Below are 72,089 nucleotides of genomic sequence, written 5' to 3'. Positions count from 1 at the left end.
TACTTATTGATTTAAGAGTTCATTTATCAATATATGTAGGTTATATGAATATATTACAATCAATGATATTTTAACACTTGTCATTTGGTAAATAAATTTGATCAATATTTTCTTAGTTGTTTATACTACTTCATAAATCACTTAGGTTATCTTTGATTTACAAAATAGTTATTCCCATTAAAATGGAAATAGCTATTTATAGGAATAAAAAATAAAATTGAATAATAATTTTTATTTATATGTTTGATAACAATAAAGAATTAGATTTAAAGTTTAGCCTCTAACAATATTAAATTTGGTTAAAATCAATAAAAAGTTCAACATTTATATTTATTTATATATTTTTTAAATGTGATAAACCATCTAAATTTAAATGTATTACAAATATGGTAAAAATATTTATTTAATGTTTATCTAGATAAGAATATGGAAATAGTAATTATGAGCTTTAGAAAAAATAGTTATTCTTTCAAATAAAAGATTATTTATTCCTTTAAAATAATTATTTTTTTATTTAAAAATATATCAAATATAAAAAAATTAATATTAATATTATGGAATATTTATTGTATTTTTAAATGCATTCTACTTACTGGACATGTGTTTAAAAGTTTGAAATTTAAAAATCAATTAATAATTTAATATAACTTTATAACATATTGAAATTCTATTTAAAAATAGGTAAATTTTGTAAAAATCATAAATGGAATGTGAAACATATTGCTAAAGATAGTTTTGATGAACCATCAAATTAGTCGGATGTAAGCAAATTATATATTTATATATATTTTTGGTGAATATATATATATATATATATATTGTCTCGACATCGATATATGTTGAATGGCTATAAAACATTATTTTATCTTAAACTTCTTACTGCATGTTTATCTTTCATTAATTTATATAAAGTTAAGGGGGGGAAAAAAAAAGCCATTTTCCCCACCCCTCTCTCTCTCTCATTTTTTTTTTTTGATATTGTTCTCTTTCTTAATTAATTATTGGTTTTTTTTATTTACAAGACACATTGATTATGGTTTATACAAAGACTTCAAGAATATATAGGATCTTTAAATTTACCAATTAAGTAAATGATTATAGAATTTTCGTAATGTATATATTACATAGGGAAGACATCTATCGATAGAAGTTATATATATATATATATATATATATGTCTATATGTGTGTATGAATTGGACATTTTTTTTAACTTTTTGAACTATACATTTAATTAAACAAAGACGCGTAATAATTTTATGGGTCTTTGCATTTCCTAATTAAATAATTGATTATCGAGATATATATTGGATAATATTATACAGGGGAAGGCATTGTTATATCTTAATATGTTTTCATATACAATTTTGAGGTAACGCCTCTAGGCTCCAGGACTTGTCATATTGACATGGTTTTCAATATTATAATATAGATACATATTTCCAATATGGGCAATATTATGGTGTGGTCCATTCACATACGGACTGCGTATTGTTGACGACGGTTTTGAAAAAAATCGTCTTCAATGCTGTTACACAGAGACAGCATTAACAAAAACCGTTGTTAATGGTGCAAGTCCGCATGCGGACGGACCGCACCATAGATTGGCCCCTTCCAATGTATCTCAACTCTCTCCATATTTATATAAAAAATATTTTATTCATATTAGGAATACTTGATAGATCAATGTTTGATATATAAAACTAGAATCCATCCCCATAAGATGCATGGCATGTATGACTATAATAAATAGATTTTAAAAATAATTTATAATAATTAATTATATTTGAAAACCTATTTAAAAGTTTTATTGTTAATCTATATTATAAAAGCTTTTTTTTTTCAATCTATATTATAAAAGTTTGTTAATAATTATAAGTTTGACCTCTATATATAATACTATTCAATTATAAAAATCAAATTCAAAAATATTTACCTATCTAATTTTTTTCATCTATGGAATTTTCCTATCCAATGTTTTCCATCTGTGAAATTTAAATTCAAATTCAAATACATTTATATAATTTAATTTAAATTCAAATGTTTTCCATCTATAGACTTCAAATTCAGATTCAAATTTAAATGTATTTTTTGATTCCTTGAAAAAATTTAATTTTCATATATTAAATACTGATAATGTAATTTAATTATTTATTATTATTATTATTATTATTATTTATCCTATAAATACATTTTTACCTTATAAGATAAAATCTTTTTATTTTACAATAAAATAAACATAATAAACTAATAAAAATGTTTATATATAGATAATAAAATCTTTTTTCTAATGTTTTCTTTTAAGTATATAAAATTTATGTGCTCATAAATTTGAATATATACATACATTCTTTATCATTGATTTTATATTTTGTATTTTTATTTTTTTTTGCTGAGAAGATGGTATGACTATATATAAGTACAATATTCTTTATAATATGTATATATATATATATATATATATATATATATATATATATATATTATCATAATTTTAAGATTACCTCTTTAAAGCAACTTTAAAATATATGTATATATATATAAAAGTACATTATAAACATTTTTTGAAAAATATTGAAAATATATTATTCATCTTAAATTTTTTGATAAAAATATCAATCTCATCATTAATTACCATATGTTAGCATTATTATTTTATAATTAAATTTCATTTATCACATCTCCATTCATTTTTTAGAGAAACAAACAACCACCATATCTTACCACATTCTCTTTTTCATTTTGTGAATATTTGTTGAATAATATAATATCGGCAAAATAAAAGAAACAAAAATGTGGATGTCTTATATGATATCATTGCCCCTGACAATGGGGATAGTGGTTTTGAAGTTTAAATATTTTGCTACTCCTGATATCCCCATATGCATCCTCTACACCATTGGATATACCGAACTCTATTCTCCATCCATCATTATCTTGTTCCTACTGACATCTGGACAGTAATATATACTTACATGTATATATATATAATATAATATAAAATATCTTCCATATTATATATATATATATATTTATTTATTTATAAAACCATTATGGATCATGAAATACTCTCCATGTGTGCTTAGTGTGTGTATATATATATATTTAACTATATATGTATTGCATCTATTTACGTATTTATGTGTTTGTGAATAATTCTAAGCATTTTATATCTCATCTGCTGACAATTGATGGGGATTTTTATATTAATTTGAATATTCTTGTATTGATTGATCAAAATGTTTCAATTAGAATATGATGGAAAATATGACTATGATTATAGGTTCTGAGTTTAGGGTTTAGGGTTTAGGGTTTAGGATATAAATCTTAAATGTTATAGATTTGGCCAGTTGAGCCAAAAATGTGGGGGCAAAAGCTTGGAAATTTCTTAGCATTATATGCATCATTCCAATGGAAGATAGGTTTAAGAACATAAACAAACAAAGCAAACCCAATTAAGATGTTAAAGATATCGAAGCCCCATGTAGCCAAAGCCAAGAAAGCCAAAACAATAGACCAGTCAAAGCCAAAAGAAAAGATTCCAAGGCCTTGAAGACTAGAACCAATCTGTTGGGCAGTGATAAATTTCTTCCATATCAAACAAATAACAGAAATGACAGTAATTGAAGGGAAAAGATTGGCTGGAATGATATAGTATGCAAAGCTAGTTATGAAGACCAAGGAGAAAAATTGTAGCCTAGTATGTCCTCCCTCTAGTCGTTTTTCTTTCTCATGCAATGCCCGGCAAAGTTTACAATAAAGAACATATTTTATACCAATATGAAATGTGAATGAGGTTTTCTTGTTGAAATTTACAATTTCAAGGAACTAAAATTAGGATATAAACCCTAAAATATATATTAATTGGTAAATAAATTAAAACCAAATAATTTGTTTTAGATCTAAATCTTATATTACTATGTTTAACAATTATTATTTATGATATTATATTTTTTTATATCCAAATAGAAATATATCTTTATTAATTTCCATAATATCCATCGAAATATTTTATATTTCTTCATAATTTCCATAGAAATTTCCATTATAATATCCATATCAAATTTTTCACAATTTTGTTTAAAATCTATAATTTTCATAAAATTTTCTGAAATTTCATAATTTTTCATAGAAATTCTAGAAATATTTATTTATTTTTGTTTAATTTTTCATAAATATTATTAATGCTTAGTAAAACTTTTTATCAATTTAATATTATTGATTTTTTTTCACCTTTTAATTGTCCTCCAATAATTAGGCAAATTAAAAAAAATTTAATATTTAACAAACAATGCCCAAAATTACATTAGACAAATTTACTTATCATATTCTTAGAGAAAATTAATGTCACAAGTTACAAGTTTACCTACTTATTATTATTTTTTTTACAATAATAAATTTAATATTTGTATAAATATTATAAAGTAGATAAAAATTAGAATGTGGATAAAAATTGAAAGATATGAGGAAAATATATTTTCTACAAACCAAAGTTTAAAATTTCAATATCGATGGTATTTGATACATGTAAATTTAATTCTTAAATATTCATATCGATGGTATATTAACAATTATATGCAAAATTATTTAGGAAATTTCCACAATATGACAATATCTTAAATGTTTCCACAATATAAGGTAGATTTCGCTTTTAAGAATTCAATAAGAACAGACTATTCAATAAAACAGGCCCACCACATTTGTCATAGGCCTGACCAATAATAATATGCATGTTATTAAAATACTCCACCTAAGATCTTAAATTATCACACTCAAAAATAAAATATAAGTCACTTTAATTCTTCTATATTTAATTAGAAGTTAACATATTACTTACCATAAAAAAACTACAAATTCTAAAACTATTCAAAACAATAAAAGAAAATTGGAAGAAGGAACTCAAACTTATTTGAAAACTAGTTTATTTAACCCTTCTTTCCTCTCTTCTCCGTTACACTAATCTCTAACGAGGAAATCTTCGTTGCTTTTCCAAAATTTTAATAAGTCTCCTCTACACTGTGTTTGGCTTGAAGGGGAAAAATGAAAGGAGAGAAAATGTTTATTGAGAAAAGGAAAAGAAAAAAAAAAAGAAAAATATAGTATTTTTATATCATTATTGTTTGGATAATTAGTGAATGGAAAAGAAAAGACAACAAATGAAAAACAATAAATATTTCAATACGGTAATGATGAGAATAATTTTGAAATATTAAAAAATTCATTAAAAGTTTTTTTTTTTTCCTTTTCCATTCATTTCCTAGCAATTTTGGGAGGAAAATAAACTTGATTCAAATAAAAAAAATTTAAATTAAAAAAAATAATTTCTTTATTGGCCTTCCCTTTCATTTCCTTTACAATTCATTTTAATCTTCCAAACAAAAAATTTAGATTTTTTCCTTTCGCTTCTCTTCTATTCCATCAATACAAACAAACATAGTCGTAGACTTGCTGGAATACTGTTAGAGATGGGTTTGATTTAGAAATATAATTTTGTGATTTGTCTCATTTGGATCTAATGAAAAGTAGATCATCTCAATTCTCAAACAAGCTTTTTTGTTTCTGGTCAATAATTCTCAAACAAGCTTCATAGCCACCATATTTTTGTCCATGGACATGGAGAGCATAAAAAAGTCTAACAAAAGCTACGAGTTTTCTGCGTGGATAAAGAGATGCTTGAATTAATTTTGTAGTATTTAGTTTCTTCTTTATTCTAGTTTAATTTGAGAGCTAGTGGTATTAAAATAAAAATAATAATAATAATTTGAGATATTAAAAGGATGTTTGATTGGAATTTTCATTGAGAGTAACGAAATTATGGGAAGCTTTTAATGATGTGCACTGCAAATGAGGTAGATTTGAAAGAACTAATGATGTGAAAGTTTCTAATTGGATGGACATATATCCTACGTGATAGGCCGTAATATTTAATAATCTCTCCAATCATTTCATGTCAAAATGATATCAATAATGTTATAGAATTTTTTCGGGTGAACTCTAATAATCTTCATGAGTTCGAACACTTCAGCCTTGACTAGTATAAATATATATATATATATATATATATATATATATCAAAATCATTTTATTTGCTATTTTGTTTACCAACTAGCGTAATAAATTATATGGCAATGTTACATTGGCTTACATTGAATTTTACTTTTTCCAAAAAAAAAATTCATTCATTTATATATTACTTTTAACTATGAATATATTAAGAAATTGTTTTTCTTATATATGTAAATAAATTGATAAATATAAAATGGCTGTCGTATAGCATTACTCAAAATTATAAAGGAAAACAACCGAAAACATGTTGAGTAAAAATGTGGTTCGGATCGTAATGTCTTACAGTGTGCGAGATTAGTGCTTTGAAATACACCTGAGGGGCTATGTTCGTGCTAGCCTCGGTGAGATACAAGAAAAAAATATCTGGAGACCTAAGAAGGCTTAACATTTGGGATATTGCACTTATGAAGCGTGCTGGTAATAGGTCTAGCAAAATCTCACGTGATACGATAACACAATTCGAACCTATATGATAATTTATGGGTTTGGATTAACGATATTGTATCTGATCTCTATCAGTATCACCCAATAAGTCCCAATAAATTAATGGATTTTAATAGATAAAATACGATAAATCCAAAGAAGAGTATTTTAGTAATTACATAAGTTTTATAATATTAAAATTACTTAATTTATTATTAAACATGTATTAATTTATTTATTTTTTCGTTTAATTTTTAAAAAAATTAAAAACAAATAAGAATTTTTATAATTTTTTTTAAGAATATTAATTTATTATTTTAAAGCTAAGTGAAATTTAAATTTTTAAATTTGTATTTATCGTTAATGGGTTAACGGGTTAGGTGACGGATTATACGATAATTTATCAAATGGGTTCGGATTTATCTATTTTCATACGAAAGCTTAATGGATCGTGTTTGGGTTAACTTAATTCCACATGAACACGATACAACACGACACGAATACGATTTAACATGACACGTTACCAGACTTAGCTTGTAAGAAGTTGGACATACCTTCCGAGCATTAAAAATATATTTTTCTATACCTCAAATAATGACGTATACCATCTACCGCTTATGGATATAGTTAAATTCAATAGATATTTTAGAATAGACTAAATTTACCATGACCATGACATGAGTAGTTTTCAACATCCGAAATATAATCACGTGTACAATATTATAAATTAGATGAACTTTTAGAAAGCAAACACACTATAGATGGCTGTCTCACACCCTTGTCATTTTATGACACACAGTAATATTTATTTATTGCTATATATAGTTTATTCTTAAAAGGCCTCCTTTGATAAAATTAGCTTGTACAAGCATAAAATATCATAATGTGGACCTTGAAATCATTTTCAAAATTTAAATTGATAAGTCTATATCTCATAACCACATATTTTTATAATTTATATCTTGAAATGCGACTAATGTCGTGGTTCATCATTTAGGGGTCGACAGTCCTCTTGAAATAATTAATGTTGCAATGACTGTTGGGGTGTCGCCATTGTCAATATTGACACAATTTCTTTGAATCCATATAGGCTCAGCACCTTGCTCCTGGCCAAAAGCTTCCAGTTTTTCTTGCACAGTTTCCAACTTCTGTTCAACCAATTTGAGGTGCTTGGAACTCTGTAAAGTTCTGAACAATTAAAAGAATTTAAATTTTATTTAAGATATAAATAATTTGTAAACTTACGAAATTATGAACCTATATTTCTCATAGTACTATTACTCAAACAATTTACTTTTACCAACAATAATAATAATAAAGTTTTTGGACCACCATTAATTTTTGCACTAATTACTTCCTATATATTGCATTGGATTAGCCTTAGCGCTCTCTAAATATTGTAAACGGTTCAAAATCTTCACATGATAACCTTTAAACAATTAAATTATATTAATCATAGTAAAATTTTCATTCTAACTCTACACCTGCATAGGGAAGGGGAATATTCTCATGAATATACTTTGATTGTTAAAAAGTTATGGTGAAAATGTTTTGAAATGCTACAAGTATTTCCAATAAACAATTATGATTCACATTTTTTTTCGCATTTTTGTTTCTCCTCCTAATATTAAAGTAGTATTTGAAAAAAATTAAGATATGAAATTATAAATAATAAATTAATTAAAATTGTGCATAGAAAATCATAAAGCTATAGATGAGTTCATTAAATGCTTTATATAAAAAGTGATTTTGGCTCTCTCTATACATGAAGAACCAAGTCCCACTTTTTATTTTAGTTTTTAAATTTAGAGAGTCTATTGAAGTTATAAAAATCAATTATAACTCTTTAAAATAGAAAAGATGATGCTTTTAAAAAACCTGTTGAAGATGCTTTTAAAAAAAAAGCTCTAATGAGCTTTTTGTTATTAATTTTTAATATAAAAAGATTTTGGCTTTCCAAATATAGAGCCAAATCTATTATTTTATTTTAATATTATATTAGTTTAATTCAATGTAATACAAGTTTCCATACCATTATATAATATTTGAAAAAGAAGTATATAAAAACAAAGATGGAATATAAGTATAATACTAAATGGTTATGATGAAAAGAAGAATAAAGGATATTGTTGAATATCACTTTTAAATTTTACTATTTATTTTAAAATATTCTTTTTATAATTGAAATTATGTTTTCAATTTTAAAAGGTCATTTGAAAATGCTTTTATAATTAATGAATGACAAAAATTATAAATAATTTTTTCCTTTATTAATCAATAATACTGAAATTATCAAAATATTTATTAAATTTATTTATCGAATATAATAGTAGATAATACAATAAAATTTACTTTTTTTAATTTATTTTTTTATTTAATAATTTACTTTTTTATATTTAAATTATATAAATATACTAATTAATAATATTTTAATACATATCATTTTATAAATATTTAGACATCTTTCATATTACTGTTTATTAATACCGTTGGCAACTATAATTAAACATTAATAAACAAAGGCATGTAAAGAAGTAAGGGTAAAAATGTAAAATAACAAGGAAGAAGAAAGAGACAATCGGTCATGCAAGGTGCAAGGAAAATGATTTACCCAAAAAAAAGGTGCAAGGAAAATGATATATCAAAAAAAAAAAAAAAAAAGGTGCAAGAAAAATGAGCTGGCAGCATTAAATGTTAGAATTAAGTTAGATGGCCATCTTAGGGAAATGAGCTGGACAGCCCATTTTTTTTTTTTTTTTTTTTTTTTATAAAAAGAAAGCCAATTGTGAATTGAGTTTTAAAGCCAATTAAAAAGCCACGTAGCATGATGAAAAATAAAAGGAACAAACCAAGCAAAAGGGATTTTTCCAGGGTCAACAAATATTTCATTTTTTTCCCTTCCACAAATTCAAAGTTAATTATGAACATTAATAAAAATTCATTGAAAAAATAATTTAAACATAAAAATATTAAATATTAATAAAAGTATATAAAAAATATGAACATTAATAAAAAATTATTGAAAAAATAAAACTTTTAGTAGAATTTTAAAACTAATTTAATTAATTAATTATTAAATTGACAATTAAAATTATAGTAATATTGAAAAAATATTATATTTTTCTTAATTAATTGATTGATAATAAGTGTTAATACTTAAAAATATATTATTATATTAATACAAAATGAAAAAAAAAATGTATATATATATATATTTAATAAAATTATTTATCAATTAAGATACATAGAATAGTTATTACAATTATATATATTTTATAAATATTATTCTAATATTATAAAGAACTTTTGGTGGTTGAGAGTTGATTTTTTTTTACTTATTCTCATTTTAAAATGTGAAATATATGAAATAATTATTAAAAAATATATTTTTTTTGCATATAATTGTTAATATAGCATCGATATGAATATTTAATAGTTAAGTTTGCATATATCAAATCCCATCAATATCGAAATTTTAACTCTTGATTTGTAAAAAAATATATTTCTGCATATTTTTATTTTTTATCTACTTTATAATATTTATACAAATATTAAATTTATTAATAAAAAATAATAGATAGATAAATTTATAATTTGTATACTAATTTTTTATAAAATATAACAGATAAATTTATTTAATATAATGTTGAACATTATTTATTAAAATTTATTAATTGCAGTAAACCCTTGTATCTTTTGAAAAAGAGCTTTTGGCTCTAAATAGAGCTTTTTCACCCAAAAAAAAAAAAACTATACCAAACATATATAGTTTAGTCCACGTGTATGAAGCACTTAAGATAGATAGACTATTCATAGAACGAGCCAACAAGTTAATTAATGCACCATTAAATCCAAGAAACAATAAGGAAGAGAAAGTGATAAAGGGATAAGGTTAGATCTAGACTTTGATAGAATGAATGTGCCTTGCTTAGGATCCGTTTGATATAGTTGATAAAATTAGAATTTTAGTCTGTAGAATTTTATATAATAGATCTTTTTAAAAAATATTTTTTATTAAAAAGCTAATAAATATTTGGTTGTAAATAAAAAAAATGTATTAAATGTTCATTGAGTTTCCAAATAAGTTAAAAGAGTTGCATTTGTTTATTAAATTTCTATATAAATTAAAAAAAAAAAAGAGCTTTTGGCTTTATGTAGAGCTTTTTCACCCAAAAAAAAGGGGGAAAAAAAAATTATACCAAACATATATAGTTTAGTCCACGTGTATGCAGCACTTAAGACAGATAGACTATTCATTAAACGAGCCAACAAGTTAATTAATGTACCATTAAATCCAAGAAACAATAAGGAAGAGAAAGTGATAAAGCGATAAGGTTAGATCTAGACTTTGACAGAATGAATGCGTCTTGCTTAGGGTCCGTTTGGTATAGTTGAGAAAAATAGAGTTTTAGTCTGTAGAATTTTATATAATAGATCTTTTTAAAAAATATTTTTTATTAAAAAGCTAATAAATATTTGGTTGTAAATAAAAAAATATATTAAATACTCATTGAATTTCTAAATAAGCTAAAAGGTTGCATTAAATCTTTATTAAATTTCCATATAAATTAAATAAAATAAATACAAAATTTGAGCTTCTTTAAAACAGTTTAAAAAAATTATTTTTTTATTAACAAGTACTTGTTGACTCTTATCAAAGATTTTTATGTTTTAACAAAATAGCTTTTGATCTTTAAATAAATTTTTTAGTTAAAAAATAAACTCTGTCAAACAGATACTTACACATAGATCTCATAACTAGATGGGAGTCAAATGCACCTTGTATCGTCCCATCAAAACTTTTTCTAGATTGTTGGGAAGAAAACCATCGAATTTGATTATCAAGAAAAAGGATCCTAGTTTCAAAATTTTATCTATATTTCCATCTATTTTCAAATTATATTTTGTAAATTTCATTAATATTAAATTAGGCTTGGGTCACGATGTCAGAACCCGTCCAAGATCCTTCACCAAAACCCTAGACAAGCCCTGATCCTAGGGAAATCTTACCAGACCTTCCAATGGAAAATCCGGCAGAATCTCCCCTAAGGGTTGGACTTACCACAAATTCCCTGCACTGAAACACACTTCTATATACACCACCTTATTCCTCCCACATTACTACAATTTGTTTCCACAAATTTACAGTACTCCAAAATAACAACAGAGAATCAACATATAATTCAATAAATATGTGTCCAATCAGTATACAGAGTGTTACACAAATAATTATAAAATTAATACAATGACAGATGAAGCAATACAAGATGTAGAGGAAAAAGGGAGGAAATGCTTCTTGGACTTTCGGCAATGATTTGAGACGTCGAGTTCGCCCCTGGACAATCAACATCAACTAACTTGGGCCTAAGGGAACGGAATTTAAAAATATGAGATGCTAATCATTTTAGTGAGTAATCCAATCTACTATACAATAATAATAATAATAATAAAAGGGTAAATAACTTAGTTAATTGATTAATAAGAAATAAGTAAATAAATAATAGGTATTTAAAAATAATATTTTCCCTCAAAACCCTCACGATTCACTTAGTTGGAAAAGTTTCCTTTTTAAAACGTTTTACAAAACCCGCTATTTGTATGCCCCGAAAACCAAGGAAAACAATTAATCAATAGTTTTCTAATAAAATACGATAATTCAAGAATCTAAATTTATAATAAAATAAATTGAAATAAAAATAACTTATAATAATTACTAAATAATTAATGCATGTCATAACAATTAATATTGAAATATTAATAAAACTCACATTAAAACAATTCATGAAGTAATTAAATAATTAAAATAAATCAATTTATTGAATAATTAAGCAAAGGAAAATTTAAATCAAATTAAAACCTCCATTTGAAATAAATAATAAAAACAACATTAAATATATTCTTAATTTAAATACAATTTCAAAATATTTATTTTGAAATCTATGTTCCAAAAACCATTTGATGTACCAACTATATACCAGTGGTGCCAACGGTACCCAGCATCCCAAGGTACCGCCAGACAGGAGGTTAAAGAGAGAAACCGGTATACGGTCGCGTGGCGTCCCACCGCACCGCTGCTAATAGGCGTCCCGGCCATGGAGGGGCGGCCTACCCTCATCCGATGGCAACCACAGGACAACCCCATAATCACCTGTGCGCTACTCACACCTACCTGCGCACTCATCACATCCACCTGCATGTTGATCATATCCATGTATAAAGAACACCAGTACATGTATGGTGCATCTAAAAATCATAAAATCAATATATTTATTTTCAAACCTCAAAATCTCATAAATACTACCGGGTTTATTCCATCCAATTAAACCCGTAAATTTTCCACACTTCCTTTATAAATCATCTTCATAAATTCATCGCATAATTTCCATCAATTTGAATATACAAATTTTTCAATGGCATAAGATCAAGCCATTAATATTTCCATGCATAAATATTTTTTAAACATAATAATTTAAATCCATTTTTTTTTTCTCAAATTCTCAAAAATCAATTTAAATCAGTAATATGAAAACCATATAAATTCCATATATAATTAATTCATATAATTGTGCACAATAATTGAATAATAACCATAGCAATAATTAAAATAAATCAAACCACAAATTTCTTTAAATTCCCAAATATATTCTTTTGGCACCAAAACATATATTAAAAACATTATAAATTGGCAATATAATTCTAGATAGAAATTCTCATAATATCGAACACATAAACATATTTTTGAAATATTCAATTATGAATTATTCCAACAAATTAATTTAAAAATTAATAATTTCAATTTCAATTTCATGAAATTCTTTAAATCAAAATATTTCTTAATATATAAATATTTCGATTCACTCAATTGGGCATCAAATTTCCACATATAAATCCACTAAATATTTGACACATAAAATATAAGTTTCAAATATTCAACTCACACAAAATATTTGCAAATTTAATTCTCGAAATTAATTTGAAGGTGGGTCACTCACGTCGAGCACGTAATTAACCCAAGATCCTCCACGGGATAAATTCCACGATGCACATGTGCTCCTAGAACAACAATATTATACAACTCAAATAAATTAATATTTTATTCGGATAAATAATACGCGGTACCTGGGGGAGTTTAACACAAACGTTAACCAAAATTTACGAGTCATATACCGAATTGAAGCTTGTGAAACGAGGATTACAAATCTGGTCTTACTTCCCGGAGATTGGACTCGAGGTGGCCAGAATATCGCCGGAAAGCTCACGGATTTTAGGCCTTCGAGGTGGCCAGAATTGACGAAAGTGGACACCGGATTTGGGTTCAAAGGGTCAGAATTAGTGGAAACGGATGGGCAGTGCAACTGGAAACTTGCTGGAAAGTCGATTTCCGGACGAGCCGCCATGGTCACCGGAATCCACCACCGCCGGCGGCACATCCGGTGGCCACTGGCCGTGATTTTTAGTGGGAAGGTAGATCAGGGAATGTGTGACTCAATGGGATCGGCGATAAGGCAAACGGAGGTCGGAATGGGGAGAAATCTGGGTTTGAAGTAATCGGCACCACCACCGGAAAAAGTCTCAATCCGGGCACGTCGGAGGTCGGTTGGCCGTGATTTTAGGCTGGCCGGCTGGTTTTCAGGTGGGCTTCAAGCTAGGGTGGCACGTGTACTGTTCTGGTGGCTGGAAATGGGTGAACGGCGGTTGGTCGGTTGGGTTTCTCTCTCTCTCTCTCTCCCCTCCCCTCTTTCTCTCTCCTTCCCCGGCTCACGTGTTTTGGCCAAAATAAAAGCCACCCATGGGTGGCACTGTTCACTCATGGGATTGGTTGAAAATACGACATGTGGCACACACTGGTCACTCAAGTCAAAATATATTAAAATATTACAGTATTCTTAAAACTTTACATGTCCATAACTTTTTAACTAGATGTACAATTTAAGCATGCCGCTAGTCTATGAACTTGTATTGACGAGTACTTCACAACCATGCATGAGTTAAAGCTCAACTTTACATTAACAAAAAGTCAACTCCGGCACCTCTTGGACAGTTTGGACATCAAATTGTTTTGCTCATAACTTTCAAACCATAGCTCCGTTTTTAATGTGCTACTAGTCTATGGACTTGTGACAATGTGTACTTTTTAACGGTACCTCGGTCAATGTGAAATTCCATCAGGGGCAAAAAGTGAACATTTGACCCCTTCTCAGTCAACGACGGTCAACCTTGGTCAAATTTTAGAAATTTCCGATGTACTTTGGACAGGGTATTACACACGACCCTAAGGATTTATCTTCTGTAAATTATTTTTTATTTTACCAAAAAAGGCAATATTTTCTGAAATAGATAAATTTAGAAAAAAGTTTAATCGTCGAACCTGATTCACCTTACTCTTGTCATCCATGTGAAAGTGGTGGGACAAATAATTGCCGTGCAATAAAGGACATGTCATTTGCCTTTTTGTGTCATATTGTTTTTTTCTTCGTATTTTCTTTTGTAATTATTATAATGAAAATTATGAAGTTCTACATCGGTTGGAAATGGAAACGAAACACTCCTTACAAGTGGATGTGGATACCTTTTCCTTGCGAAATCTTTTAAAGCCTTGAGGGCTGATATAAATCATCGTCATAAATTCATCGCACAATTTCCATCAATTTCAAATCCATCAACTTTCAAATGTATCAATTTTCCAATCCACAATATTCAAATGCATAAGCATAATTTTTAAAATAATATCCTTAAATCCTTAAAATTCAAGATAGGCATAATTTCATTAAAATTCCATAAAATTTCCAAAATTCATAAATCCATATAAATGCATTTTTATTGCTTGAAATAAACTCATAATAATTTCAACAATAAATCAGTAATGTTAAAAATCATAATTTCTTTAAATATCAAATTTTCATGAAATGAATTTCCATAATTTATCAAAATCAAAATATGCTTCGGTGCACACACATATACACATTTCAAATTGTCCAAATATTAGCATCAAAATCTAATTTGCAATTTATCACATAATTAATATAATATAAACATCCAAATATTAAAACATAACGAAATATAATTAATTTGACACCCGAAATTAATTTTTGAAGGTGGATCACTCATCTCGAGCACGCAATTATCCCAAGATTCTCCATGGGATCAATTCCACGATGCACACATGCTCCTAGAACAACAATATTACACAAATCAAATAAATTAATATTTTATTCGGGTAAATAATACTCGGTATCCTGGGGAGTTAACGCAAACGGTATCTAAAATTCATAAATAAGGTGTCTATGGAAAGCTAAGGAGACGAAGATCACATTACCGGCCTCCATTGACCCCAATTCTGCCGGTGGTGGTCGGAATTTGCCTGGAAAGTACCGGCCTAACTTCACATCCTCATAACTCATGAACCACTTCGAATTTAAACAATTGGAGACCATATTTGAACTCAGAAAACCCAAAATAGGGGAAAAGGATGCAAGATTTGGACTAGGCTAGCCAGAAACGACGAGAATCGTCGGAAAAACAATATGAGCCGCTACTGGCTTCAACCGTCGATCTGGGCACATCGCCGATTGGCCGGCCACCAAACTTGACCACCAAGCTCGCCGGTGACTGGGCTTCACCGGTGGCCCGCGCCTGTGGCCGCCCAATGACCAGAAATAGAGAAAACGGCAAGGACCCGAGAGGAGGAAAAGGGAAGCAAAAGAAAGAAGAAGAAAGATTTTGGGGGGGGGGGGCTAGGGGTGTTTTTCCCACGTGGGGGAAGGAAAAAAAAAAGAAAAGAAAAGAAAAAGAAAGAAAAAGAAAATAAAAAAATAATTAAATAATATTAAAACATTATTATTGTATAGAATAATAATAAAATAATATGGTATTTAATCATGGTTGACACGTGGCATCTCACCGTTGTGACATATGGCATCCTTTATTAAGTCACACGTGACACACTGTTCACATATTTAAAAATAATATTAAAATAATATTGTATTAGAAAAATTCTATAGGTCCATAACTTTCAAACCACATGTCCAAATCGGACGTATCGCTATTCTATGAACTTGTATCGATGAGTAATTCACAAGCATGCATGAGTCAAAGCTTAACTTTGCATGAACAAAAAGTCAACTCCGGCACCCTTTGGACAGTTTGGACCTCAATTTGTTTTACTCATAACTTTCAAACCGTAGCTCCGTTTTCAACGTGCTACTAGTCTATGAACTCGTGACAATGTGTACTTTTTAATGGTACCTCGGTCAATGTGAAATTCCATCAGGAGCAAAAAGTCAACATTTGATCCTTTCTCGGTCAACGACGGTCAAACCCGGTCAACCTTGATCAAATTTTAGAAATTTCGATGTACTTCGGGATGGGGTGTTACAGTTGTCATACCAAGAAATGCTAGCAGCCCTCTAGAATTTTACATGCAGCCAAGTAACTGCACAATATTATGTTACATGCATTTTGCCAAAATCGAAAATCTCGTAGCCAACCAATCCAGAGAATTGAAATGGACATATAACTTTTGGTTACTTGCATACAACAAATATTTTTAGCACATCAACTCCAAGTGGATATAGAATTGACTATTCAATCCAAAAAACCAATACTATTTTTCTATGAAATTCTTGACTGTTAGAGTTGATGACTCGAATTTTAATTGGTCTGACCCGAAAAGCTCGAGGGGCGACTCATTTGGCAAAATTTATTTTGTGGAATTTTTGGGGGGGTGCGGGGGCTTTGCCTCTGCTGGACGAACCGATCTGACCTGTTTTTGACCCGGTTCAATTTTAGGTTTAGGTTTATTCTGTATTGTATGTTTATGCTTTTGGGGTTTTGTTGGTTGTATTGATTTTAGTGGTCGCTCTGTTTGCTCACATTTTGTACCAATTTTTTGAAAAAGGTTTTGCTTCTTGTTGTCCATGGTTTTTTCTCCATTAAGGGTTTTCCACGTAAATCCCTGTGTGTTTTGTTTCTACTCTCATTCTTCTATTACTATTGTTCTTGTCATATTTTCATAACATCGGCCCATATATCTAGGACAATAAAAATACACCCTTTAGTTCAAATCATTGATTGGTTCTTACTCTATATTTAACCATGCCTAAGTCTCAACACAACAAAATGCTTGCTTAAAACCAATTTCAAACTATTTTCTCACCTATCTATTAAACAGGGGGCATCAATCCTTTCTCTTCATTTTTGTATCTCCAATCCCATCCCACCACTTAAAATATGACATATTATTTAAAATCCCAACTCATTTTCCTATTAGCTTTTTTTTCTAACTCTACTTCATTTCCATTTCACCCTTGTCTACATCATCAATTTCAACAAGCTTTTCTTAATTTTGACTTCTTCTGTTTTTTTTTTTTTTTTTTTTTTTTTTTTTTTTTTTTTTTTTTTTTTTTTGGGATCCACCATATTAAATGAAAGAAATTTTACACTTTTTTTTTTTTTTATAAATATCCAAACCCTCCATCTGCCATCTTTCTTACACACCCAGATTTTGACAATCAAGATTCAAACAGAGCCAATATTCAATAATTGCATGTTGCTTTTTCTAAAGCATTTAGGTATAAAAGCTTGACTAATCTTTGTGGTATTGAGGTTTGTTTTTAAAGCACTGTTTATCCCAAAAGGGAGAAGAAATTAAAAGGGAGAAGAAATTAAATTCTATCTTCAAGCCATTTTCTCACATATCTATTAAATAAGGAGCTTGGATTCTCGGTCTCCATTTTCCTATCTCCAATCTTCTCCCACCATTTAAAATATGAGACATAATTTAAAATTCCAACTCATTTTTCTATTAGCTCTTTTTTATAACTCTGCTTTATTCTTGTTTCACCCTTGTCCACATCATCAATTTCAACAAGCTTTTCTCAATTTTTGGCTTTTTTTTTTTTTTTTGGATCCACCATATTAAATGAAAAGAATTTCACACATTTTATTTTTATATCAAAACCCTACCATTGCTTTCTTTCTTGTACACCCTAGATTTTAACAATCAAGACTCAAGCCGAGCCGATATTCAATAATTGTAAGCATTTAGGTACAAAAGCTTGACTAATCTTTGTGGTGTTGAAGTTTGTTAAAACACCATCTATCCTAAAAGCTTAAGTACAAGGAAATTGGCCCAACAATGTATATCAAGCTTCTTTTCGATACACATACTCATATTTAAGCCCATTACGAGGGAGAAGAAATTGGGCTTTACACATGCAAAACAATGTAAACATCATCAATTTCAACAAGCTTTTCTTAATTTTTGGCTTTTTTTTTTTTTGGGATCCATCATATTTAATGATATCCAAACCCTATATCTGCCTCCTTTCTTGTACACCAAACGTTTTGACAACCAAGATTCAAACGGAGCCGATATTCAATAATTGTGTGTTGCTTTTTCTAGAGCATTTAGGTACAAAAAGCTTGACTAATCTTTGTGGTGTTAAAGTTTGTTAAAACACCTTTTATCCTAAAAGCCTAAGCTATTAGGAGGTTGGTCCAATAATGTATGTTAAGCTTATTTTCAATACATCATCCAGTGTAAACCCATTAAGAGGGAGAAGAAATTGGGATTTACACATGCCAAACAATGCAAACATCATCAATTTCAACAAGCATTTCTTAATATTTGGCTTCTTTTTTTTTCTTGGGGATCCACCATATTAAATGAAAACAATTTTACACATATTTTTTTCAAAATATCAAACCCTACCTCTGCCTTCTTTCATGTATACAAAGATTTTGACAATCAAGACTCAAACAAAGCCGATATTCAATAATTGTATGTTGCTTTTTTTTTTATAGCATTTTGGTACAAAAGCTTGACTAATCTTTATGGTGTTGAAGTTCATTAAAACAACGTCTATCTCAAAAGCCTAAGCTACTAGGAAATTGGCCCAATAATGTATAAGCCCATTAAAAGGGAAAAAAATTTGGGTTTTACACGTGTCAAACAATGCAACATCATCAATTTCAACAAGCTTTTCTCAATTTTTGGCTTTTTTTTTTTTTTGGGGTGGATCCACCATATTAAATGAAAGAAATTTTACACTTTTTTAAAATATATATATATATATATATATATATATCCAAACCCTACTTTTACCTTTTTCTTGCACACCAAATATTTTAACAATAAAAACTCAAACGGAGCTGATATTCAATAATTGCGTGTTGTTTTTTGTAAAGCATTTAGGTACAAAAGATTGATTAATCTTCGTAGTGTTGAAGTTTGTTAAAATACCATTTATCCTAAAAGCTTAAACAACTGAAAAATTGGCCAACTAATATTTGTGGTGTTGAAATTTGTTAAAACACTCTCTATCCCAAACTAATAGGAAATTGGTCCAACAATTTATATCAAACTTATTTTTAATATACCTACTCATGTGTAGACCCATGCTAATAAGAAATTGCCCTAACAATATATATCAAATTTATTTTTAATACATCCACTTATGTGTAAGCTCATTAAGATGTGTAAGCTCATTAAGAAGAAGAAAAAATTGGGCTTTATATGTGCCAAAAAATGCAAATAACAATTCAACATCCACTCATGTATAAGCCCAAGCTAATAGAAAATTGGCCAACAATGTAAATTTAGCTTATTTTCAATACACCCACTCATGTGTAAATCCATTAGGAGGGAGAATGAATTTAGTTTTACACGTGCCAACCAATGCAAATAACAATTCAGCCAACCAAAATAATAATTCAACATCTTGACACATCCACTCAAGTATAAGCTAAGCTAATAGAAAATTGACTAACAATATATATCAATCTTATTTTCAATATATGCACTCATGTTTAAGTCCATTCAGAGGGAGAAGAAATTGGACTTTACATGTGCCAAACAATGTAAACAACAACTCAATACTCACTCATGTATAAGGACAAGCTAATAGGAAATTGACCTAACAACGTTTATTAAGCTTAGTTCCAATACATCCACTCATATGTAAGTTCAATACACTCACTCATGTGTAAGCCCATCAAGAGGGAGAATACTATGAAGAGGGACAAGAAATCGGACTTTATATGTGCAAAACAAATGCAAACAACAACTTAACATCATTCATGTGTAAGCTCAAACTCGTAGGAAATTGGCCAAAAATATTTCAAGCTTATTTTCAATACACCCACTCATATGTAAGCCCATTAAGTGAGAGAAGAAACTGGGCAAGCCCATTGAGAGAGGAATAAATCAGGCTTTATACGTGCTAAACAAGACAATCAACAATTCAACCAACCTAAATAATAATTCAACATTTTAATACACCCACCCATGTATAAGCTAAGCTAATAGGTAATTCGCTCAACAATATATGTCAAACTTATTTTCAATACATCCACTCATGTGTAAGCTTATCAAAGAGGAGAAGAAATTGGGCTTTACATGTGCTAGACAATGTAAATAAAAACACCCACTCATGTGTAAGCCCAACCTAATGGGAAATTGGCCAATAATGTTTCAAGCTTATTTTCAATGCACCCACTTATGTGTAAACCCATTAAGAGGGAGAACAAATTGGGTTTTGTGTGTGCCAAATAATACAAACAACAATTTAGGCAACCTAAATTCAACATTTTAATACATCTACTCATGTGTAAGCTAAGTTAATAGGAAATTCACTTAACAATATATATGAAGCTTATTTTCAATACATCCACTCATGTGTAAACTTATCAAAGGGGAGAAGAAATTGGGCTTTACATGTGCTAAATAGTGTAAGTAAAACACCCACTCATGTGTAAGCCCAAGCTAACAGGAAATTGGCCAACAATGTTTCAAGCTTATTTTCAATACACCCATTTCTGTGTAAGCCCATTAAGAGGAGAACAAATTGGGCTTTATATGTGCCAAATAATACAAACAACAATTCAAGCAACCTAAATAATAATTCAACATTTTAATACACCCACTCATATGTAAGCTAAGCTAATAGGAAATTCACTCAACAATGTATATCAAGCTTATTTTCAATACATTCACACATATGTAAACCAATCAAGAGGAAGAAGAAATTGAGTTTTACATGTGCCAAACAATGTAAATAACAATTCAACACCCACTTATGTGTAAAGCTTGGCTTATTTTCAATACACCCACTTATGTGTAAGCTCATTAAGAGCGAGAATAAATTGGGCTTTACAAGTGCCAAATAATGCAAACAACAATTCAACTAACCTAAATAATAATTCAACATAAATACAAATGCAAATTGGTTACCAAAGATCAAACACAAGAACTTTTAGTCACCAAGGTTCTGATACCATGCTAAAACATTGCTTATCCTAAAAGCTTTAACTAGTAGAAAATGGGCCCAATAATGTATATCAAGCTTAATTTCAATAAAGTTCATAAAGCCTTCAATATTAAGCTTGATCAATTTCTTTAACAGCACTACATCCACTTGGTGGAAGATCATAGCATAGGGATATGATATTCCAACATTGATAACTAAAATATCGACATCAAATCTAATCCCATACTGATTTTACAAATCCTTTGAAAACCCTCGAAAATGTCATCGGTTAATTGATGGGCAATATTCTTAAGTTGGATTGCATCCAAAAATTCTATGAGATGTTCTAGGTTTCAACCCACTAATTTAAAGTTTAGGCCTATACAAGCCAACTGAAAGGCAGAGTTATCGCCTTTTGCTTTCCAATTACTTCGTTTGTGTTAACCATTGAAGGTGTGCTAGAAAGAGGAAGAGTGAAGGTTGGGGTTCATTAAAAATATTAATAAAAATAAATAAATAAATTTTCTCATTTAATATTGTGGGTCTTAGCAAGATTTGAGAAAGGTTTGTTGCCACTGATGATATGGACAAAGATGGAATGAAAAGGAAGCAAAGATAAGAAGAGAGCTAATAAAGTTAGAAAAAAAAAAGGAGTTAATACAAAGATGAATTGGAATTTTAAAGGATGTGTCCTATTTTAAATGGAGGGACAAAATTAGAGAAAGAAAAATAGAAACAAAGGATCCTAATCCAACATGAGGAATTACAAAGGTAAGGTGACTCCACAATTAAATGTAAAAGGAGAGAGCATTTTAGGGTTTAAAATAAAATAAATGTCAAGACAAGATGATGGATGCGACATATGGCAAAATTTGTGAATTTATTTGAAATGACATGACATTTTTCTATTGGAAAGATCGGCAAAGTATATATATTTTGGAATGGAGGATTTAGATACATTAATTTTGTGATAAAAAAGAAGATTTATGTATCATCCTATAAATTTTTAATACATAGATATTTTCAACTTTCATCTAAAATATTTACAAAATATACTTGTTGTACCCTTTAAGTAGTCTATTTATTGGTTTACCAAGACAGACTAATAGTACAAATCACTATATTCTCAAATAATTATTTGAATTTGAATCAACCGTCATCAATTTATATATATAGATATACAGTTTTAATCCAGTTAAAATATTCTAATTTTATCAAGTTATGGTACAATTCAAATTTGTTAAGGTAAATCGATCATTTTGACTAACTTTTTTTATACTATATTTTGACTTTATAAAATTAAAATATTCCATATAGATAATTATTTTATATATATAAAAAGTAGTATATACATTAATTACGTAATATTATTCTATTTTTGAGAAAAATCAATTTATAGTATGTACATATAGTTGTAATATTTTTTCCTGTTGATTTTTTTTTTTTTGAAATGCTCATGTTGAAAACTTACTAATATATATTTTCTCATAATGATATATATATATATAGAACATTGTTATAGAAAAACTATAATGCAGATTATAGAACTCTCTTCAAATTCAAAAGGATCAGCAAGTCGGGTCAAAAAATGGTTGATTGGGGTCCAAGTTCAACTTTCTTGTGGACGAGGCTTATATTATAATTAAGTGAGGGAATAGATTGTAAGATCAGTGGAACCAAGGATTAAAAAGGGCTATGTGTACCCAGCAGTAGCCGACATGTGTTTCGATGGCAATGTGATGGACATCGGACATTTTGTAAGTAACATGATGTTTGGGTATCATAAAGGTGTGGAGATTGTTATACCAACAAAGCAGATGTTAGTAGATGTTGGAGGTGGGGTCCAGTGCCTGGCAATCTGAGGGTCCAACATGTTAGATGCTTTAAGCAGTATAATTGGAAACTTTCATCATCAAGATCTATGGGTGGAATTTGATTTGGCCAATCGTAGAGTTGGGTTTGGTAAGGCTGATTGTATCAGGTCAGTGTAGTAGAGTTTATGATTGTAAATTTTTGGATAAATGGTAAATTGGTAATTATGTAATTGGACTTTTTACATGAAACTGTCAGAATGTCAACGGACAGTAGTAGATCTGAAGTTGGAAATATTATTCGATAGAACAGCTAGTGAAAAGAATCCTAAAAGGATAATTTGCCTCCGATTGAGATCTTTAAGAGCCCAACCAAGCTACTTTGTTATTTTTAGATGTTTCTTATAATGAAACTAAACAAATTTTTACAGATCTTCTAGAATTAATCCCCATTTTATTTTGAACTTAACCATTTTTTTAATTATATTATATCTAAGTCTTTTAAAAAAATCATAAAATTTGTAGTTAACGTTATTGAATAATTTTATTTTTTGAATCAAAAAGTGAATTTTCATATTGCTATAAGCATTTACTTAAATATAATGAAGATATGTATTAGTTTTTTTTTTGTCATAATTAAACTAAGTTATATAATTACTAGATAATAAATTTTTGTTGCATTATCAAATTGAAAAATCGTAGAGTAATTAATTTTTAGAATTTTTGTAAATTTAATGTCATTCACAATTTGCCCCCGCACTGTCTCAAAATCCCTGCCTCTGCACTTGGATGAACTAATCATTGTTCATGACCAACTTTTAATGTCATATAACACACGTGTCTGAATATCTCTGAATTAGGGCATTCCTCCTTACTCTTTAAGACATTGGTATTCAGTTGAATCAGAGATTTTGACCAAAAAACCATAAGAAATTTAATCTTTAGTGACAAAACTCTCAATTATAAATATAAAAATTGTCATTGAAAGCGTAAGTTTGTGGGGAGTAAAAAAAAGTATAGGTAACTAAGATTTATGGTAAAAAAAAAGAAGATATTTGGTATTAAAACCAATAAAATTTGTTACTATACTTTTGAACCGGAGCTATAGTAACAAACAATCTATGAACCCAGCTTCTATGGCGATGAATAAAAAAGCATAATTTAAGACCAAAATAAAACCGTTTTAGCCTGTAGTTGAATTGCAAATAATGCTACAGAGTGATTTTTATTATAATGAAATTTATTGCTATACAGATAAATGAAATTTATAAGTACCCAAAAATTGTAGCTTATAATACTCTGTATATCAGAAACCAAAACCCAGAATAAAGCTTAAAAAGAGAACTCTATTTTCTGAACCCTGTTTTTCTCGGTCGGAAATAGAGGGAGCTAGAGTTGGTGAAGTCCACTGACAAGAAGGACGAACTTTTTGCTTAGAAACAAAAGTAGGTAAATAATCCAATTAAATTTCTATTATTCCCTCTTTTTATTTTCTTTATTTTTCATAAAAATTCCCAATACATTTCGTCAAAAGTGGAAAAAAAAAATTTAAAAAAAAAAAAAGAATTTTGAGATTGAAATAGAAATTAAAAAAAGTGTAGAACTTTGTGATTATGATTATGTGGGATTTCGGATTAGATTCGAAGTTACGTTGGAGATGCCGCAGGGTTCAATCTGGTACATACAGAGGTTAATTGCAAACATATAGATGGCTGCCTCCCAGCTTAATTTATTAATTATTCTTTTTTTTTTTGACACACAATAATTTTATTTATGGCTATATTTTATTCTTGAAAGTCATCCTATAAGTAAGTAGCTGTAGTAGGTGCAATATCATAAGGTGAACCTTGAGATTAATGATTCTAAAAATGTAAATTCACACCATATATATACTTTGGATGGCTATCTTACACCCTCTTATTTTTCATAACTTATATATATTGAATATATATTGAAAATGTCATTTACATATGCACCAGTTCATGCATTTGGGGGAGGCAGTCCACCGAAAATAATTGTTGCAATGACTGGTGGAGGATTGGCATTGCTAATTGTCACAGTTGCTTTGAATCCATAGGCATAAGCACTTTGCTCCTTGCATGCAGAACATTCCAGTTTTTCCCGGATAGCTTCCTAGTTTTGTTCAATCACTTGAGGTGCTTGGAATCTGGTAAAGATCTAAACAATTAACATAATTTAATTTAATTTTTTATTATTAAGGATATAGTGTTGTAAATCACAATAACAAATTAAGAATACTTTTAGCAAAATATAAAATAATAATAATAATTGTTAGAAAAGAAATATAAAAGAAGTGACAGTTTATCTTCCAATATTTTATGTTTTTGAAAGAAATGATAATTTAACTATAATTAACAATATTTATATACCTTATGCTTTTTTTTTTCTTTTTTCTTTTTTTTTTTCAATTTTCCTTTTCTGGAACAACCTTGAACCATTCTTGCCCAAGCTGCTCCATCAAACGATTCTTGAGTCACTTCCAAAGACAAATATTTTCTTTAAAAAAAAAAAACAGAAATTATTTTTTAATAAAGTCAGATGGATAATTCCCTTAGAAAAAGCTCCAATCATGTTTATGATTAATTTTAATAGTCAAATACAATGCGTAGGCAAGGGTTTTATGAAAAAAAAAGAAGAAGATTTTTCGAAGAATTTGATGAAGAAGAAGATAAGGGTGTTAGAGATATTGGTAATCTTATTAGTTTCCTCATCACTTGGTTATTTAGGTATATATATTTATTATTTTATTGTATGTATTTTATCATATTAGTTAAGATATAGGTTTATCATGGTTACTTATCATTCTATTCTTATCAACCGTTATATATAAATATATTGTTATGTCTAAGGAAATATAGAGTGAATCATTCCTTCAAATCTTTTTTTTTATTTTTAAAATTTTAATAGGGTGGTTGAGTAATGACAAAGTTAGTGAAAATTTAAAATTCTCTAAGGAAGTGAAATTTTTTCGTATTTGGATAATTTTTAAAAGAAAGAATTTATGGCCCCCAGTTGAAAATAAATCTCATCATTTGGGAAACTAAGATGGAAAGTGAATCCTTCTAAAGAGGTGTTATTTTAAAATTTTCTGAAAAATTAGTTTTACGTATTTTATAAATAAAATTTTACCATTTAATTTTAATGCACAAATCTATTTAATTATTTATAAGTTCTATTTTTTTTCTATAATCAACCAAACACTATAAAAAATTCTTAAAAAACTCATTCTTGGAAAACTAAATCTCAGAAAACTAATTATTGGGAATTAATTTCCTTCAATACTTTCCTTTTTACCAAACAGGCCATGAGAGTAGTAGTATGTTGAAGAAATGGGAGAACCTAAGGTTAAGTTTGATGTGGGTTTTTAACAACAATACTCTTTTGTGTTACACATGACATAAAGTTTTGAGTTGGTCATATACAAATCATTTGATATTTAATGTTGCAGCTCTTAATAGAACCCACTTTGGGAACCTTCCCAAGATTCCAGAGTGGTCTTGTCTAGGGAAAGCTCACCAGACAATCTTTAAAATTAAAAAAAAAAAAAAAAAAAAAAAAAAAAACTAGAAGTCCAATGAAATCTTACCCAACCATGGACAAGTAACAAGTGCAAATATCAAATAATACCTCAATATATAAAGATAGAACCACACCAGCATACAAGTTCACAATTATAGTCAATATCCACAGCTCGTCATATTATAAGCTATTTTTATATATATATATATATAATAGGATCACTACCATGTCAATAATTTAGGTCAAAGCACTATAAGAGTATATGTAAAATTATGTAATACAACTAATGTGAATAAATCTAGAAAAATGAAAACGAATAGGAAAAGATAAATAGTGCTGCTACTGTGGAAAAAATGGAATAACAAGTGATACGCGAGGTAAACTATCTATTTACTGTCTAGATCTAGGAGAACAAATTTAAAATTGAATAAAATGTGAGATGAATATATCTCTGTGGATAGTATAACACAATAAGAAAATAATATTTTATCTCTGTAAATCTTTCTTTCAAGACCTCTTGTTTAAATCTTTTGAAAACATCTTCTTTAATAATCATTTCACAAAGCTCAACTTTATCGTAAATAAATATTATAAAACTGGAGCTTAAATAGTATAAATTAATGACCATTAAAATATCACAAATAGAATTAATCATGGTTAACTAATGAGCATAAATAATATGAACATAATTTCATAAAATATTTATAAAAATTCAGTAAAACCATAAATATCAGAAAATTGAAAATGTACTAAAAAATATAGACAATGTATTATACGATATACCTACTGCTATCACATGATGCACGTATTCCTGGAACACCACCGGGCAATAAAAAAAAAAGAAACCTATAGGATGAACCCACCTTATGACTCTTAGCATCCTAAAAGTATTGTGGTAATAAAAATTTGTGAGATGAACCCACCTCATTACTTTTAGTGTACAAAAAATATCATGATAATAATGAACTTATGGGATGAACCCGCTCCGGATCGTTTGGGGAAAATTGCCATGATATAAAGTTTTGAGTTGGTCATATACAAATCATCTAATATTTAATGATGCAGCTCTTGATAGGACCCGCTTTGAGAACCCTCCCAGGATTCTGGAGTGGTCCTGTCTAGGGAAATCTCACCAAACAATCTTAAAAAAAAAAAAAAAAAAATCCAATGAAATATTACCCAACCATGGACAAATAACAAACGCCAATATCAAACAGTACCTCAATATATAAAGATAAACCCACGCCAGCATACAAAGTTCACAACTATAGTTAATATCCACAGTTCAACATACTATAAGCTATTTTTATACATACACAATAGAGTCACTATCATGTCCATAATTTAGGTCAAAGCACTATAAAAGTATATGTAAAATTATGTATTACCAAATAAGTTTAGGAAAACGAAAACAAATAGGGAAAGATAAATGGTGCTGCTGTTGTGAAAAAAGACGAAAAAATGAGTGATGTGCGAGGTAGACTATCTACTAACTGTCTAGATCTAAGGAAACAAATTTAAAATTGAATAAAATGCTGTGAGTGGAATAGAACAATAAGAAAATAATATTTTATCTCTATAAATCTTTCTTTTAAGACCTCTCATTTATATCTTTTTAAACGTCCCTTTTAATAATTATTTCACAAAATTCAACTTGTATCCTAAATAAATATTATAAAAGTGGAGCTTAAATAGTATAAACTAATGACCATTAAAATATTACAAATTGAATTAATCATGATTAACTATTGAGCATAAATTAATATAAACATAATTTCATAAAATATTTATAAAAAATGCAGTGAAACCATAAATATCATAAAACTGGCAATGTACTAAAAAATATAAACAATGTACCATACGATATACCTAGTGCTATCATGTGATGCATGTCTACTAGATAGTAAAAGAAAAGAAACCTATGGGATGAACCAACCTCATGACCCATAGCATCCTAAAAGTATCGTGGCAATAAAAATCTATAGGATGAACTCACCTCATTACATTTAGTATATGAAAGGTATCGTGGTAATAAGGGACTTATGGGATGAACCCACTTCACGACCCTTAGCATATTATAGGTATTGTGGTAAACATGTGTGCTATAATATAATACTGAATAGAGACATTGATGCTATATGGTATTTCTAAACTATACTGTAACATCCTGACCATGGAAAACGCTCCAAATTTGAATTTTTGATCAAGTTTGATCGGAGTTGATTGGGTTGACGTAGTGGACTCCATAGTTGACTTTTTGGCACGGCTAGCATTTTGTTTTAACTAGGGCATCATTGTGAAGTATGCATCATCGCGAGTCTGTAGACTAATAGCATATTGAAATCAGAGTTGAGATTAGAAAGTTATGATTAGATCAAGTGGAGGCCCAGATTAATCGAGCGAGGCTAAGGTTGACTTTTTATACGTATAAATTTTGGCCTTGACTTTTATACTATAATATAGTGTTTGTCGATATGAGTCTGTAGACTAGCAATAGGCTTAATTTGATCTACGGTTGAAGAGTTATGGATTTGTGAAGTTATACTTATTTTTTCGAAACTGACTTTATCAAGTAGTTTTATCAAAAACCATATAAAAGAAAATTTAAAAATATCCTGATGGATGCCACTTGTCTCCAATCTACAAGTGACACAGAAGGCATTTTGCATTATTTGGAGTTTAAAATAAAAAATGAATTGTGGGCTTCGGATTTAAAATTGAAAAAAACAAAAAAAGAATGGGCTTCTAATTTTTAGACTTAAAATGATGTGGATTGGCTTTTTGAGGTGAAGGAATTTTTAATCCTTTTTAAGAAAATGATATTATATAATTTTTTAATTACAAATAAATTATAAATAATATAATAGTTTGGCTTAATTATAAAATATGAAAAATGGTGATTAGTAAAATTTTAACAAATAAAATTAAATAGCATAAATGTCATCTAAAGTAATGTTCTTACATTTAAAAAAAAAATTACATAATTACTTATTTATATCAAAACCATGTTATAAATATAAAAAATTTTAATTTAATATTTTTTTTATCTACATCAATGCAAATTACATTACTGTTATAAACTATAATCTTGTCATTTATGTTATATTTTATCAATATTATTATTTCAATTGTTGTATTATTACTTTATTTTGTAATTTGAAATTTCTAATAAGTAAATTTATATGTTTTAAGTGAAAAATATATAATTTCAATTATTTTTTTCAAATCTCCATTGACATCGACATTTCTATTGATATTTTCATAAAATTAGATCCTCAACATTTTTTGTTGATATTGACATTTAAATCCTTGGGAGAGTTTTTGTTTTTAATATTTGTAGCAGCAAGTGAATGTCATTCTTATTTATTTATATGTGTGATCTTAACCACCATGTACATATTAGTAAATTCGAGTATTGATATTTTCAAGCTTGGCTCACATGATTTTAGGAGTTCTCAAGCTCGACTCAATCTCACAAAATTCCTTCCTTAAACTTGGCTCAAGTTATTCATGAAAGCTCGAGCTTAAATCGATTCTGCTCATTACATTTTAAAAATTTAAAATTTTGAATATTTGTTTGCTTAAATAAAAATTTGAACATTAATAATAATTAAATTCTATTTATTATATAAATTTTTATTATAAAATTAATTTATTAAAAATATTGTTTAAACATTATAAATACTTAATATGCTTAAGTTCATAATATTATTTTATATTAGTACATATATATGATGAATTTGAGCTACTCATGAACTACTCACGAGCTTAATTTATTGCTTAAAATCAGTTCACGATGTAATACCCCACCTTCATTGGTGGACCTATCACACTCTACCAATATTGTCCCTAATTTAGCCACTGCTATGGAGTTTTTTGTTCAGATCTTTCCGAGCTTCTTAGGAGGTTACCCATCCTAGTGCTACCCTCACCTAATCACACTTAACTTTAGAGTTCCTTTGAATCCTGAAGCCAACCACTCTGAAAAGGCATTAGCGTTATGAGCGTGACTGTTACTACATTTGAATCATCTCTCATTCTACACCCAGGCGATGTGGGATTCGACACCGAATAGCTTGCCAATGCTTATTGCACCTACCTGCACTGGTCATCACAATCCTTCCTCTTTAGGACCTAGCATCCTAGCCAGCACACTTTCGGCCATGTATAAGCTTTGATTCTATTTATAATATCTCGCCTTCACTACCAAACTTGTTACTCTCTATTAATATTGTCTCTACTTTAACTACAGCACTCAGTATGAGATTTTTCTATTCAAAATTTCTTAAGAGGTTACCAATCCCAGTATTACTCTCGCCCACGCATGCTTAACTGCAAGGCTCTTTCAAACATTAAAGTCAACCGCATTGAAATGGTCTTGGTTTAATACCCTGCCTATATTTGCGGGGATGTCACTCTCTGCTGATATTGTCCTCAATTTAGCCACTATGGCAATTGTTTATTCAAAACTTCGCAGGAGGTCATCCATTATTGAAGTACTTTCACCTGAGCACGCTTAACTTTGAAGTTCTTTTGAATGCTAAAGCCAACCGCTCAAAAAATGCATTGGCATACTGAGAGTAACTATCATTACTGTTAAGTCATCCTTTATTCCATACCCGAGAAACATGAAATTGAATAACAAGTAACCTGCCAGTGTCTTTTGCACCCGCCTAAACTAGTCATCACACTCAGCGTTATGAGAGTAACTATCATTATATTTGAATTATCCCAGTGTCTTTTGCACCCGCCTAAACTAGTCATCACACTCAGCGTTATGAGAGTAACTATCATTATATTTGAATTATCCCCCTATATCATACTCAGACGATGTTGGATTGGATACCAGGTGGCATTCTAGTGGCTTTTGCACCCCCTAAATTGGTTGTCACACTCAAGCTTCATTTCTTGTTCAAGCTTGGCTCATTTTCTTTACGAGTCGAATTCAAGAAAACTAAATTTAAGCGGAGCTCAAGCCAATCACGAGTTGCTTGAACTTATTTACAAACCTTAATCTCTTATATGAGGTTGACCTAAAAATATTATGTTAAAAACCTATGAAATCAACCTTTTTTTATTTAATTTTCTAAGATAGGTTCAATCTAATTAAATAAACTTAAGAGATCCAATGATTAATTATAAAAAAATATAATAATTAAAAATTTGAGTATAGTAACACATCTTTTTTTAATTTTTTTATTTTTTATCATTAGGGTTACTCAAATCCAGAACCTCTCATATGGTTAAAATGTAACACCCCATCCCAAAGTACATTAGAAATTTCTCAAAATTGACCGAGGTTGACCAGGTTTGACCATCATTGACCGAGATGGGTCAAATGTTGACTTTTTGATTCAGATAGAATTCTAGGTTGATCAAAGTACCCTTGCAAAGTACATATCGACACAAGTCCGTAGACTAGTAGCATGTCAAAAACAGAGCTACAATTTGAAAGTTATGAGCAAAACAAGTTGAGATCCAAACTATCCAAGGGTGCCAAGTTGAGTTTTTACTCCTTTAAAATTGAGCTTTGACTCATGCATGATTGTGAAATACTCATCGATACGAGTTCATAGACTAGTGGCACGTCCGATTTGGACATGTGGTTTGAAAGTTACGGACCTATGAAATTTTTCCGAGACAGCATTTACTATTCACCGATCTATATGTGTGTGAACAGTGGTGCCACGTGTCACGGGCCTAACTTTTCCAACACTCCCGTGCGGCACTTAGCACCTCCCTTGCTAAGTAAGCCTTGCTCACAAGCTATGAAAATGCGGAAGCTAAGAGTAAAAGAGTAGGAAGTAGGAGAGTTTGAGAGAATGTGGAGAATACTTGTATTACTAGAATGCTTGGATTCTTGGATGTTCTTGGATGTATTACAAATGAGAGTCCAACCCCTTTATATAGAGGGCTTGGCATGTAGGAAAGTTCTAGATATGTACACATGTCACCTATCTAGTTAGGGTTCTAGATTATTCTAGGGTTATGTACAAGATATTTGCATGGAGTATTCTAGAGAGATTCTCATCTACATTAGTTTAGGTTTCTCTTGAATCTTCTAGAATATTCCGGGCTTCTCTTGATCCTTCATGGAGAGTGTGGAGTCTTCCGGTTTAAACCTCAAGGGTTTTACTCCTTTTGCGCGGGACGTGACACTCTCCCCCACCTAAACTCGCGACGCCCTCGTCGCGCCTTCTTCCTTGCCCGCTGAATGTGATCGTTGAGTTGCCGTTGTGTATCTTCGTGCTTCCCACTTACTTCACCATTCAGCAGGTCCTTCTCCTTCACCAAGTTAGGCACGCCTTTACGTTGAACGACTCGATCCGCAGGTGTGGCGTCCACATTCTTGTCGGGTGAAGTCGCTATCGCCATGGGTGCCCTTCTTGGCTTCCCTTTCCTTGGGGCTCCCTTGCCCCCTTTCCCTACAATGGGAAGTGACCTCTCATAGGGTCCTATCACCCCCTCATGCATCTTGTGTGGTTGGGGTAGTGGTTTGACTAAGGCCCTGCCCTTAGCCTCCACATGCTTCCTCTTGTTGTCTCCACAACTTGAGGCCAATGCACACAAGCTCCCTTGCTCCAATTCCTTTGGCACATCTTGTACCTTAGGAGATGTCTTGGCATGGTTTGAGGCATCCTCACTAGGCTTTTGGGCAGCAACCAAGTTGATTTGCTCCTCCCTCTCAACTTGCAATGCCGACAAAACCTTGGCCTCCCGCTTGCTAGCTTGTTCCGTAGGCACCATGCATGTCGTTCCCCCATCCATGATGCAAACTTGTTAGCAAATGGGAGTGGGAAAGCCCTTACTTGGTTGAAGAAGTCCATGCCAAGGACAACCTTGTAGTCATCCATGGACACCACCGTTAGGTTCAATTGGCCATCCCAGTCTCCGATGGTGGTTTTCACGCCTCTAGCAACTCCTTGGAGCGGCTTTGCATCCGAATTCACCGCTTTTACGGAGCCCCTTTCTTTGGTTGCCTCGATCCCAAGCCTTTGTACCTCCTCCACCGATAGGAAATTATGTGAGGCACCCGTGTCCACCAACGCCTTGGTGGGCACCCCATTGAGTTTTGCCTCCACGAACATTAGGCCACTCTTCTTTGTCTCCTTAGGAGCAGCCTTGATAGCATTCAACAATTGTAAGGAACCTATACTAGCTCCTTCCTCTTGCTTCTCCTCGTATTGGGTAGTCATGGCATTCAAAGCCTTCCTTTTCGGACAATCCCTAACCCAATGCGGTCCATCACATAAGAAACAAGAGTTTTTGGGTTTGGAAGCGTCCTTACCTTCCCTAGGTGGCTTCCATTTCGAGCCTTTTGGCTTATGTGCACTTTCTTCCCTTTCATCTTCTTTGGACCTACTAGGTTCTCCCCCACCTTTTCCATGGTTATCTTTCCATTCCTTTGGCTTTGGAGAGTCTCTTTGGTTGGAGTAGTCGATGAAGCCTTCGGCATACGCAATGGCACTAGCCAAATCTTGTACTCCACGCCTCTTCAACTCCGTCTTGGCCCAAGGTTGTAGTCCATCCATGAAGTAGAAAAGGGAGTCTTTATCCGATAGGTCCGGGATCTCCAACACCAAGTTGGTGAACTCCTTGATGTATTCCCGGATATGGCCTACTTGCTTGAGTCGTCGAAGGCGACTCCTTGCCTCATCTTCGGCATTCTCCGGATAGAATTGCCTTTTGAGATCCTTTTTAAAGTCATCAAAAGTATGGAAAGTGCACGTACCTCGCTCGATGTCGCTATGCCTCCTTCTCCACCATAACATTGCCGTGTCGCTAAGGTAGAGAGTGGCAGTCCTTATCTTTGAAGCATCGTCCGCAATGCCCATTGCTTCAAAGTATTGCTCCAAGCCCCAAAGGAAATTCTCGAGCTCCCTCGCATTCCTTGCCCCGGAGTAGGACTTGGGCTTTGGCACATCGATTCGTGGCCCCTCGCGTATGGTGGTCGTCCCCGACGCCACCGCCCTCTTGCAAAGAGCCCAATCACCCCGCATATCCTCCATTTGGGTGCGGATGACATCCAATTCTCTCTCCAACATTGCACGAAGGTCCGCTACCTCCCCCATGCATTGGTCGCGTGTCGCGCGGAGCTCCCTCCTCAAGGCATCATCTAGCCCATTGAGTAACCCTCTCACGGCTTGGTTGATAGCAATGTCCTCCGACTCTAGCCCATCTAGGCGACTCTCCAGTGCCTCAAACCGTTCTTGTACTCGGGATGCATGCTCCTCCAAGCGCAACTCTACGCCGATCATCACATCCTTGGACTTGGATTTATGCCTCTGCTTCCCCGCATTGGGGTTGCGTTGCTCTTCACGACCTCGCACATCGGTAGCTCCCTCCACATTGATGGTAACCTCCAAGCTAGCCATCTTGCCTACTTCCACGTTACACCAACGATATGCTTGAGCAGCAATTGGCTCTGATACCAACTGTCACGGGCCTAACTTTTCCAACACTCCCGTGCGGCACTTAGCACCTCCCTTGCTAAGTAAGCCTTGCTCACAAGCTATGAAAATGCGGAAGCTAAGAGTAAGAGAGTAGGAAGTAGGAGAGTTTGAGAGAATGTGGAGAATACTTGTATTACTAGAATGCTTGGATTCTTGGATGTTCTTGGATGTATTACAAATGAGAGTCCAACCCCTTTATATAGAGGGCTTGGCATGTAGGAAAGTTCTAGATATGTACACATGTCACCTATCTAGTTAGGGTTCTAGATTATTCTAGGGTTATGTACAAGATATTTGCATGGAGTATTCTAGAGAGATTCTCATCTACATTAGTTTAGGTTTCTCTTGAATCTTCTAGAATATTCCGGGCTTCTCTTGATCCTTCATGGAGAGTGTGGAGTCTTCCGGTTTAAACCTCAAGGGTTTTACTCCTTTTGCGCGGGACGTGACACACGTGTCAAAAATCCAGCCAACCCATGAGTGCAGAGTGGCACCGACAGGAGGCTTTTTGATTGGGTGAAATCATGTGAGATGGGGGGAGAGAGAAAGAGAGATAAAATGGGTGGAGGACCGGCCAACTACCGTTCACCTATTTCCAACTGCTAGAACAGTACACATGCCTGACCACCGTGACCCACCCATCAAAACCGGCTGGCCAGCCAAAATCATGGCCAGATCGCCGGCGATGCACCTGGATCGAGGTGTTTTTCGGTGAGTGGTCCGTTTTTTTCTCCCAAACCAGACCTCCATCTGCCTCACCGCCAGTCCCATTGGTTTACCCATCACCAAAGATACCTCCCCATCAAATTTCATGGCCAATGGCCACTGGACGCGGTGGATTCCGGTGACCACGGAAGCTCATTGGAAAACCCAGTTCTGGTGAGTTTTCGATCACCCCACCTATCCTTCCCCACTAATTCGACCTCCCTAAACCCAAATCCGAGGTTGGTTTCCTCCAATTCATGACGGTTTGACGGAATCGAGGACTTGAACTCCAAGAGCTTTCCGACAAGATTTCGGCCACCACGGGTCCGATCTCTGAGAGGTAAGCCTCAATCCGTGATCCTTGTTCCATAAGCTTCGTTTCGATATATTACTCACAAATTTTGGATACCGTTTGTGTTAACTCCCCTGGGTACCATGTATTACTTATCCGAATAAAATATTAATTTATTTGTTGTTGTGTAATGTTGATATTTTAGGAGCACGTGTGAATTGTGGAATTGATCCCATAGAGGATCTTGATTGAATTGTGTACTCAAAGTGAGTGACCCACCTTCAAAATTATTTTGGGTGATTAATTATATAGTTTGTGTTAATTGATTATTTGGAAAAATATGTTTTATGTGTTGGAGATTTAATAAAATTACTATCTAAATTTATGTTGCCAATTTCTGATAATTTTTAATATATATTTTGGGACCAAAAATATATTTGGGAATTTAAAGGAATTGTAGTTTAAAATTCTCTTAATCATTGTTATGTTATTATTTAATTTATTGTGCATAATTGTATGAATTTAATTATATATGGATTTATGTGGTATGGATTAATTCTTTGGATTTGAAAGAAATTATCTCTTTTAAATTTATGAGGCATTGATGAATTGTGGGATTTAAATATGCATGAATTTTACGTGATTTTAACAATATCTTTGATTGAACTAAATGGTGAGAATTTGAGAAAAAAATATTGATTTAAATTATTACATTCCAAAAATATTTATGCATTGAAATATTAAAGGCTTGAACTTATGCCATTGGAAAATTCGTATATTCATATTGATGGATGTGAACTCAATGGATTTATGAGGATGGTTTAAAAGAATTGTGAAAATATTATGAGTTTAAAGGTGATGTGAACCAACGAATTTGAAAGTGGAATTTATGAGATTTAGATATTTAAAAATATATTGATTTTATGATTTTTAGACGCACTCATACAGTACTGGTGTTCTGTACTGTATTTAAATGGATATGATTAGCACGCATGATTAGGCCAATGGACCTGAGGGCTGGCAGGGTATAATGCACAGTAAGCATCAACCACCCCCTCTATGGCCAGGTGATTGTTGATAGCATCGGCCCGTAGGGACACCATGGTGACCGGATGCAGGTTCTCTCTTAACCTCCCCGTCAGACGGCGGTTTGGGACTCTGGGCACCGTCGGACATCACTGGTATATAATATGGTGCGTCAGGATATTTCGATATGAAAATTTTTTAAAACAAAATCTATTTTAAAATCATATTTAAAGATTCAATGGATTTAATTGTGTTTTATCCTATTTATAATAATGAATGTTTTCAAATTTTATTTGAAACAAAAGGTATTTAATCGTGATTTTATTATTTCATTAATTGATGTCTCTCATTATTTTTTTTAATTGCATATCAATTGCATTTTATTTATTAAATAGTATTTCTTAATTATTTCATTGATTCAATTCTTGTTTAGTTAATTTGATTTGTGCTAAATTCTTCTACTATGAGTTCTATTATTTATTTATTGATTTATTAGTGATTTGGTTTATTTATTTATGACATCATGTTACAATTTTAATAATTGTTATTAAAATTATCTTTTATTATTTCCATTATAAATTTTAGATCTTTAATTTATTGTATTTTATGTGCAATTTATTTAATTAATTATTTGTGATTCTTTGGGGCATACGATTATTGGGTTTTGTGAAAATATTTTAAAAGGGGAACATTTCCAAAGGAGTTAACTGTGACGGTTTTAAGAGAAAATACTATTTCAAAATACTTAGTATTTATTCATTAATCAAGATCATTTTATTGTTATATTATTATTATGATTATTATTATTATTATTATTAGTGTATAGTGCCGGGTCACTCACGGAGATGATTAGCATCTCATGTCATTTTTAAATTTGTTCCTCTAAACCCAGGTTAGTATATGTGATCGACCGGAGCAAGCTCAACGTTTTAGTTGCAGCCAAATTCCAAGGAGTCCTTTCTTTCTTTTCCTTGCTACCCTGTGCCACTTCCTTTTATACTTTGTTGCATTAAATTCCATAATTATTTGTAAACCTTGATGATGCGAATCCACCTGATCTCGCACAACCGAAAAGCTGTGGGGTACTGACCCGATACAGATGAAGACCAGGCCGATAACTGGGGCTCAAGCTAGAAGGTTTAAGGACAACTTTGCTGGCCTTATCCAGGGAGTAATTTATTCTCAAAAGGGCTTGTCTATACCTGAAGATACAAGGTCTATTTTAAGCATCAAAATGGTGGAAGTTGATATGGACCTTGGTAGCTGTCACCAGACATCATACATCGGACACCCATACATCGGATATTTTACATCGAACACCCATACATCGGACATCTGTCTTCGAACATCATACATCGGACATTAGACATAACTTAGATCGGACATTAGACATAAGTTCACTCGAACATTAGACACAAGTTAGCTCAAACATCAGGCAGACATAAGTTAGCTCGGATATCAGATATAAGTCAGCTTAGTTATCAAACTAGTCAACTTGTTTCCTAACTTGTGTTTGACTTTTTGGGTTTTTATTTATTTATTTGCTGGACAAATAAGTTTAGGAAAGTTATTATTTTATTAGTTTCATTGTAAATTAATTAATTTCTAATTCAAATAAGGGAATTAATTAATCCAAATTAGATTAGAAAAGGATGCGAAATTAGGTAATTTCCTAATTGGATTCTATGTTGGTCGAAATTTCCTAATCCTTTTAGGGTTTTATTTTGCCAATTCAAAGCCTATTTAAAGGCTTATTTTCAATGAGAAATCAAGCTTGAATTTTATACAGAAATTATTTGTGAGATTGAATTCTCTTTGTTCTTTTGAACACCTAAAACATTATTAGTGAATGAGTGTTTTAGTTTGACTTAGCAATAGACCTTTCATCACCTATCGTGGCTTCTTCGTAGAACTTGAACATAATTAGATCCGGACTAATATGATACGGGTTTAGGAGCAGGTCGTCCTAGGTTCGTATCATTTGGTATCAGAGCCAAATTTTGTTCAGGTTTGATCTATTTTTATTTGCTTTATTTATTTTTGTTTTATTCTGCAATTTTAGCATTAGGTTAAGATTGTATCCATCCCATACAAATTCTGCATCTTAAAAATAAAAAATAAAAAAATTCACTCCTAGTTGAATTAGGATTTTCCTAGTTTTACCGTATTTTTGTTTCCTAGTTTGTTGGTCGTCTTTCATTATTGTTCTTGATAATTTTGGTTTTTTTTTTTTTTGCTGATTTTTTTTCTGTTTTAGTCTTAAATATTTGCATTCATATATTCAAAAAAAGAAAAGAAAAAAGAAAGAACAGCCGAACAAATTTTTTTAAAAAAAGAAAAAAACTGCACTTTTGTATTTTGTTGGAGGTTATGGGTTTGATGATTATTTGGTGTGGAATTGAAGTTTAGGTGTTGATTCTTCCTACAGCAGTTGTTTTATGTTCTGTAAGTGAAAAAAAAAGAAAAGAAAAGAAAAGCTGAATATAAAAAAAGAAATTTCAGTTTGTTGAATTTGGTGTTCGCTGGAAATTTCTTTGAACTGCTGCATTGTTGACTATTTGTTACATATTTGGAGTTGCTGGAGAATTATTTTTCCTGCTGGATATTTGTATTTTGGGTGCTTAAATTATTTGGATTAAAATTAGTTAAAGGAATTGATACAAAAACTTGAATTACAAGAACACAACCAATACTATTCTATATTTTTGTTCGATTTGATTCTTGTTCGTGTTTGAAATTCTTTTTCCTAAGTTTTATTCTTGAATCCTTAATCTCTTACCATCTGGTCCAGTTCTTAAAGATTCCAAAATTTTCTCATTGATTTGCCTTATTTTGCCTAGAAAAGCCGAAAACTAAGATTTGTTAATTCATTCGGTATTGCTTTCTTTTTGCTACTGTTTTGTTGATAAGTTTAATTAAAACATACTTGTGATCTAATTGTTGTTTTTTGGGTGTTTTAATTAGAACTTTTAGATAATTCATTGAGTGAAAAAAGGCAAGAGTGTGTGCGCTTAAAGACGGAAAAAGCTGAAACTAGTGTGAAAACACGAGTGTCGAGACCTTGATTGAGTGAAACACGTGAGGGAGTGATATATGGTGAGAATTTATTTTATTTTGCATTATTTGTACTAACATGGTAGATTCAAGGGTGAGAAGAGGAGATCCACCTTTGAGAATTAATAAAGAATAGTCCGTAGGATTCCATGGTGGTTCCTGAACTACGGGGAATGGGGAGCAAACGGACATGAGGGCTATATTGGAGCAATTGCAGCAGACGAATGCCTGATTTGATAACATAGATCCAAGGATGGACATGATAGAAACGTCACAAAGAGGGCCGAATATAAGGTTGGATGCTCATAGAGGTCGAGGAGGCGTAGGGCAACCAAGAGAGGAATTCGGGGGAAGTAACTTTGGAGATGACTTGGATGAGGGGTTTGATGAAATTTTTGAACCTCAAGAAAGGCCAATCCATGGAAGACCAGCAAGGAATGAAGATGATGATCTAGGACATATCAAGATAAACATTCCACCTTTCATGGGAAAAAGTGATCTGGAGGCATATTTGGATGGGAGGAGAGAATGGAGATGATTTTTTATTCTTATAATTATTCAGAGGCCAAGGAGGGGAAGTTGGCAACAATGGGGTTTTGTCATTATGCACTCCAATGGTGGACCAATAAGCAAAACACCCGAAGGAGAGTTGGTGATGACTTGATCACTATATGGCGACAAATGAAAGGAGCCATGAGGAAGCGGTTCGTACCATCACATTATCATAGGTTGCTGCATCAAAGGCTTCAATTCCTATCTCAATGAAGTAGGTCCATGGAGGATTATTCAAGGAGATGGAGATGCTCATGATGAGGTTAAACATGAATGAAGATAGAGAAGCGACCATGGTAAGATTCCTTAGTGGTTTGAATCGTGAGATAGCCAACCAACTAGAATTGCAACATTATGTGGAATTGGAGAAGATGTTGCATGTGGCTATTAAATTAGAGCATCAATTTAAGAGGGGTGGTGTAGGCTCACGGTTTGGAGGAGTTTCCAACAGCGGAAGATTAATTCCAAGTGTCTGGAGAACCAACCCAACCTATGAAAGCAAGCCAAAGCCGAAGGTGGGAGAAGAAAGCATTAATCGGCCAAGAAAGGAGCTTAAAGCTGAATCTGTCCAAGCACATAAAAATGAGGTAAAATCCGATCCTAAACCTTCAATATCAAGAGAAATTATTTGTTTTAAGTGCCAGGGATGAGGACACATCGCTAGCCAATGCCCGAATAGAAGGATCATGGTGTTAAAAGGCAATGGTGAGCTAAAGTCAGAAAGTGAAGAAAATGAGTGTGAAACCAAGCAACAGGAGGAGGAAGAGCTTGAAGGTAAGGCTGAAACTTTGAATGCTTCCCATGCTAAAATAAGTTTGGTTTCTAGGAGAGTGCTGGCTGCATACAAAGATGAGGATGGAATTCAAAGAGAGAACATCTTCCACACCCGATGTGAGATCCAAGGTAAGATTTGTAGCATGATTATTGATAGTGGAAGTTGTACTAATGTAATTAGTAACATTGTGGTTGATAAATTAGGCTTAACAACTATTAAACATCTAGAACCATATAGATTACAATGGCTAAATGATAGTGGTGAGATGAAAGTAAATAAACAAGCCAAAGTAAAATTCAGCATTGATAAATATGTGGATGTGGTTTTGTGTGATGTTGTGCCTATGCATGTGGGACATATTTTACTTGGTAGGCCTTGGCAATTGATAGAGATGCTATTCATTATGGTAAAGAGAATAGTATTGTTTTTAGATTTAAAGGTAAAAAGGTCAAACTGGAGGCATTAACTCCTAAAGAGGTGTACAAAGATCAAATTCAAATACAACAAAGTAGGATAGCCGAACAACTCAAGGAAAGGACTAGTATGGCCCCCACGGTGGCAACACCCATCCAAGGAGTCCAAGCCATGTAAGACCAACCAAGTAAGTGTTCTAAAATCCAACTTGAGTGGGAAAACCAAGAGCAGGCCGAAATTGGAGTGAAAAAAAAAAAAAGAGAAACCCGAGAGCTATAGCAAGAAACCCATGAGTGAGGAAAAGTGTGTTATGGCTGAGAGAGAGAAAGGGAATGAAAGGAAAGAAAGAAAGAATAAAAATTTTTATTTGAGTTTTGGAGATGTAAATAAAGCTATCTTGAGTAAGAAACTATTACTGGTCATGATTTATAAAGATAATTATTCAATTCTTTCTCTTTTGCAAGATTTTGAAGATGTCATACCAGGGGCTTGAACATCAATTGACTTTGTTCTAGGGGCTGAGATTAAATTCTCTTTGTTCTTTTGATCACCTAAAACACCATTAGTGAATGAGTGCTTTAGTTTGACTTATCAATAGACCTTCCATCACCTATTGTAGCGTCTTCGATATACCAAGGTTTCTAATCACAGATTTGTTAAGGGTTGAGATGACCATTAGAACTTAAACATAATTAGATCCAGGCTAATATAATATGGATTTGGGAGCAGGTCGTCCTAGGTTCATATCACTTGATACTATGTTACTGTATGGATGCTTTTATATAATATTGCATTGGTACCCTGTTAATTTTTGAAGTGCTGAACTTTGTGGAAATAAATTGTAGTAAGGTGGGAGGAATAAGGAGATATTGTTAGAAGTGTATTTTCTGTACAGTGAATTTTGTGGTAAGTCCAACCCTTGGGGGAGATACTGTCGGATTTTCTATTGGAGGATCTGGTAGGGTTTTTCTAGGATCAGGGCTTGTTTAGGGTTCCGGTAAGGAAATTTGGATGGGTCCTGACATAAAAGATATCTAATATAGACTTAAACAAACTCAAGATATCTAATGATTAAAATATAGACTTAAAAGGTAGTATAATATTATCATGTCTACCTAGAAAAAAATTGTTAGACATACATAAATACATATTAAATATAAACTATAATATTTATAAAAAGAAATGACTATAATACATTATCTTATCGAATATATAATAGGTATATGTTGACGAAAGTGTAGATATCTATATAATATATAAAAGAAGAACCGTGTGTGCCACGTGTCAGCATATGCTTTTTTCAAATTCTCTCCAAAAGCACCTTCTTTATTTTTATTTTATTTATGATTTATTTATTTATTTATTATTTTTGCTTTTATGTTTATACCCAAATATATATAAAATCAATGTTTAATATAACAAATAAACAATTGATAAAATGATATATGGTAATAATTTTGAAATAAATTTAAAATAAACAAAATATTTGATTTTATTTTATTTACCAAATAAGTCAAATAGGTAAAATATATTTGCATATACATAGTTTCCTTAATTAATATATTTTAAATATTTTTATATATACAAATATAGTTACATGGAAATTAATAAAGATATCTTTTATTTGGAGATAAAAATATAATATCATAAATAATAATTGTTAAACATAGCAAAATAAGATTTATTTTCAAAACAAATTATTTGATCTTATTTTATTACCAATTAATATATATTTTTATTATTATATTAGATGATGGCTAAGGAAGACCATATTTTGATCAAGTATATCCAGACCAATAGGGAAGATCTTGAAGATCATTACCCAAGTATTATCCTTTTTAAATTATATATATTTTTATTCTTATTATTATAATATTATATTAGCTATATAATGTATAAAAGAAGAAGAATCAGTACGACGTGTTATCGTAATGTTTTTTTAAATTTTCTCTATAACTATCAATAAAATAAAATATAATCTTTTTTATTATTATTTATGATCTATTAAAATATTAATCAACACCAAAATTGAACAGCTAAGTATGAGATTTTTTTACCTTTTATGATTGTATCAAAAAATATATAAAATCTATTATTATAACTATATATATATATGACATAGAATATTTCTACATATATAATAGATTTGGATGTGAATTGAAAGAATTGATTGAAAGAGTATGATAATTTTACCTTCTATTGGTTGTACCAAAAAATATATATTTTATTATTATAATATTATATATGCCATAAAGTGCATTTGCATATATATGGTTCCCTTAATCAAATGTATATTAAGTATTTTTATTTATACAAATGTGATTATATAGAAATTAATAAACATATTTCCTTATTGGGACACAAAAAATTTTCATAAATAATATAATTTTGTTTTATCAATGGAAAAAATTTGAGATATCCTTTTTAGAATAGAATTGTTAAACATGGCAAAGTGAGATTTATATTCAAAATAAATTATTTTATTTTATTTTATTTACCAGATAAGTTAAATACATTTTATTATAAATTACAAAATGTCACCTTCTGGTTATTTAAAATTTCGATGTTCAATATTTTAATGGTTTTTATTCTTTTATATTTCTATTTTAGTTATCAAAATTATTAAAGTTTTTTTTGGTTTTTATTGATTTTTGAAAATCGAGAGCTATATGAGAAAACCAAGAGCTGACTAAGAAAAAATGTTCTTGGGGGGCTTTAATTGAAACCAGCTAGCTGATGGAAAAAATTGATTGGTTTTACGATTTATTTTTTTTTGGTTTTTCTTTCATTATTTTATATTTTTTGTTTCCTCTTTCTCAAGGAATTGCTGAAAGGAATGTTAGAGTGCGTCTCCTCCTCATGTCCCGGTTGAAGCCTGAAGGGTATAAGAGTGATTATGTGTTTAAAATGAGGGTAATTTGAAGAAATAATCTAAGTATTTTATTATTATTTTTTAAAATAATTTTTAAATGTTTAATTGGAGACTTGTAGTTGTTAGAAAAAATTAAATATCTAATTACAGAAAAGAAAAAAAAATTGAAATATTTTTTTTTAATTTATAAGATGATTTTTATAATCTTATAATGTAATAATGGTATATATCTTCTTCCCCCCCCCCCCCCCCCCCTCTCTTTTACTTCCTTTTCGTTTTAGTTTTGATAGAAAAAGATGGAGGCACACTACATGCTCACATACCTAATGACATAAATCAAACCAATTGTAGTTATCATTGAAAAATAAAATAAAAAAAGAAATAAGAAGCATTTTTAGTTGTTAGTAAGTTTGCTTGAAATTAGTTTTAAACATTTTTTTTTGAAATTTAAATTAGATTTATAAATTGGAATCTATATGATATATAAAAATAAAATAGTCATACCACGTACTATCATAATGTTTATAGAGATGATGGCATTATCAAGTAGTTAGGGCAATGGGCACAACACTGGGCAGTAATAGGCACTAGGTAGTATGTAGTAAATAGTAACCTCTATGAACCATACTCGGCACACTTTATATGCAACCTGAATCATTAATAACTTTGGTATTTTTATCTAATTTTTAAATTACTCTCTCACTTCCATTTTAAACCTTTCATATCTCCGTAAAAACTTATGTTTTTAGTTCTTTCAAGTTTATCAGTTATACAATGACAATGGGTGGTTTTCTCAAATGGATCTTCTTAATTTTATAATCAAAACATGTTTAAAAAGATAGTTATAATAAAAAATATTTTAAAAAATAATAATCTATATATTAATATTTTTATTGTTTTGTAATATCTATTTTATTGGTAGGTAATAAGATTTTATATACAATAATTAATAATAAAATAGATCTTCTAATTTGTATAATTTATATATTAATATCTTTATTCCTTTGTCATATTTATTTAATTGTAAAATAATAAATCATCTTACAAGGTAAAATATATGTAAAAATTAATAAATTATCTCACAAGGTAAAATATATGTAACAATTAATAAATTACCTTACAAAGTAAAAAGTAAATAATAATAATAATAAAGGTAATTAAATTATATTATAATCATTTAATATAGAAAAATTGATTATTTACAAAGAATAAAAAAGAGATAGTTAGAATAAAAAAAATATTAAATAATTACGTTCTATACATTAATACATATACATATATAGATGTGCAATAAATGAAATTTCAATATCATAATATATAAATTTCAATAATAAAATTGATCTCCTTATTTGATCTTAATAAAATATATCTAACCATAAATAAATTATCTTATAAGGTTACATGGTAAATAATAATGGTAACAATAATAACAATAATAAATATAATTAAATTATATTATGAGGATTTAATATAGGTAAATTAATTAATCGCAATATCATAATATATAGATTTTAATATCATAATATAATTAATTATTTGAAATTAATAATGATGATTCAACATTATAATATATAGATTTCAATAATGAAATTGATCTCCTTATTTAATCTTCTTAAAAGAGGGATGGTTACATACATAGTCAATTTTTGAGTTAATTCAAATAATAAATAAAAAAGCTTTTAATTTGGAATGATGGCTGAATTTTAGGAATTGAGAAAAATTTACATTTATTATTTAAAACAATATTTTTATCCTTATAAAATTTGAAGGTACCAATAAATAGGTAGTGAAGCAAGTGATCTTTAACTCCCAATTAATCATACATATAACTGTTGAACAATATTTCCATTTTAATTTCAATTTTTGTTATAACAAAATTTATATTGTTAATTAATTTAATTCGATTTGAATATAATTAATTTTCAAAATCATCTATTGCAGTTATACACACCATGCATCGCACGGGATCAATACTAGTAAACATATATAACAAAGACTTCAATAATTTTATATATGGGTGTTCAAATTTAATTACCAATTAATAATTGATTAAGAAATATACATTTCAATAATATTAGGTAAAGGCGACTTTGGGATTGAGGTAATTGTTTAATTTCCATTGCCATCTTATATATACATATATAATTGAAGTCTTTGTTTATATATATATATATATATATAACCAACTAATTATAATTGATTAAGATATATATATTTCCATAATATAAGGGAATGGCAACTTTGGGAAAGAAGTCACTGTTTAATTTCCATTGCCATATCTCCTATATATAAGCTAATTGTATACATGTATGTATATATAAGCATATAAACAAAGACTTCAGTATATGAGTCTTCTAGTTTAATTACCAACTAATGATAAGTGATTAAGAAATTATATAATTTGATAACATTAGGGAAAGACAATTTTGGGACAGAACTCATTGTTTAATTTTCATTACCATATATCTCTTATGTCTAAGCTATATAATATATATATATATATAATGATTCCCAACAAAAAAAAAAAAAAAGATTTTTAAAGACCAAGAAACAATAAGCTGACCAAAACCTGGTATACAACGGCATAAGACCTCTTACCCTTTTTGGGACGTTGCATCCTAATTGACACATTTTTCATAACATATATGCTTTGACTATTTGTAACATCTTGCCTCCATTGTTCATTATCTTGCTGGCACATTTCTAGTTGTGAGTGTGCAGGCTCTGCCTCCATTATCCAATGTCTTGCTGACACATCTCCAGTTGGGAGTACAGACTATGATACCATTTTAATACCATTTGTAATTCTCCATCTCCACTGACAGACCTAGCCACCATATTCATTATTTCTGACACTCCGCCTCCACTAACAGACCTAGTCGGATCTAGCCACCGAATTTGGTATATGGTTTTTCATTCAAAGTTTTCTAAGAGGTCATCTATCCTTAGACTACTCACGCTTGAGCACACTTAACTTCGAAGTTCTTTCGAACCCTGAAACCAATCGCTTTGAAAAAATCTCGACGTTATGAGAGTAACTATTACTATATTTGAATCATCTCCCATACCACTCACAAATTATATGAGATTGAACAACAAGTGCTAGTGCCTCTTGTACCCGCCCACACTAATCATCACAACTGTGATTAACTTTTATTTCTTGAATACATACAACAAACAAATACATGGAAGAACAACTTTTGTAGTAGTTTAATTACTAAATTTGAATTTAAAAAATGCTAGGAAAATCAATTTTAAGTGAACTTTTAAAAATATTGGAGTATTATTGCATATAATTTTGAAACCTTTTCATTTAATAAAAATTGTTGCTTTTGTTCATTTTATTTATTATTTATTTGAAATATTTATAGAAAAACAAACCTCTAAAGTAGGTTAAATTATATGCAATGATAGGTTAAATTATTATTTAATGAATAAATCAGGTTCACCAATCTCAACATGATATTTGATGAACTAAATTTAACGTAAATTTAACTTATATTAATACGACATATCGTCATAAGATCTATCCTGGATCCACAGCTGAATTACAATGATTATATCATTTGCCACATTTCACGTTGCTCATATGTTAAAAAATTTGATTTGGGTAGAATTACTGATAGATTAAGATATACAATATTTGATTTCCATATTTACTAACACAACAATAATATTAACATTATTTAACCACGTGCATCCAAAAAAGCTTTACTATTTTTTTTTTTTACACACAATAATATTATTTATAGCTATATTTTATACTTCAAAGTCATCCTATAATAAAGTACAATATCATAAAGTGAACCTTGAAATCCGTCTGAATATGTAAATTCACACACTATGGATGACTATCTCACACCCTTATTCTTATAATTAATTATTTCTTTAAATGCGATCAAGTATATGCTATACATGGTTCATGCATTTTCCAACGGCAGGTCTAAAGTAATTGTTGCAATTAATGCTGGGGTGTTGCCAGGGCTAATTGTCACAGTTGCTTTGAATCCATAGGGCGTGCGCTCGGTTTGCTCCTGATCGGAATTATTCAGTTTTTCTCGAATAGCTTCCCAGTTATGTTCAACACTTTGAGGTTCTTCAAAACAGTAAAGACCTGAAAAATTAACACAACTATCTAATTCTTATAAAACTATTAAACTACCAGGGAATACTTCTTTTGCGATAAAACAATCATAATAAAAATTTTATTAACTCTTTTTTTTTTTTTTTGATTGGTAAGCAGCCCACAGCCTACTGGCTGGGATGGTTAAATGAGAATCGGCTAATAATAATAACGATAATGAAAATAATGAAAATTTTTACTTTAGCCCATCTGTTAAAAAAAAAAAATATTAGTCAATGATTAAAAAGTATAATTTCATGGTTGACCTTAGTAAAACATATATATATATATATATATATATATTGTCTATGTGAACAATAAAACATGTTAAAATTGTCACGTTGTGTAAAATATGTAAATTGACCAGAGTTTTTATTTTTATTTTTTCCTCATTGGTTGATAACTTTAGGACCTCACAAAATGGCAAAGTGTGGATGGTGCCATTAAGTTGTTCCCCGTATGACATGGAAATTGACTTTTACAAGTAAATTGACGACCTTAAAATGAAATAAAAATTAAACCTATAATGAAACTTTTCAAATAAATATATTTATTTGTGAAAACTAAATAAATAAATAAATAATACATATTAATTAAATAAATAAAAAAACATACCTTGTTTTGACCAATAAACCCTCCACTGTGCCATGCGAAAAGCAACTTGCAGAAACCCCCAATGCGACCATTGTTTGCATAATAAACAACAGCCGCAGTTGATTGTCGCACAAATAAACCTGGTGGATAATCTCCAATATGCAAAAAACTTCCCCACTGCCCATTTTCAATCTTTTGAGGGTATGATAAGGATTCATCAACGTGACCGGACCAATCATGATCGTAAACTAATTTTAAGGTGTGTCGGGTAGCATTATTAATATACCCAAGCACATTTACAGGAATATCTGGTATCGGAAGCTTCCGATTCAGAGCAACTTGTGCAGTATCTTCGCTGGTTATTGTTTCCTTAATTGCATATTCAGGCAGTGCCTTCAACGTTTCATCGGTGATGGGATCGCCAAACACATTGGGTGCCATCTCCTTGTCTTTGAGCTAGCACAAAAATACAAATTCTCCCTCCCCTTTGATTTCAAGTGTTTATAAGGAAATTTAATTTAGTATATGCTACCTTCGTGAATGGGAATGTGTATATATAGGCTCACAGGCAATGCTAGAATTTCACAATTACAATAACCAAGTCTATTCGGTGAGTCTTTCTTTTTTAATATTTCGCAGTAGTCTAAGGTCAACCATATATATACACAATCAAGTGCCTAGAAGGTAATTGAATGTTTTACAATTAATATTTCCATTTTCAATTTATGGGATCATTTCAAAAATTAAGATTAAAAAAATTCATTTATAGTCATATGGGTTTCTAAACAATTTGCTTTGTCCAAAATAAAGTTTTAGCACATTATTAAATTGATATTTAATTAATAATTAAACATAAAATCTTAGTCTCTAAATGATCCAAAACTAATAATGAAAAATCTAATGCTGAAATATGAATTCTTCGATTCAAATCAGATTGACATGATAGTTTCAATTAGACCTGGCAATTCATGTTAATGGGTTGGATTCGTGTCAACCCATTTAATAATCGTGTCAAAAATGATTAATCCGAACATAATACGTTTATTAATCATGTCAGGTAGTTAAACACTAACCCAATCTGTTTATAAATAGATCAACACGACACTACCCACTTAACACGATTGTTTTAACAGATTGTGTTGATCTATTAACCTGTTAACCTAAAATTGACCCGTTAACCCAAAAATTAACCTATTAACCTGAAAACTAACCTATTTATTTCAAATTAACTTGTTTAAAATGCCAAAAATTCTAATTAACAATACATAACTCTCAATACACATGCTTTTAAAAAAAAAAAGTTTCAATATACCAATATTAACATTTCAAGGTCCACAACTAATAATAATACTACACCAATATAAAATAAAATAAATAGCATTACAACCATACAAATAGTCTCAAATTGTTACCATAATACATGCAAAAACAAAGGAAAAAAAGAGATAACTATCATTATGCTCCAAATGTATTTGTCAATGACACAATGTCCAAATTCCAAAGCAAATATATCAATTTTTGGTGCTCAACAATCCGGCCTGATAAATAAAAAAATTAGTTAAATATAAAATAGAAAATAAAATGTTAAAATATAATAAAATAAACTAAACAAATTTTAAAATTGATATTACCTTATGCTTGAGTATTGGCATAATTAGAGCACTGACTTGAAGATTCTTTTTTTATTGATATCACAGCCCAAAACATCTTCAGTAATATCCTTGAAGGCTGATTTATGATATATCAAAAGCATAGAGTTAGACAAATAAGATCTACTGATCTTCTTAGTTGGCACTGTACTGTAACGGATGGACTATTCAAATCCAAAGCAAGAGATGTATATATCCTCATAGCCAGCGTCTTAGTATTATACGTGAAAGAATTGTATTGGACATGGTATAGGTTGCATAGTCTACATCTAATGGTTCACAGCAAAAAGTTTTCTAATTGAAAATAAAAAAGGAAAACAGTATATTATAATTTAAGTAGCATTATTTTATAATATATGTTTTATTTACATTAAATTAAGGAAATCTTTTTTTTCCAACAATAGCTCTTGACGTTTTCTTGCTTTTACACTTTAATTTCTAAGTTTTTTCTTTCTTTTATATATACATGTTCTTTGACATTTGAACGTCCCCTTAACATCTAACTCACTTTAATTTCAGATATGTAAAAAAAATATTCGGTAAGTTTTTTATCACATTGACCTCATAATATTATTTTTGTTTTGATAATTTGAAGAATGAGAATTTTAGTACCGGAACTTGGGAGTTATGATCTGTGAAGTCCCACATCAGCTGGAAAGGGGAACGAAGCACTCCTTATAAGTGGGTGTGGATACATTTCCCTTGAGAGGCCTTCCTGTGAGGAAGCAAAGCCGTGAGGTGGTGAGCCAAAGCGGACAATATTTCAGTTAGGTCAGTGAGCCCCAGTGTAACACCCTGTCCCAAAGTACATCGAAAATTTCTAAAATTTGACCAAGATTGACCAAGTTTGACCGTCGTTGACTGAAAAGGGGTCAAATGTTGACTTTTTGTTCCTGATGGAATTTCACATTGACCGAAGTACCATTAAAAAGTACATGTTGTCACGAGTCCATAGACTAGTAGCACATTGAAAAGGAGCTACGGTTTGAAAGTTATGAGCAAAACCAGTTGAGGTCCAAACTGTCCAAGGAGTGTCGGAGTTGACTTTTTGTTCATGCAAATTTGAGCTTTGACTCATGCATGGTTGTGAAGTACTCGTCGATACGAATTCACAGATTAGCAGTACGTCCGATTTGGACATGTGGTTGAAAGTTATGGACCTGTAGAATTTTTTAAATACAGTATTATTTTAAATATGTGCACAGTATGCCACGTGTGACTTAATAAAGGGTGCCATGTGTCACAACGGTGAGATGCCACATGTCAACCATGATTAAATACCATATTATTTTATTACTATTCTATACAATAATATTATTTAATTATTTTCTTTTATTTTCGTTTCCTTTCTTTTTCTTTTCTTTTCTTTTCTTTTTTTCCTTCCCCCACGTGGGAAAAACACCCCAGCCCCCCTCTGAACCTTTCTTCTTCTTCTTTCTTCATCTTTCTTTTCCTTTCCTTTTCCTCCTCTCAGGTCCTTGCCGTTTCTCAATTTCCGATCACCGGACAGCCACACGTGCCAGCTAGGGAAGGAGCCCATTCCCTGGTGACCCCAACCTCCAGTTTTCCCGGCCAAACGCCACCGGACGGGCCCAAATCGGGTCGGTGAAGTCGACGGCGGTGGGTTTGCGATTCTCGCCGTTTCCGGCCAGCGCAGTCAGATCTTCCATCCCTCTCCCTCTATTTTCTATCTTCTGAGTTCAAATATGGTCTCCAATTGTTTAAATTCAAAGTGGTTCGTGAGTTATGAGGAGGTGAAGTTCGGCCGGTACTTCCTGGGCAAATTCCGACCACCACCGGCGGCTTGGGGTCAATGAAGGCCGGTAATGAGATCCTCGTTCCATAAGCTTCGATTCGGTATATTACTCGCAAATTTTGGTTAACGTTTATGTTAAACCCCCCGAGTACCAGGTATTATTTATCCGAATAAATTATTAATTTATTTGAGTTGTGCAATATTGTTGTTCTAGGAGCACGTGTGCGTTGTGGAATTGATCCCATGGAAGATCTTGGGTTAATTGCGTGCTCGAGGTGAGTGACCCACCTTCAAGATTAATTTCGGGTGTTAAATTATATTTAATTTGTGATAATTAGATATTTAGATTTAATAATTATGTGTTAAATATTTAGCAAAATTATATTTGAAATTTTGATGGCACAATTTGAATAAATTGAAATGTATATGTGCATTAAATCATATTTTGATTTTGATAAATTATGGGAATTCATTTTATGAAAATTTTATATTTAAAGAAATTATGATTTTTAACATTATTGGATGGAATAAACCCGGTGGTATTTATGAGATTTTGAGATTTAAAAATGAATATATTGATTTTATGATTTTTAGATGCACCATACATGTACTGGTGTTCTTTATATATGGATATGATTAGCGTGAAGGTAGATGTGATGAGTGCGCAGGTAGGTGTGAGTAGCGCACAGGTAATTATGGGGTTGTCCTGTGGTCGGATGAGGGTAGGCCACCCCTCCATGGGCGGGATGCCATGCGATCGTATGCCGGTTTCTCTCTTTGACCTCCTGTCTGGTGGTACCTTGGGACACTGGGTACCGTTGGCACCACTGGTATATAGTGGGTGCATCAAGTGGTTTTCAAAACATGATTTTCAAAATAAATATTTTGAAATTGTATTTAAATTAAGAATATATCTAATGTTGTTTTTTATTAATTATTTCAAACGGAGGTTTTAATTTTATTTAATTTTTCCTTTGCTTAATTATTCAATAAATTGACTTATTTTAATTACTTAATTATTCTATGAATTGTTTTAATGTGAGTTTTATTAATATTTCGGTATTAATTGTTATAACATACATTAATTATTTAATAATTGTTATAAGTTATTTTATTTCAATTTATTTCATTATAAATCTGGATTATTATAATTTTTATTAAATTAATTATTCCTTGATTTTTGGGGCACAAAATATTGGGTTTTGCGAAAATGTTTTAAAAGGGAAACTTTTCCAATGGAGTGAATGGTGAGGGTTTTAAGAGAAAATATTATTTCCCATTAATTATTAATTATTTATTATTTATTCTTAATTAATCAAGTGTACTATAATTATTATTACTATTATAATTGTATATTAGACTGAGTTACTCACTGAGATGATTAGCATCTCATATTTTTAAATTCCGTTCCCCTAGGTTTAGCTCAGTAGACGTTGATCGTCCAGGGCGAACACGACGTCTCAGTTCATTGCCGAAAGTCCAAGAGAAGTTTTTCCTCTTTTTTTCCTCTTCATCTTGTATTGCTTCATCTGTCATTGTATTAATTTCACAATCATTTGTATAATGCTCTGATTGGACACATATTTATTGAATCATATATTGATTTCTTGTTATTATTTTGGAGTGCTGTAAATTTGTGGAATTAAATTGCAATAATGTGGGAGGAATAAGATGGTGTATATAGAAGTGTGTTTTCAGTGCAGAAAATTTGTGGTAAGTCCAACTCTTAGGGGAGGTTCTGTTGGATTTTCTATTGGAAGGTCCGGTAGGATTTCCCTAAGATCAGGGCTTGTCTAGGGTTCCAGTGAGGAATTTTAAACGGGTCTTGACACCCGGGCCAGTGGGACTGGCAGGTGAAGGGGTGGGACCCCTAACCATTGTGAGGCCTTCCAAGGAAAACAAAACAGTGCGGACTGGACCCAAAGCGGACAATATCATAGTTGGGCTTGAGGCCTGTGCCAATGGGATTGGTAGGTAGGGGTTGTAAGAGGATTCCCCCTAACCACTACGAGGCCTTCCCATGGGGGAACGTAAAACCGTGCAGGCTAGGCCCAAAGCGGATAATATCGTGATTGGGCCTGGGATGCCCATGCCAGTTGAACTGGTAGGTAAGGGTTGGAAGAGGATTCCCCTTAACCGTTGCGAGGCTTTTTAAAACCTTGAGGGCTGGGTTGTAAGAGGATTCCCCAAGCCCAAAGAGGACAACATCGCATGCGGGTGGTCTCGGCTGTACAGATGGTATCAAAGCCAGACCCGGATCAGTGTGCTAGCGAGGACGCTGGGCCCTAAAAATGGTGGATTGTGAAGTCCCACATCGGTTGGAAAGGAAAACGAAGCACTCCTTATAAATGGGTGTGGATATCTTTCCCTTGAGAGGCCTTCCTGTGAGGAAGCAAAGCTATGAGGTGGTGAGCCAAAGCGGACAATATCTCGGTTGGGCCAGTGGGACTGGCAGGTGAAGGGGTGAGACCCCTAACCATTGCGAGGCCTTCCAAGAGAAACAAAACCGTGCGGGCTGGGCCCAAAGCAAACAATATCATAGTTGGGCCTGAGGCCCGTGCCAGTGGGACTGGTAGGTAGGGATTGTAAGAAGATTCCCCTTAACCACTGCGAGACCTTCCCATGAGGGAACGTAAAATCGTGCGGGCTAGGCCCAAAGCTGACATATCACAATTGGGCTTGAAAGCCGGTGATACTGGGACTCGTAAGAGTATTCCCCCTAACCACTGCGAGGCCTTCCCATGAGGGAACGTAAAACCATGCGGGCTGGGCCCAAAGCGGACAATATCTTGATTGGGCTTGGGATGCCCGTGCCAGTGGGACTGGTAGGTAGGGGTTGGAAGAGGATTCCCTCTAACCATTGCGAGGCCTTTTAAAACCTTGAGGGCTGGGTTGTAAGAGGATTCTCCAGGTCCAAAGAAGACAATATCGCATGCGGGTGATCTGAGCTGTCACATGATCATTGCCACTAAACTTGACTATATTTACTCTAAATATTTGACTAGCATGACAATAAAAGCATAGAGTTAGACAAAAGAAACAAAATAGAGATGCCAATTTGTTAGTGAGTTTCCCCACTTCTAAGTATCCCACCAAAGAAAAACAAGATCAAACTTGACCAACTACAATCATGTAGTCAACAAAAGTCCAAGACACACACATGCATACTTCAAAATTAAAAATTCAAGAATGGAAACGTCATGTAGAAAATAAATTAATGTATAGTTGATTAGAATTTCGAAGTGAATGGTAGTCAGTTTGATGCTAAAATGTATGAAATTAAATATTGGTTGGCCAATAATGCTAATTGCCATCATGTATATGACCATATATGGAACATTTTGCTTAATTTAAAAGCTTTTTGGTATGATTTGAACAGAGGCAGACGAAATTAATTAATTAAAGAATAATTCAAACCATTAATTTTGAGCTAGCAACAAAGCAATTAATTAATTGGATTTCTCTTGCTCAATCGACACTTGGATGGGACTATGATGTAGATATTCAGAAGAAACCAGATGCAATCAAAATCATTTGTTTAGATTTGAACAAAGAGGAAAATAATATATATATATATATATATATATATATGTATGTATAAAAAATAGTCAACCCGATCAGCAATTTTTTTTTGCTATCCAAAAAAATAATAATAATAATAATAAAAAAATTCAATAGTTTAACTTAATCCTAATTATGGCAAAAATTCCAATGTTATAACAAAACTGTCATGAGCGGCAAAAACACTCACTCATTATTATTTTTTTCCCCCACAATTTCTTAGGAAGCAAACAGAGTATCAACTACATAACCGAACGCTCCCTACAATTTCTTAGGAATCAGATAGAAATTTACCCAATCAAACGCATTAACATAAACCTGATAATATTCAATATATTATATAATAAACTAGTTCACAACTCACAAAACCACCTCAAGAAAACCAGCATAAACGTAAACACCAAACTGACAAAAAAGTATTCATAAAAATTATATCTTGCAAAGGACTCACCTGAAATTCGTGGAGTTGATGCGAACTGATGAAGTGGGCTTTCTGATCGTGCTTGGTGCGAACTTTTCCTCTTTGTTCGTTCAAGATTTAGGGCTCCACAAAAGAAAGAAGAAAAAACACCAGAACTAAGGCTTAATAATTGAAGAGAGAGAGAGAGATAGAGAAAGGGACAAACAAAGAAGAGGCTGGAGGCTACCAGTGGTTCTTCGGGTCAGTGATGGTTGGTGGCTGCTGGTTGTAACTTGGAGTTGAAGATGGGGGACCAGTTAGGGCTAACAATTGATGGAGGACCAGTTTATTCGTGGGTAGTGAAGTTTTCTTTTTTATGTTTTAAATTTTGTTTTCAAAAAATTAATAATAAGCCTTTCAAAAAAAAATTAATAATAAGAAATTACGTTTATGACATTCATTTTTTATTATTAAATATTATACTGTTAGATAAAATTGTAATTTAAAGTAAATTTAAATAGTTTATAATAGGTATATAATCATGTCAGGTTAAAACTGATCCGTTATCATTTTTAATAAATAGGTTATTGCGGGTCAATTTCGAGTTAAACCGGTCAACTCAAAAATGACATGATTATTAATCGTGTTAAACGAGTTGACCCAATTATGACCCAAACTCATTTATGATAAACCCAAACCCATATATTCCGTGTCATTTTCGAGTCGTGTCACTGTGTTATTACCCAAATTGCCACCTCTAGCTTCAGTATCGGACATTCTTTTATTAGTTTATAGATTTCTTGTGATTTAAAAATCAATTAATAGTTTAATATGAATTTTATGAATTACTAAAATTGGGAAAGTAAACTTTGGAAAAACCATAAATGATATTCAAAACATTTTGATTTTTGATAATATAATGAAAGTTTTTTATAATTAGTCTTATGTGAGTTTGGTTATATATACATATATACATATATACAAGATTTTGATATAGTAACGACACGTGTATGGTCACGATTTTATGGTAAAGACATCTCATATATATATACATATGTATGTATTTGCTCAATAATTACTTATCTATATATAATATATAAAAGAATAAGTGTATGCGCCATATGTCAGTATACCGTTCTTCCAAATTCTCTTCAAAAGCGTTTTTTTTTATTTAGTATTTATTATTCATTATTTTATCTTTTATGAATATAACCAAATATAAATAAAATTAATTTTTGATATAATTATCCATAACTATCAAATAATTGATAAAGTTACTTATGATACTAATTTTGAAATAAATTTAAAACAAATAAAATATTTAATTTTATACCAAATATATATTTTTACCCTTTTAAAATTATATATATATATATATATATTATTATGATTATTATTATAATATTATATAATATTATATTATATTAGATTATATAATTTAAAAAGAGGTCATTATTATAATAGTAATGTTTGAATTTAAATCTTTAGGTTATTATATAGATTGATTAGTTATCATTCTATGGAAAATTATAGTTATTGCATTATAGATTTAACCGTTAAATGAAACTTAATTGTCTCAAAGTTAGCTATAGTTTATAATAATAATAATAACTAAATAAACAAATTATATTATGACTATTTAATATATGAAAATTAATTATTTGTAAGGAATCACAAAATAAATTTGAATTTGAATTATATAAATGAAAAACATTTGGATTTAAATTAAATTATATAAATGCATTTGAATTTGAATTTAAATTTCACAAATACAAAAAATTGGATAGAAAAATTCCATAGATTGAAAAAAAATAGATAGATAAACATTTTTGAATTTGAATTTTGTAATTGAATAGTATTATATATGGAGATCAAATTTATAGTTTGTTAAAGATTAACCGTGGAGTAATATACAAGGTACATGTAAACCTGCTTTATCAAATATAATTTCCATATTTTAAATCATCTTTATTTAAAAGAAATATACATTTTATCGGAGACTTTTTAATTATTTTTATATTTTATAACCTTTTTTTTTTTTTTTTTTGGTGTCAAAACGAGAATCCATATATTTTTATTATTAAAGATATTTTATACAAAAACTCTATATAGTAATACATATTCATATATGAATATACAATAAATGTAATTTTATTGTAAAATAATAAGACTAATATATGGTAATTAATAATAAAATTGATCTTTTCATCATAAATTTAAAATGAATAATGTATTTTTCTATATTTTGTAAAAAGTGCTTAAAATGTACTTATATAAAAAAAGAAGAGTATGTGCCATATGTCAACATATTTTTCTTCCAAATTTCCTCCAAAATTATCTTTTTTATGTTAATTTAATTTATTTATTTAATATCTTACCTTTTATGTTTGTACCCAATTATATATAAAATCAATTTTTGTTTTAAAATAAATTTTAAATAAATAAAATATTTTATTTACCAAATAAGTCAAATACGTAATATATTGTTCCATATATATAGTTTCCTTAATTAAGCATATTTTAAATATTTTTACACATACAAATACAGTTATATAAAAATTAATAAAGATATCTTTTTATTTGAATATAAAAAATATTGTTCTCTTTCTTAATTAATTATTGGTTTTGATATTGTTCTCTATTTTAATCAAGCTCATATCAAGTCAATTTCGATAATTTTATAATTGGATATTATTTTTTAATAATACTAGACTTATTAATTTATTTACCAAATAATATGACAGATGATATGATAATATTTTATTAATTTATTTTTTTAATTTACTTATCCATTTAAGAGTTCATTTATCACTATATGTAGGTTATATGAATATATTAAAATCAATGATATTTTAACACTTGTCATTTGGTAAATAAATTTGATCAATATTTTGTTAGTTGTTTATACTACTTCATAAATCACTTAGGTTATATTTGATTTACAAAATAGTTATTCCCATTAAAATGGAAATAGCTATTTATAGGAATAAAACTAAAATTCAATAATAATTTTTATTTATATGTTTGATAACAGTAAAGAATTAGATTTAAAGTTTAGCCTTTAACAATATTAAATTTGGTTAAAATCAATAAAAAGTTCAACATTTATATTTATTTATATATTTTTTAAATGTGATAAACCATCTAAATTTAAATGTATTACAAATATGGTAAAAATATTTATTTAATGTTTATCAAGATAAGAATATGGAAATAGTAATTATGAGCTTTAGAAAAAATAGTTATTCTTTCAAATAAAAGATTATTTATTCCTTTAAAATAATTATTTTTTTATTTAAAAATATATCAAATATAAAAAAAAATTAATATTAATATTATGGAATATTTATTGTATTTTTAAATGCATTCTACCTCATGGACATGTGTTTAAAAGTTTGAAATTTAAAAATCAATTAATAATTTAATATAACTTTATAACATATTGAAATTCTATTTAAAAATAGGTAAATTTTGTAAAAATCATAAGTGAAGTGTGAAACATATTGCTAAAGGTAGTTTTGATGAACCATCAAATCAGTCGGATGTAAGCAAATTATATATTTATATATATTTTTGGTGTATATATATATATATATTGGCTCGACATCGATATATATTGAATGGCTATAAAATATTATTTTGTCTTAAACTTCTTGCTGCATGTTTATCTTTCATTATTTTATATAAAGTTAAGGGGGGGGGGGGGGGGGGGGAGCCGTTTTCCCCACCCCTCTCTCTCTCTCATTTTTGTTTTTTGATATTATACTCTTTCTTAATTAATTATTGGTTTTTTTCTTTACAAGACACATTGATTATGGTTTATACAAAGACTTCAAGAATATATAGGATCTTTAAATTTACCAATTAGGTAAATGATTATAGAATTTTCATAATGTATATATTATAGAGGGAAGACGGCTATTGATAGAAGTTATATATATATATATGTCTGTATGTGTGTATGAATTGGACATTTTTTTTAACTTTTTGAACTATACATTTGATTAAACAAAGACGCATAATAATTTTATGGGTCTTTACATTTCCTAATTAAATAATTGATTATCAAGATATATATTGGATAATATTATACAGGGGAAGGCAATGTTATACCTTAATCTGTTTTCATATACAATTTTGAGGTAACGCCTCTAGGCTCCAGGACTTGACATATTGACATGGTTTTCAATATTATAATATAGATACATATTTCCAATATGGGCAATATTATGGTGCGGTCCATTCACATATGGACTACGCATTGTTGACGACCGTTTTGAAAAAAATCATCTTCAATGCTGTTACACAGAGATAGCATTAACAAAAACCGTTGTTAATGGTGCAAGTCCGCATGCGGACGGACCGCACCATAGATTGGCCCCTTCCAATATATCTCAACTCTCTCCATATTTATATACAAAATATTTTATTCATATTAGGAATACTTGATAGATCAATGTTTGATATATAAAACTAGAATCCATCCCCATAAGATGCATTGCATTGTATGACTATAATAAATAGATTTTAAAAATAATTTATAATAATTAATTATATTTGAAACCCTATTTAAAAGTTTTATTGTTAATCTATATTATAAAAGTTTTTTTTTTCAATCTATATTATAAAAGTTTGTTAATAATTATAAATTTGACCTCTATATATAATATTATTCAATTATAAAATTCAAATTCAAAAATATTTACCTATCTAATTTTTTTCATCTATGGAATTTTCCTATCCAATTTTTTCCATCTATGGAGTTTAAATTCAAATTCAAATACATTTATATAATTTAATTTAAATTCAAATATTTTCCATGTATAGAATTCTAATTCAAATTCAAATTAATGTGTTTTTTGATTCCTTGAAAAAATTTAATTTTCATATATTAAATACTGATAATGTAATTTAATTATTTATTATTATTATTATTATTTATCCTATAAATACATTTTTACCTTATAAGATAAAATCTTTTTATTTTACAATAAAATAAACATAATAAACTAATAAAAATGTTTATATATAGATAGTAAAATCTTTTTTCTAATGTTTTCTCTTAAGTATATAAATTTTATGTGCTCATAAATTTGAATATATACATACATTCTTTATCATTGATTTTATATTTTATATTTTTATTTTTTTTGCTGAGAAGATGGTATGAATATAAATAACTACAATATTCTTTATAATATGTATATATATATATATATATATATATATATATATTATCATAATTTTAAGATTACCTTTTAAAAGCAACTTTAAAATATATGTATATATATATATAAAAGTACATTATAAACATTTTTTGAAAAATATTGAAAATATATTATTCATCTTAAATTTTTTGATAAAAATATCAATCTCATCATTAATTACCATATTTTAGCATTATTATTTTGTAATTAAATTTCATTTATCACATCTCCATTCATTTTTTAGAGAAACAAACAACCACCATATCTTACCACATTCTTTTTTTCATTTTGTGAATATTTGTTGAATAATATAATATCGACAAAATAAAAGAAACAAAAATGTGGATGTCTTATACGATATCATTGCCCCTGACAATGGGGATATTGGTTTTGACGTTTAAATATTTTGCTACTCCTGATATCCCCATATGCATCCTCTACACCATTGGATATACCTAACTCTATTCTCTATCCATCATTATCTTATTCCTACTGACATCTGGACATTAATATATACTTACATGTATATATATATATATATATATAATATAATATAAAATATCTTCCATATTATATATATATATATATATATAAAACCATTATGGATCATGAAATACTCTGCATGTGTGCTTAGTGTGTGTGTATATATATATATATATATATATTTAACTATATATGTATTGCATCTATTTACGTATTTATGGGTTTGTGAATAATTCTAAGCATTTTATATCTCATCTGCTGACAATTGATGGGGATTTTTATATTAATTTTAATATTCATGTATTGATTGATCAAAATGTTTCAATTAGAATATGATGGAAAATATGACTATGATTATAGGTTCTGAGTTTAGGGTTTAGGGTTTAGGATATAAATCTTAAATGTTATAGATTTGGCCAGTTAAGCCAAAAATGTGGGGGCAAAAGCTTGGAAATTTCTTAGCATTATATGCATCATTCCAATGGAAGATAGGTTTAAGAACATAAACAAACAAAGCAAACCCAATTAAGATGTTAACGATAGCAAAGCCTGGTGTAGCCAAAGCTAAGAAAGCCAAAAACAGTAGACCAGTCAAAGTCAAAAGAAAACGTTCTGAGGTCGTGAAGACTAGAACCAATCTGTTGGCAAGTGATAAATTTCTTCCATATCAAACAAATAACAGAAATGGCAGTAATTGAAGGAAAAGATAAGCTAGAATGATATAGTAAGCAAAGCTATTTATGAAGACCAAGGAGAAAAATTGTAGCCTAGTACGTCCTCCCTTTAGCCGTTTTTCTTTCTCATGCAATGCCCGGAAAAGTTCACAATAAAGAACATATGTTATACCAATATAAAATGAGAATGAGGTTTTCATGTTGAAATTTACCAATTTCAAGCAACTAAAATTAGGATATAAACCCTAAAATATATATTAATTGGTAAATAAATTAAAATCAAATAATTTGTTTTACATATAAATCTTATTTTACTATGTTTAACAATTATTATTTATGATATTATATTTTGTATATCCAAATAAAAAGATATCTTTATTAATTTCCATATAACTATATTTGTATATGTAAAAATATTTAAAATATGTTTAATTAAGGAAACTATATATATGTAATAAACTTTACGTATTTGATTTTTTTGGTAAATAAAATATTTGATTTATTTAAAATTTATTTCAAGCTAAAAATTGATTTTATATATAATTGGGTACAACCATAAAAGGTAAGATATTAATTAAATAAATAAATAAATAAAATAAAAAAGATGATTTTGGAAGGAATTTGGAAGAAGAGTATGCTGACACGCGGCACATGCTCTTCTTATTTTATATATTATATAGATGGTTATTTCTAACAAAATAGTAAACCATATTCATAAAAATTAAAAAAGGGGAAAATAACAGATATTTTTAATGATTAGTTTACTTATTATATTGAATCAAATTGAATATTTAGAGAATCTCCAATAGTGAATGTAAGTTTCTGCTTATGTGGTATAGAAAATGGCATTGTCTAATTCTAGGTGGTATAAATGTACAATTAATTTTAAAATTGTTATCTAATATTAATGTGCATAAAAGTTACATATAATTATTAATTAATTAAATATTTTAATAACTTATTTTTTTCTTTTTTGAAAGAATTGAATTTATAAGAAAAAAAAGATTTATATTTCAGAAAAATTTTAGAATTTTTGATAAACTTTTCAAAAGTAGAGGGCCGCTTTAATAGTGTTACAGACTAATTAGAGGTTTTCTAAATGATTATCTATTTTTCTGATGTGGTAAAAAAAAAATCCGGCAATACACAGAGTAATTATAGATGCTCGATTTTTTTCTTTTCCAAAAATATCAAATTTGATAAAATTAATTAAAAATCAAATTTTATAGTTATTTATATATTGTTAGTTTAAAATAATCAATCTCAATGTGAATATATTTTAAATATGGTAGTAATATTATATTTCATTTACTTAAAGAAAACGAAGTAATGTATTAGTTTTTTGTCATAATTAAACAAAGTTGTATAATTACTATATAATAAAATTTTGTTGCATTATCAAATTGAAAAATTGTAGAGTACCCAAAAACTGTAAGCCTTATTATACTCTGTTTATCATAAACCAAAATCCAGAAAAAAGCTTAAACAGAACACTATGTTTTCTGACCCCTGTTTTTCTCGGTCGAAAATAGAGGGAGCTAGAGTTAGTGAAGTCCACTAACAAGAAGGACAAACTATTTGCCTAGAAACAAAAGAACGTAAATAATTCAATTATATTTCTATTATTCCTTGTTTTTATTTTCTTTATTTTTCATAAAAATTCCCAATACAGTTCGTCAAAAGAGCAAAAAAACAATTTATGAGTTTTTTTGTTTTTGTTTTTGTTTTTTTTTTTTTTAACTTTTGAGATTGAAATAGAAATTAAAAAAAGTGTAGAACTTTGGGACTATGATTATGTGGGATTTCTGATTAGATTTGGAGTTACGTTGGAGATGCCACAGGGTGCAATGTGGTACATACAGAGGTTAATTGCAAACATATAGATGGCTGCCTTGTAGCTTAATTTATTAATTATTTCACATTAATTAATAAAACTAGCATTCATATTAGGAATACTTGATAGGTCAATGTTTGATATATAAAATTAACATCCATCCCTGTACTATCCACGACATATCTAACCATAATAAATAGATTTTAAAAATAATTTATAATAATTAATTATATTTGAAAACCTATTTAAAATTTTTACTGTTAATCTATATTATAATGGTTTGTTAATAACTATAAAATTGACATTTGTATGTAATACTATTCAATTATAAAATTCAAATTCAAAAATATTTAGCTATCTAATTTTTTTCCATTTGTAGATGATTGCTTCCCCCCTTAATTTATAAATTATTTCACATTGTATTCCCACTTCCCATGGGGATTCATCCCTAATGGGATGGGGAATACCTGATTAAATGGGAATCGAAATGGGGATGAGGCAAAAACCTCATATTCGGGTCTTGATTGGGATGGGGATGGGGAATATATTCACAACCCTATTTATATATATATATATATATATATCTTATTAATAAAATATATTTTATATTTTTTTATACTTAAATATAACTATATTAATAATTGTCAATAGATTTTATGAATATATAATATATTTTTTAAAAATCCCTATATTTTTTATTAAAAATATTTTATTATTATTTTTATTTATTGTAATAAAAATATTTATTATTATTATTATTATTATTATTATTTGCAACATTTCAGATTGTTCATAAGTTAATAAAATTGATTTGGGTAGAATTAGTGATAGATTAAGATATACAATCTTTGATTTCCATACTTACAAACATAACAATAATATTAACATTATTTAACCATATACGTTCAAAAAAAGTAAAACATTGTTACATGATGGAACTTGGGAAAGCAAAGAAACTTTATTTTTAATTTTGAGAATAAGCAAACACACTTTACATGGCTGTCTCTAAACACACAATAATATTATGTATAGCTATATTTTATTCTTCAAAGTCATCCTATAATAAAATACAATATCATAATGTGAACCTATAATAAAGTACAATATCATAAGGTGGACCTTGAAATCCTTCAGAAAATGTAACTTTGCACACTATGGATGATTATCTTAAACCCTTATGGATGATTATCTCACACCCTTATTCTTATAATTAATCATTTCCTGGAATGCAATCAAATGGATGATTATCTCACACCCTTATCTCTCACCCTTATTCTTATAATTAATCATTTCTTGGAATGCGATCAAATATATGCTATATATGGCTCATGCATTTTCCAACGGCAGGTCCAAAGTAATTGTCGTATAGAATGTTGGAGTGTTGCCATCGGTAATTGACACAATTGCTTTGAATCCATAGGCAGCGTCAGTGCTCTCGTGACCGGATTTAAACAGTTTTTGTCGAAGAGCTTCCCAGTTCTGTTTCTCTTTAACAATTTGAGGTTCTTCAAACATAGTAAAGGCCTAAACAATTAACACAAATTAATTTTTGTTGAAAGCATAATTGGTAAATTTATAATCTTATGGTCTTATAAAACTATTAAACTATACCAAGGAATACTTCTTTTGGAATAAAACAATGATAATAATAATAATAATTTAGTAGCTATTTTTTTTTTTTTTATTGGTAAGCTGGCTTGGATAATTAAATGAGAATGGCTATTAATAATAACAATAATAATATGTAAGAATGAAAATTTTTACTTTAGCCCCATCAGTTTTGCATTTTTTCTGAGTTATATATGTTTTAAAAGAGAATCAGTCAATAAAAAGAAATATCATGGTCGGCCTTGGCAAATGATTTTTTTATTTTTTTATTTTATTTTATTTTATTTTTTGTTATGTAAACAAAAAATGTTAAAAAGTGTATTTTGTGTAAAATATATACTCCAGTTCCTCAGACAACAGAGAAGCGTGAATGGTGCTATTGTGTTTAACCCCTCCCCATAACGTATGAATTGGCTGAAGTTTGACAAGCAAAAGGACCTAAAGCGAAACAAAAATTAAACCTAACAAAGCCTGAAACTTTTGAAATAAATATGCATTTAAAAAATAAATAAATAAATAATACATATCAATTAATTAAAAAACATACGTTGTTTTGCCCTCCGCTGTGCCATGCCAAAGCCCGCTTGCAGAAACCTCCAATGAGACCATTATTTGCATCGTAAACAACTGTCAATATTTTGAGGGTATGATAAGGATTCATCAACGTGACCGGACCAATCATGATCGTAAGCTAATTTTAAGGTGTGTCCGGTAGCATTATAAATATACCCAAACACATTTACAGGAAAATCTGGCAGTGGAAGCTTCCGACTCAGAGCAGCTTGTGCCCTATCTTTTGGGGTTATTTCCTTGTTTGCATATTCAGGCAGTGCCTATTGGGGTGAGAAGCTTATGACCAAGAGCAAGCTAGCTTGAAGTGTTAGCAACAAGCAAGCTTTTGGTGATGCTCTTGGGAATGGTTGTGTGTGATTTGTGTTTTTAGGTTTTGGTTACGGTGTTTTCTGGTTTTTAGGGTTCCTAGAGTGTTCTAAGGTTTTGAAGAAGAGATAGGAAGAAGGGGACCACGTTGGCTTTTGAAAATGAGGCTTAGATGTGTAGCCATCTCATTCATTTAACAATATAAGCTTGAAATTACAACTAGTTCACACATGCCAAGCATGTGAGCTTACAAAATGAGTAAAGTATTTGAAATTTAAAAAGTAAAATGGTCAACACCTAAATTTTCATACAAAAAAGAGGTAAAAACCAGCTACAACATGTCTATTCCAAATATAGTAAAAAGTTGCACATGGTTTGAACTAAGTTCCTATTGTTTAACTAGTTTGGGTAAACATCCAAACTAGCTTCACCTACTTAGTTCCCCTTTGTATCTGCTTATGAAACTTGATTTGAAGCATCCTTGGTCATCAATAAATATTTTTCCAAGATTTAGGAAAGTTCTAGAACTGGATCATAGGCCAAACAGCTCCAAAACTGACCCATACTTTGCATACTGGGCCCATTAGATACAGCAATTTGTTTGGAATAGAAAATGGATTTTCCCATGTCATTTTGACCTGAAATTTGAACCATAGTCTTATAAATATTTCAGCCCAAAACTCCATTTGCAACCTGAGATATAAGATAAACAGTGAACCTATGTTGCTGGAAATTATGAATCCAGCACCATAGGCATTTCAAGCATAACGTTCCTACTCTTTTGTGCATAGTTTTGCCTATACTTTTGCATACATAACTTAGGCACAAAACATTATCAAAATATACCTTGTATCAATTAAAAACATATAAAAAAAATAAACTCATAAAAGGAAAGGATTTGATACCAAGGTGTGCATGCTAGCCGGTGACACGCACCATCAAGTGGCAAAATTGCCACACTTTAACACTCCTCCTTGGTAATTTTGTATGAGATATTGAGAAGTCCTCTCAATATCTCAAATCTCTTCTTTCCCAATGGCTTGGTGAAGATATCCGCCAAGTTCTCCTCGGAAGTCACATACTCTAACTTCACTTCACCACTTGCTTCAAATTCCCTTAAGGAATGATACTTGACCGGTATGTGCTTGGTCCTCTCATGCTGGACTGGATTTTGTGCAATTGATATTGCTGAAGTATTGTCACACAATATTACCGTGGCTTCCTCTTGCTTCAATCTCAAGTCCTCCAATAATTTGCTAAGCCAAACACCTTGATTAGCACAACTTGAGCAAGGAATATACTTGGCTTCCGTGGTGCTTTGTGTAACGGTTTGTTGCTTCTTGGAATTCCATGAGAAAGGACCATTTCCAAGAGTATAAATGTAGCCTAATGTGCTCTTGCTATCATCCAAAGAACCAGCCCAATCACTATCACTATAACCAAGCAAAGCTTCATTCATGCCATCCTTGTACCATACACCAAAATCACTAGTACCTTTTAAATACCTTAGGATTCTTTTTGCACAACTAAGATGATTTTGTGATGAACTATGCATAAATCTTGACAAAACAGCCACACTAAACATGATATCCAGTCTAGTAGAGTGAGCATACATATAAAAGGCTACTAATTAAACTTCTATAGATGGAAGGATTTACTTTTGGAGAATCATCATCCTTCACCAACTTGGCGCCTTCATTCATAGGTGTGGCAATGCTATTACAATCCTCCATATCAAACTTTTTGAGCAACTCCTTCACATAGCCTTCTTGAGATATGAAGATTCCCATGGATGATTGGACAACTTCAATTCCAAGAAAGTATTTCATCTCTCCAAGGCTAGACATCTCAATAGGACTCCTCCTAAATCCATGCTTTGTCAAAAAACCATTTATCTTGGCATACCATGCCCTAAGAGCTTGTTTAAGGCCATACAAGGCCTTGTGTAGCTTGTATACCTTCTCTTCACTTCCTTTCTTCAAAAAACCTTCAGGTTGCATAACATAGACCTCCTCCTTCAATACTCCATTCAAGAAGGCTGACTTCACATCAAGATGATATACTTTCCAAGACTTTTGTGCTGAAATTGCAAGGAGAAGTCTTATGGTTTCCATCCTTGCAACCGGTGCAAAAGTCTCTCCATAATCCACACCGGCTTGTTGTGCATATCCTTTGACAACAAGCCTTGCCTTGTGCTTGTTTATGGACCCATCTGGATTGTACTTCATCCTAAAGATCCACTTCACCCCAATAGCATTCTTTCCCTTCGGTTTTGTTACCAAGCTTTAAGTGTCATTCTTGTTTATCACATTGATTTCATCTTGCATGGCTTGTCTCCAATCTTTTTTTGCCATAGCCTCTTGGACATTGATTGGATCATTCAATGCCACATTACACTTTTCATAAATCTCATTAAAAGGTCTTGTGCCTCTCACACCATCACCAATCTCCAAATCAGCCCCTATGGAGATTTCTAGCTCATTCTCATCATATTCATCATCATGGGCAGCACCTTCATCATTTCCTTGTTCCTTATCCTTATCATGAGCTTCAAGCCAATTGTCTTCATCCATACTAACCAACTCCTCCTTACTACAAACCCATTCAGCTTCCTCATCAACTTTCACATCTCTACTTATCATAAGTTTCTTGGTTTCCAAGTTATGCACCCTATATCCCTTGGTCACATCACTATAGCCAACCAAGACACCAACTTGTGACCTTTCATCAAGCTTTCTCTCTTCTTTTGTGGTACTAGGATGTAACAAATGCTTCCAAATACCCTTAGATGGTCAAGAGAATGCTTATATCCAAACCAAAGCTCAAATGGGGTTTTACTCCTCAAAGACTTGGAGTAAAGCCTATTTTGGATGTAGATGGATGTAGTAACTCCTTCGGCCCAAAACTTCATTGGCAAGCCACTTTCAAACAACAAACATCTAGCCATCTCCATGATGGTACGGTTCTTCCTTTCACATACACCATTTTGTTGTGGTGTGTATGGTGTAGTGAATTGATGAACTATACCATGATCCTTAAAAAGTTGTTTGAAAGCCTCACTTGTGTATTCCCCACCATTGTCCGTCTTTAACACCTTTATAGTACAACCGGATTGATTTTGCACTAACTTCATAAATTCTACAAACTTCTCCAAAGCTTGTGATTTTCTTTCAAGGAAATACACCCAACACATTCTTGAGTAATCATCAATGAAAGTTATGAAATACTTGCTGCCATTTAAGGATGGAACACTCATAGGACCACAAATATCCGAATGTATAAGTCCTAGCTTCTCCTTTGATCTCCAAGAACAAGATTGAAATGCTAGCCTAGTATGCTTTCCTTTTTGACACACTTCACACACATGTTCTTGTTTCTCCACCAATGGCATGTCTATAACAAGTTCATGTGTGCCTACCAATGACTTAAAACTAGCATGACCTAGTCTTTTATGCCAAAGTTGAGAGGTGTTCTCAACTTTGGTGTTCAATGCAACCGATGCACCATTTTCATCCATATTCAACCTAAAATTCTTGTTCTTCATTCCAACACACATTAATTCATTTTCATGACGATCAACTATAGTGCATGTCATGTTTGAGAAGTGTAATGCATATTTGTTCTCAAGCATTTGACCTACACTAAGTAAGTTCTCAGATAAAGAAGGTACATAGAGAACATCATGGATAGTTTTGATACCTATGGTGGTGTGTATCACCATATCTCCTTTGCCTTTCACTTTCATCAAGGCTCCATTTCCAATTTTAACTTTGTTGTGGCTGCTCCTATCCAAGTTTGTGAACCACTCATGCTTGTGAGACATATGGTGTGTTGCTCCACTATCAATGATCCATCCTTCATCATTCTTGATGCTACTAAAACAAGTACAACAAACAACTCTTCGGATTAACTATCACTTGCATTATCTTTAGTAACATTTGCTTGTTGCTTATCTTTCTTGTTAGCCTTGCATACTCTCTCCACATGACCCTTTTGTTGGCATTTATGGCAAAATGCATCCGGCTTCCACCAACACCTTCTTGGATGATGACCTTTCTACTTGCAATGGTGACAAGGTTCACAAGACTTCC

General features: G+C 30.5%; 1 protein-coding gene and 1 long non-coding RNA gene across 2 annotated transcripts; both read right to left on the bottom strand.

Moving 5' to 3' along the window:
- Positions 1 to 48,992: 48,992 nt before the first annotated feature.
- LOC125422062 (23 kDa jasmonate-induced protein) lies at positions 48,993 to 50,428 on the bottom strand. The gene is made up of 2 exons (XM_048472515.2): positions 49,969 to 50,428; positions 48,993 to 49,344 (listed from the first exon to the last, which is right to left on the bottom strand). The coding sequence occupies exons 1-2, from the start codon at positions 50,386 to 50,388 to the stop codon at positions 49,279 to 49,281; spliced, it is 486 nt and encodes a 161-aa protein (XP_048328472.1). The 5' UTR covers positions 50,389 to 50,428; the 3' UTR covers positions 48,993 to 49,278.
- An 810-nt stretch (positions 50,429 to 51,238) lies between these two features.
- On the bottom strand, positions 51,239 to 57,654 carry LOC125421945 (uncharacterized). Its single transcript, XR_007240422.2, has 3 exons — positions 57,365 to 57,654; positions 51,579 to 51,675; positions 51,239 to 51,485 (listed from the first exon to the last, which is right to left on the bottom strand). It is a non-coding gene; the product is annotated as an uncharacterized LOC125421945 (long non-coding RNA).
- Between the last annotated feature and the right edge of the window lie 14,435 nt (positions 57,655 to 72,089).

Source organism: Ziziphus jujuba, chromosome 4 (genome assembly GCF_031755915.1).
Source record: "Ziziphus jujuba cultivar Dongzao chromosome 4, ASM3175591v1".
In the NCBI taxonomy this organism is placed as follows: domain Eukaryota; kingdom Viridiplantae; phylum Streptophyta; class Magnoliopsida; order Rosales; family Rhamnaceae; genus Ziziphus; species Ziziphus jujuba.
Note: the sequence above shows the minus strand (reverse complement) of the source record. Positions and strands in the feature narration are given on the sequence as shown.

Bases quoted from the DNA above. Each gene is read 5' to 3' on its own strand.
- LOC125422062 (XM_048472515.2), bottom strand. From the start codon at position 50,388: ATGGCACCCAATGTGTTTGGCGATCCCATCACCGATGAAACGTTGAAG. The intron at 49,345-49,968 runs GTATGTTTTTTT...TTAATTTTTCAG, and splicing joins GGTTTATTGGTCAAAACAAG to GTCTTTACTGTTTTGAAGAA.